The sequence below is a fragment of the Suncus etruscus genome, chromosome 6 (genome assembly GCF_024139225.1).
Source record: "Suncus etruscus isolate mSunEtr1 chromosome 6, mSunEtr1.pri.cur, whole genome shotgun sequence".
Classification (NCBI taxonomy): Eukaryota; Metazoa; Chordata; class Mammalia; order Eulipotyphla; family Soricidae; genus Suncus; species Suncus etruscus.
Window position 1 is genome coordinate 19,931,600 of NC_064853.1, and position 72,089 is coordinate 20,003,688.

A 72,089-nucleotide genomic window follows, 5' to 3' on the forward strand; every position below is an offset into this window, starting at 1 on the left:
GCGTTTGCCTTGCAAGCAGCTGATCCAGGACCAAAGGTGGTTGGTTCGATTCCCGGTGTCCCATATGGTCCCCCTTGCCTGCCAGGAGCTATTTCTGAGCAGACAGCCAGGAGTAACCCCTGAGCATTGCCGGGTGCGGCCCAAAAAACAAAACAAAACAAAACAAAACAAAAAAAAAAAAAAAAGAAGAGTGTGCTGAGAAAAGAGTAGCACCTAAGGACAGGTCCCTAACAGTAGTCTGTACCTGAGCACTGATTCTACTTTTTTACAGCTTCCAGTGTCACATTCCTTGTACAGTCTACAGCACAAAGGTGTGATGGGACAAACAGAGAATAGTGTGGGGTGTGATTGCATTCTATTGGTAGACTGAGTTGAAATCTTCTTGAACTACTGTGCAGTGTCAGACACTGAGATAATAGAGAATAAAAATATTAATCTCTTCCTTGACCTGCTGGCCATGCAATTTTCTAAGTGATATGACCTCTAGTAGTATCTTTTGTTTTGGAGTTTGGTCTTTGATCCTATCCCTGACCAGGAGTCCTTTTAAAACCCTTGTAAATTCCTAAGTAGTAGGAGCTGTAAGGAGCATCTTTTGTTCTGAGACAAATCTAGGTGGGCTTCTAGAGCACTCCCACATGTGTACTGGTCACTAGACATGCCAAGCCATTATACCAAGATTAGAATCTTAGTCTTACCACACACATTTTAAGAGAGGAGAAAAGGACTGAAGAATGGGGTTAATAATTGATGAATACATGATGAATACATGATAACGGCTTCATAAAAATTCCAAAGGGGGGCTGCAAAGATTGTATCAGGGTTAAGGCGCTTGCTTTATTTATAGTTGACCTGGCTCAATCCCCAGTACTGAAACTGTCCTCCGAGCATTATCAGGAGCCAATTTTGAGCACAAAACCAGGAGTAGTCCCTGAACTTCCAAAAATGACACAATATGCTGAAAGTCTAGTTCTGGGAGAAGCTCTGATAGATTGTATGCATTCATATAGAGGGAAGTTAATAAACCAATTTCTTTTTTTTCTTTTTTTTTTTTTTTTTTTGGTTTTGGGCCACTTCCGGCGGTGCTCAGGGGTTACTCCTGGCTATCTGCTCAGAAATAGCTCCTGGCAGGCACGGGGGACCATATGGGACACCGGGATTTGAACCAACCACCTTTGGTCCTGGATCAGCTGCTTGCAAGGCAAACGCCGTGCTATCTCTCCGGGCCCAATAAACCAATTTCTTGAGTATAGAAATTCCCAATCCTTATCCTATTAGCTCTTCACTTTAATATTCATCTCTGTATCCTTATATAAATTGGTAAGCTTAAGTATTTCACTGATATTATGAAACACTAAAGTAAATTAATCCAAGTGAAGGACTCATGGGAACCTGTATATGTAACCAAATTGGACAGAATTTGTTGGTAACTTAGTGTCTGGATTAAGAACAGTTTTGTAGGACCAAGCCCTAGTGGGAGATGATAACTTGTCTAGGCAGACTGTGAGAATTGAGTTTAAATGTCACACATCAAGAAGTAGGAAGTTAATGGTTTGTCAAGGGGGAAAAATGCCATATAATCTGAGACAAAAGGTGTCCAAAGTGAAAGTTTCTGGGTGAACCTATGGGCATAAAACATAGAAGAAATTATTGGAATGCTGGAAGTAAAAAAGATTAGCAATCTGTTTGTCTTGAAAGAACAAATTAGTGGTGGAGGAAGATAAGGGAACAGTTATAATAATGTGAATGATAGATAGTAAGTAGAACAATACAAGAGGTCACTATCTAAAATCTAGAGTAGCCATACAGTCTTTGAGAAAAATTTGTTTATCTTTCAAAATCTTTAACAAGAAGTCCTTGGGGGCAGCATAGTGATTATAGTCTTCTCACACAATTCCTGACAACATGATTTGTAGAAAGAAAACTTAAAAAAATCTTAAAAAAATTAAAAACACTTAAAAAATATTTTAAAAAAAACCTTTAAAAAATCAGTCCTAAAACAAAATCAGTTCTGCAATCTGTTGCCAGTTCTGTCTTTGACAAACTATATCAAATATGCAACAGGTATTTGACTTTTCAGAGCCTCAGTTTACTAATATATAAAGTTCTGCTTATTTCAGTTCTATTTCATTGGATTGTTGAAAGCTCAGGTGATTAAAAAAATAAATTGCTCTTTGAAGTCATATTCCTCCCTTAATACTTACTACTTAATCTTTGTTTACTTTTTTTCCACTCTAGAGAAGCCCTTGTTTTCTCTTGAACATGTATTTCTCTTTTTCTCCCCTCAATGTCTAAGTAAATCTCATTCGATAAAAACTATTTTGATTCAATAAAATTTTTAATAAAATAAAAAGTTAACAGAAAGAAAATCCTACAATTCTAAGAAAAATGGATAAGACTTATTCTTATTTTTTTATTAAATATATTTTTATTTAAGTAACATGATCATATTTGGGTTACAGTCATAACCAGAACACCTCCCTTCACCGGTGCAACATTACCCCCTCCCCCCTTCCCATCCTCTACCTGTATTCGAGACAGGCATTCTACTACAGTAATTTGTTTTTAAGTTCAGTAAGTTGTATTTTTTTTTTCCTTAAAGGATAAGAGTAAAAAAGTATAGTAGGGCCCGGAGAGATAGCACAGCGGTGTTTGCCTTGCAAGCAGCCGATCCAGGACCAAAGGTGGTTGGTTCGAATCCCGGTGTCCCATATGGTCCCCCGTGCCTGCCAGGAGCTATTTCTGAGCAGACAGCCAGGAGTAACCCCTGAGCACTGCCGGGTGTGACCCAAAAACTAAAAAAAAAAAAAAAAAAAAGTATAGTAAAGGTGTGATATTGGCAATCACCAATGTTTGCATAGGTACAGAAAAATGGAGAAAATGGAAAAAAAGTCCTTGACCTGATTACAAAAAGGCCTCACCCCAGAAGTTTATTGGCATAAGACAGACTCTGGGTTCCAGGCATACCAGTCTATTCAACTCCAGTCATTCTCAAGGTCCCGGTGAAACTTTTGCACACGTTGGCTATAGTTGGTATCAGACTTTTATATTTAAAGACTCTGGATTCTGTGCATTTCTTTCGTCGATGTCAGGCTGATGTGGAGAATCCTCTAGTTTCAGCATATCATTAAATGCAGAGCGATCTGCCCTGCATGCATACTGTTGCTGAGTCGCCTGGGTGTTGGGAGTACTCTTTGGAGTAAGTCAATGCCAAAGCAGTGGTAGGTCTTCTCTGGTAGAGGCTTGGATCCTGGGAATGTTAAAGACAATTGTGGTTGTTTCCATAGATCAGGTGTGTGTGGGCGATGCCCATTCTTCTGAGACCTGAGCCAAATCATTATGCCAATGTTCAGGGTGAAAGGCCTAATTACATTACCAAATTTGTGTTCCCATCTCTATTAGATAAAAACTTGTTTGCATATGTATTATTTTCCCATTTTAATGTGCCTATGCAAAAGAAAAGCAATGCCACAAGATATTGTTGGTGCATCTAGGGGCCAACGAATAAAGTTCAACATTTCTTATTTTTAAGAATTAAAATTGACTTTTTAAAATTGAGTTTTTAAAAATTGACGTTTTAAAATTGGCTTTTGTCCAGCACTTTATATGAGTTCTGGCTAACCCTTCTCCATTTTTTAGAAAGGTGGTGGTGAGGAGCACAAATTCCAGGTGTTTTATCTTTCCCACCTTCTCAGTTCTAAGCAGAGAAGGAGAATATTTTTAGTGGGTTTCAACAATCCTTCCCAGGCCAGTTTTCTGACTTCTAGTTTTCTAGGGTGTGTTCTAATTTTCTACTTTTCTGGGTTATGTCAGGAGAGGGGATGATTTGGGCCACTGACAGTGAGTTCTCATAGCTTACTCCTGGCTGTGTGCTTAGGCATCACTCCTGGTGGGTCTGATGCCCAGAAATATATTTATTTCTGCATTCATTTTATAAATCCGACCCCCCCCAACAAAACCATAAAAAGAAAAAAAAAATCAACCCAAAGCACTATCTCTTTAAGAAACCCAAGTCCGGATAAACATAAATCTTTGGATGTCAACTCAAGTCCAAAACACCCCAGGAACACAGGAAGAAGCCCCTCCTCCCGAAGGGACTGACTGAACTAGGCTTTAACCCAGCCCCGCGGCGTCTGACCACGCCCAGTGACGCTTAACCACGCCCCCTCCACTCGAGGGGACTGGACCAGGGCTTCAACTCCGCCCGGCGACGTCTCACCACGCCCCGCGCCGCCTGACCACGCCCCTTTCCAGGCACCCCGCGCGCCGGTTCGCTTGACCACGCCCCCTTCCCGTCACCTCTCGCGGGATCTCTCGAGAGGACCGATGGAGCGGGTCCAGACCCACCAACATGGCGGCTGAGGAGCCCGATGTGGATATCGAAGGAGACGCGGTGCCAGCGGCCTCACTGTCGGGGTGAGGCAGCTTTCGCCGGGGCGGGAAGGAGCGCGAGGCGAGGGGAGCGTGCTCTGGGCAGGCCGCTGTTGTGTTCAAGGGGCTGAAAAATCGGCCTCGGGGGCCTCGGGCCCTGGGGAAGCGCCGCGCATGCTCACTTCCGGATGTCGCGAGCCCAGCTGGGCGCGTTTTTCGCGCACTCGAGCCCGGGGGCCTCTGTTTTTCCTAAATCTGATGGGTGTTCTTGGCTTCGTCCAGCTCGTTGCACCCTTGTCAGCTGCTTGTTAGCTTTCCTCTTTTCTTTCCCCAGAGTCTCAAAACTCTGTGCCACTCTGTTCTCGCCTAACGATCGACCCATCTGATGGGACCAGAGCTCCAGGGTCTTTTGCATGCACTTTGCATGACCTTGGGAAGATTTTTCTAATCCCAACTAGGCCCAACTTTCATCTGAGCTTCATAGCCATTTCTGTATCCCCAATGCTCTGCATTTCTCTGTATTGGGAACCTCTTTTTTTTTTTTTTTTTGGTTTTGGTTTTTGGGTCATACCCTGCAGCGCTCTATGACTCCTGCTGGCTCTGCTGCATTCAGAAATCGCTCTTTCTGGTAGGCTGGGGGGGGGGGGGAACCCTATGGGATGCAGGGATTCGAACCACCATCCATTAGCAATCTTGAAAGAGCTACTTAGTGGTGGAGGAAGATAAGGGAACAGTTAAAATAATGTGAATGATAGGTGGTAAGTACAGCCATACAAAAAAGGTCATGGAGTAGCCATGCAGTCTTTGAGAGAAATGTGTTTTATCTTTCAAAACCATTAATAAAAGCTGCTTGAGGGGCAGCGTAGTGATTCGTCTTCCCACACGATTCCTGACAACATGATTTGTAGAAAGAAAACACTTAAAATCAGTCTAAAACAACGTCAGTTCTGCAATCTGTTGCCAGTTCTGTCTTTGACGAGCTATAGCAAATATGCAACAGGTATTTGAGTTTTCTGAGCCTCCATTTACTCATATATAAAGTTTGCCTATTTCAGTTCTATTTCATTGGATTGTTGAAAGTTCAGGTGATTAAAATAATAGTTTTTTGAAGCCAGTATTTTCCCCTTAATACTTAATATTCAGTCTTTTTTTTTTTTTTTTTTTTTTTGTTTTTCCACTCTAGAGAAGGCCTTGTTTTCCCTTGAACATGTATTTCTGTTTTTCTCCCTGTATCGGGAACTTCTGTAGGCACCTCAGACTCAGCTTCAACGTTAAATTCCTCTCCCAAGCTGTCCATCCCTACCGATTTCCTAGTACAGTGAATGGTGCCTAGCCACCAGAGGTATAGACCTCTATTCCTTATTACTAGAATCACTATGACTTGACCTTTCTGACTCCTTTCCCTCTGATCTGCTGTTTATTTAGGGTTTGTTGATTTAAAGGATGCTTCCAAATATCTTCACTTCTTTCAAGTCTGATTGAAAACATAAAGTGTAAACATGTAGGTATATATTTACTTACAAAGTAAAAGAATTCTTACCTACCTGTAGGTCTAGGAGGTTAGTAACTTATCTGAGAATTCATTTAAAGACACTTTAAATTGACCCTGGTTGATCTAAGTTTGTGTTGTAACAAACAATATGAAGCACATTTGTTTGTACCTGCAAGGGAGTGGGATAGGGTGTGGGTAGGAAATTAGGGATCCTGGTAGAGGGGAAGTCACATTGGTGGTGGTTGAATTGGTGATGCCTGAAAAGACGCTGTTATAAATAACTTGTTTTGCTTATTTTTTGTTTGTTTATGGCCACACCCGGTGACCCTCAGGGGTTACTCCTGGCTATGAGCTCAGAAATTGCTCCTGGCTTGGGGACCATATGGGGTGCCAGGGAATCAAAACTCGGTCTGTTCTAGGCTAACATGCACAAGGCAGAGCCTTACCACTTTGCGCCACCGCTCTGGCCCCTATAAAAAACTTGGTAAATCATGCTATTATAACAAAAAGAAATGACCCCCCCCCCCCAAAAAAAAAAGGAATGAACCATGCATTTCTGCACTCTTAGCTCTCTTTGTTAGAGAAGGGAACTAAAGATTTACTTGACATTCATATATTTTTTTTTCCTTGGGGGGGGGCCACACCCAGCGGTGCTCAGGGGTCACTCCTGGCTATCTGCTCAGAAATAGCTCCTGGCAGACATGGGGGACCATATGGGACACCGGGATTCGAACCAACCACCTTTGGTCCTGGATCGGCTGCTTGCAAGGCAAACGCCGCTGTGCTATCTCTCCGGGCCCTTGACATTCATATTCTATCAAACATTGTATTGTGTAAATTTTATCCATTAATTGGTATATCACTTTTTTTCCACTTAACAGAAGTGATAAGACTACAACATCTGTTTTACAAGATCACTATCTTGATTCATCATGGAGAACAGAGAATGGCCTTATTGTAAGTATTTTATGAAAATACTAAGTGCATTCAGCTATTACTTACTGGCTAGAGTCTTTTTAGAATCTTTCATTCTTAAATCCATTGCGGGATTTGGTGAGGGCAGCTCCAAAGCAATGCTCAAGGGAACCTGGCCAAATGGTCATTGCTTGAGCCCAGTGATGCATTGCTGGGGACCACCAGCCACACCCTGGCAGTGTTGTTGGGTATTCCTGTGCTCTGTCCAGTGGTGTTGGAGGAGGGGCCCTGTGCTACAGGGAATTGAGTCTTTGCTGGCTATAAGGAAGGTAGCCTGAGCTCTGAACCCTGCTCTACTCAGATAACCTTGCTTTTGCACTTACTGCTATTTCTCAGCAGTCATAAAAATCTTATTTGAAATATTTTTCTTTCAAACCAAAGCAGAAGAAATCAAGCTTCTTTTGCCTTTGGAAAATGACCTGTTTGAAAACACCTTTGGGGCCCAAATAGGCTAAGATACAAATTCTGCTTTGCCACTTGCCCAAATTTTCAAATGTTTTTTTTTTTTTCGCTTTAGAAAAAGGGTATCATTGTAAGGTTTATTTCTTTAATTAGTACTGAGTGTTTGTTGTGTGCCAGACACCAGGTTTGTGGGATATAGATGTAATCAAGACAGTCATGGACATATTCAGGGAACTTACTCTGTACAGGTGAATCAGGAAAGACCAAGTAGACAGAAACAAATTATGTATTGTAGTATATATCAATATTGAAATAACAGGGAAGGGAGCCTATTTTTGATAAAGTTGTCAGTAAGAAAAATGGAGGACTTGACATTAAAGTTGAAAAATAATAGACCTGGGTTTGATTTCCAACACATATCAAGCACTGAACTGGAGTAGCCCCAAGCTCTATTGGTTGCAGTATAAAAACATTAAAGAATAGTAATAATGAGAGGAGCATATCTAGAGACAGATAGTACAGTGAACAAGGCACTTACCTTGCAAATAGCTGTGGCATCACTTATATTCTCCTACACATTGTAAAGGAGTGATCCCTGAGCATAGAACCAGGCTTTAGTTCTGAATCAAGTCAAGCGTGGCCCAAAAATTGAAAGAGAAAAGAAAGGAACAGATATGTGAAGAACTGAAAATATGTTCTAAGCAGTAGGCCTAGTAGTCTGGAGGCTTATAAGGCATTAATGTCTAGAATATAGATGCAAAGTGAGTGGGCAGTGAGACAGCTGTGACAAAGTTGAAGGTTCAGTGAATTGTTTACTGTAAGAAGCAGAAGTAGGCTCTGATAGACTAGCTTAGAAAGCATCAAGTGTTAAGATAAGTTGGATTTGTGGTGCTGTGTCTGAAGTTGTGTAAAAAGAAATAGGAAGGGACAGATTTAAATTCTACTTTAGAAATAGAACTGCATGATAAAAATGCTATGGGTGTTGAGAGAGAAGGAAAGAAGGCAGAATAATCCTTGGGTTTCTAACTCAATGTGCTATTTACAAAGTTGAGAAACAAGTGAAAGTATGTGCTGGTGATTTCTGATTTGAACATGCTGTTTAGCAAACCTACTAGAATTCCAAATGGAAATTTTGGGAGCCATACCTGGCTATTCTCAGGGGGTTACTCCTGGCTGTGCACTCTTGGTGGCCTTGGGGGACCCTATGGGACGCCAGGGTAGGTCAGCTATGTACAAGGGGAAAACCCTACCTGCTGTCCTATCACTCAGGCCCCTCAAATGGAAATTTTGAATGAAGGAACCTAAGCTAAAGAGGCCCAATTTGTTATTTTTGATGGGGAATACAGGGTGCTTAGGGCTTATTCCTGACTTTGAGCTCAGGTATCACTTCTGCCAGAGCTTGGAGGACCAGATGTGGTGCTAAAGATTACCCAGGTTGACCTTATGTACTCTACCTGCTGTACTATCTCTCCTTCCCCAGACTTTAAATTTTAAGAATTGAAACTGAGTATGATCATTCAAGAGAGATTATCATCTGAGGGAATAAAGTAAGAATTATGGTGAGTAAGTGAGCTATCTTGCAGAAATCTGGGATAACTCAGTTCACCTGAGCCCTAGAATTGAACATACTTGTGGATTAAAGCTCTACTCTTTTATTTAAAATGCTCTTTGCTGTGTGGGTTATCTGTGTAGGAATGCTACTTGGGTTATGGAATGAGATATTTGTGTGCTCAGCAAATACTAGCGATAATAGTGTATGTATTTTTATTTTAAAGTAGAAGATACTTTAAAAATAAGTGAAAAGAAAAACATTATTTTTTCTCTTAATTAGCCTTGGACTCTGGATAGTACCATCAGTGAAGAGAACAGAGCTGCCATTCAGAAAATGTTATTGGAAGAAGAGTATCCTTTAATGGTCTTGAGGAAAGTAAAGATTTCAAGTATAAAACATCCAGGAATGAAAAACTTAACAAAAAGGTCACCACTAATTCCTAGATGGGTTTTATTTGGTTCAGACTATGATTATGGAGCACGTTGACTGCTGATACAAAAGAAACATTTTATTTGTCTTACTGTTATGTCTGAGATTTGATTCATTATTTTTGAGCTATGTACCATATTAGCTGAGTAAAAATTAAATGTTTCCACTCAATTCAAGCTGAAAATTATTTGATCCAAACCTTTAAGTTTTAGCTATTTGAGCTGAAACCCAGACATGTTCATTTGTCTAAAGACATAGAAGTAGAATCTGTAAAAGTTCTCACTTCTTCAATTACCAATTTACAGGTGTTATTGATGTAGGAAACATTTAAATAAGAAGCACAAAACAATTTTTTAACTTGATGTGATCTCATTTTTAGTTTTTGTTTTTGTTGTCTTTGTCTCAGTAGTCGTATTGTTACAGATGTTTCTGCAAGTCAATTTCTTGGCAGCCTGCTGATATTTTTTCAATGTTTTTAATGGATTCTGTTCTAATTTCAAAGTCTTCTTTGTGTATACTTTTGTGATTAGGTAAATTACAATTCTAATTCCAATTTTTGACCTGTGGCTATATGTTATGCCAACAGTCTATTGAAGATAATTTATTTGCTCCAATGAGTATACTAATTTCCTTTCTTTGCCATAAGTTAACTGTCCATATCTATTTCTATATTTATATCTATATCTCTATATATGTGGGGTTTTAACTTAGATCTCAATTCAGTTCCATTGGACTGTAGGACTATCTTTAGTCTTAGTACCTTTCAGTTTTTTTATTATTGTAGCTTATATTACAGTATAGTTAAATCTTGGGAAGTGTTTCTTTTCTTCTCAATGCTTTGACTATTTGATGAGTTTTATGATTCTATGTAAGTTTTAGTAGTTCGTTCAAGTTTTGAATAATATCATTGAAATTTTAATGTGCTTCTGTATAACACTTTGAATAGAGTGGTCCTTTTGACAGTGTTTATTTTTCCTATCTGTAAACAGGGGTTGTCTTTACAGTTCCTGGTGTCCTCTTCTATTTCTCTTAGCAGTGATCAAAAATTTTTAATTTCTAATTCTCTTATCTCCCTTATCAACTTGAATCTTAGGTATTTGATGTTTGGCAGAACTATTTTAAAAGGGATAGGCTTTTAAATTGCTTTTTTCTTCTAGTTCATTATTTGTATACAGGAATGCTACAAATTTTTGTGTATTAGTTTTATGACCCTTGCAGTCCCTTTCTACTATCAAGATGGATGCTGTCCTATTCATTAATAAAGACAAGTAGATCTCTTGGAGAAAAAAATAAAGAAGCACAAAACAAGTACAGGTTGAAAAAATTTTGCCCCAAAAGTTGGTTCCACCACTAGTTTTTTGTTCCTACTCTCATCTTATGTAATGTATTGAATAGAATTAAACAAAATGATCTTGATTTTGTGATTAATAAAGATTAATGAGGGAGGCCGAACCTACCGCGATTCGATCCCCCAGAGTCCCATATGGTCCCCCCAAGCTGTGAGCGATTTCTGAGTGCAATGCTAGGAGTAACCCCTGAGCGTCGCAGGATGTGGCCCTCCAGAAAACAAACAAAAAATAATAAATAAAAAAGATTAATGAGGGTTCTTTAAAAGTCATTATTTAAAAAAAAAATTCTGTCTCTGAAGCCGGAGAGATAAGCATGTAGGTAAGGTGTTTGTCTTTCATGCAGAGAAACGGTGGTTCGAATTCCGGCATCCCATATGGTCCCCTGAGCCTGCCAGGAGCGATTTCTGAGCGTGGAGCCAGGAGTGACTCTTGAGTGTGTGACCCAAAAATCAAAACAAAACAAAATTCTGTTTCTTTCCCTCAAAGATACTTAGATCCTGGATCATTACCTTTAATTAAAAAACAATTGTTTTTTTTTGTATCATTGAAGTTTTTTAAGCAACTACATTTAAAGTAGGTGAAATTAATTTTAAGACTTCTTTTCAGCCCAGTATATTTAAAATATTCCAACATTTAGTCAGTATAAACTTTTGGGGGAAGGCCAGAGAGATAGCACAGTTAAGAATTTTGCCTTGCATGTGACCGACCCTGGGGGGACCCGGTTTCAATTCCTGGCATCCTACATGGTTCCCTGAGCCTGCCAGGAGCAATTTCTGAGCGCAGAGCCAGGAGTAACATCTGAGTGCTGCCACGTGTGGCCCAAAACCAAAAAAACCCCAAAACTATGGGGGCACATGGTTTGGGGAATCCTTTGTGATGCTGGGAATAGAATCTTGGGCTGATGCTTGCAAAGCAGATGCCCTACTATCTGTGCTATTGCTCTGGTCCCAATATAAATACATTCTCTTTATTTTCATTTTCATTTTTTGTTTTGTTTATTTGGGCCTCACCTAGCAGCGCTCAGGGGCTACTCCTGACTCTGCACTCAGAAATCACTTTTGGCAGGCTCAAGGGACTATCTAGGATGCAGGGGATCGAACCCTGGTCTGTCTTAGAATGGCAGTGTGCAAGGCAAATAAATGTTCTACCACTGCTAGTGCTACATTGTTTTTCTTTAAAAAATATTTTATTGACACCATTGTGCTTTATAGTTGTGTTTCAAGCATACAGTATTTCAGGGCCAATCCCACCACCAATGTTCATAAAGTGCATCACACGCCACTCCCTTTGCCCTCTGATCTGCCAGCATAACATGCCATTTTAAATTTAGATTGTTAAAGTTTGAGTTTCATGATTTCATTATTGTTGACTCTGGGTTGGTTGTTTAGTTCTGTCCTTTCTTAACATCACCAAATGCACCTGAGACCTTTTGGCCCCTTTCTCCCATCCTTTCATATTTGTGTTTCTCCTCCCCTCAATTGCTTTCCTTCTATACTTTGGGGCCTAGAGTTTTCTTGACAACTTCCATTTAAATCATTGCATTAATTCATGCAATATTCTAAATATAAATATAATATTATAATATAATATATAAAATTTTATATAATATAAATATAATATAATATATAATTTATATATATAATTTATATAATATAAATTTTATAAAATTTTATATATAAAAGTGATACTATTCTGTATTTATCTTTCTGCCTTCATCTTACATAATAACTTCTAGTTTCACCAAAGTTGCAGCAAATTTCATGATTGCATCATTCCAAATTACAGCTATATAGTAGTCCATTGTATATATGTACCACATCTTCATGATCCATGCGTCTGATGATTCCAGTTAGCTATTGTACTGAGTGCTGCAATGAATAGTGGTGTGCATACATTCTTATGGATCAGTTTTATTCCCCCCCCCCCAGGGGATAGAAACTCAAAAGTAGATTGCTGAGTCACATGGCAGATAGATTCATAGTTTACTGAGAACTTTCTATACTGTAATTCTGTAGGTATTGGATCAGGTAGCATTCCCACAGGCAGTGGATGAGAGTTACTTTCTCACTACATCCCTGCTAACACAACTTGTTCCCAATATTTTTGATATGTGCCATTCTCATTGGTGTAAGATGATATCATTGTTGTCTTAATTTGGATTTCCTTAATGATAAGTGATGGTGAGCATTTTTTTCATGTGTCTGTTAGCAGTCTTTTGGTCTTCCTCAGCGAAGTATCTGTTCATTGCCTCTGCCCATTTTTTGATGGACTTTTTTTTAGGTTTTGAGTAGTTAACCTTTGGAGTACTTTGTATATTTTAAATATCAACCCTTTGTACTTTGTGTTGAGTGTAAATATTTTCTCCCAATAAGTTAACTTTTTTTAATTTTAGCCTGTGTTCCGTTTGCCATATAGAAACAATTTGATACAGTTCTGTTTTTTTTTCAGATTTGACTCTATAGTCCTTACCATTGGCATCCTATCATAGGTCTCTGCTTATGATCTATGAACTTTATGGATTCAGTATAATCTCAAAATCTTTGATCCACCTTGAATTGACTTTTGTGTAATGTGTGAGTTTAGATCAATCTTTAATTTCTTACATGTGTTGTCCAGTTGTTCCAACACCGTTTGTGAAGAGACTATTTTTATTCCATTTCAACATTCTTTTTTATTTTTCTTCTTTTGGTTTTTGGGTCACACCTGGCAGCACTCGGGTTACTCCTGGCTCTACACTCAGAAATCGCCCCGGTAGGCACCCAGGACCATATGGGATGCCAGGATTCGAACCACTGTCCTTCTGCATGTATCTCTCCAGCCCCCATTTCAACATTCTAAATGAAATACTTTATGCTCTTTATTTCTCATGTGAATTGTTTGCACTCCTGTGTGCATTTTATTCTAACAGTACATCTGAGTTTGTGATAATGATGGATGTTTCAAGTACTCAGTTGTTAAAGATCTCAATTGTTAAAAACCCAAACTCGGCTTATACTTGGGTCATACAGGTTATTTATTCGGTGCACACATACCAAATCAAATGCATGTAGTCTTCAGTTGTCTTTTGCCGTCTGCAGGAGGGAGTGGTGCTTTAGCTCAGTCCACAAACTGCGACTGAGCTGAAGAGGTAGGCAGCTGAACTGAACTTTACGCCACTGTGCTATTTAACCACAATATTCAGTGCTTTGTATGAGACTGATGGCAGTGATGATGATATCTGCAAACTAAGTGATGATGACAATGTCTGTGCTGATACCCCTCACATCAGATACAGCTGAAACTCTGTTTGGGCATGCAGATGATGAGGAGGAGGAATCCAGTTTTGAAGGATTTTAACCTTTGTGATTTAGCTTCATTACCTGTTAAGCTATAGTTTTCTGCACTTTATTTAAAGTTATTGTTGCTAGTTTACAGCTTTCCTTTAGCAATAAATATTGAAAAACATTTAACTTACTGATTACTCAATTATTGTAATTGTTTTAGGTCTATATTTTTATTTTTGAAATTTACCATTGACTACTGCATTTTCTACCTCAGCTTTTACTTGAGTCACTAAGTTTTCCCTGTTTTTAGGATAGAATTGGGGGGGTCGGTTTATACTCGAGTATATAGGTAATTATAATCATATCATAGTAACCACAAATAAATTTATCTAATCGAATTTTCTATATATATTTAAGGGAAAAAAATAAAAATTTGAATTTTTTAGCCACTTCTCATAAGGAAGACAAGGGAAACTAGCAGTTTTGTTGTACATATTTTGTGTAAGCCCTGTGCTCTTTGACTTCATATGTAATTTAGTCCAATATAACCGCTCTGAATATTTTCATTATAATTTTTGCTCATTTAGAACTTTTTTTTAAATAGAACTTTGAGAGCAGTTGTTTAATCTGAAATTCAACAGTGACTTTCATTACTCTCAGTGCCTGTCTATAAAAATTGCATTAAAAGTTATAGAATTAAGAAAATTCCCTTGACAGTATTACAGATATTATTTATCTAAAAAATCATTTCCAGAAAAATTCTGGCTTGACCAAAAGGAAGCTGAAAAAAAATACACAAAAAGGTAAATCACTTTATAAAATAAGTCTGAATTGTATATATATTTTAAATATCTATAAACTTTCTTATTTTGTTTTTCATGTGCAGTCTGCAGAAAACACCAAAAATCACGTAGGTATATGTGTTATATTTTATTTGGTGGGCTTTTGAAAAGGTTTTGTTTTTGGGGCCTACACCTGTGCATGTTCAGGTGTTACTCCTGGCTCTGGGCTCGGGCTGATGTGGTTTCTAGGGGACTACATGGAATACTGGGGTAGCTTGCAAGCAAGTGTCTTACTTGTTACACTATCACTATGTCCTCTTATGTGTTATATTAGTACAAAATTATAAAAGGGGTAAAATAAAAATTGGTAGTTGGTCTCTGGAGAAACATCCTTGACCTTGAGTTCAATATAAAAATATCAGAATTTTTTCTTACAGATGTTGGAATTCCACAAGACAATAGGAATATATTTTTGGCCCTGAATAGGCAATCTCATCAGATTTTAGGATTCTTGGTTTTCTTAGAAATTTGCAAATATCCTACAAGTTGCCTATTGGCTCATGTGCTCCTTGGATCCATGAACAGGTTCCTGCATACACATTTTATCTGCATCTCCCTTCTTGCTGCTTCTCCACCTATCCAGAAGCCTGTGTTCTCTCGAATATATCTCTCTCCTGTTCCTCAGAATTTTCAATTAAAAACCCATTTTTGGGGCCGGGGCGGTGGCGCTAGAGGTAAGGTGCCTGCCTTGCCTGCGCTAGCCTTGGACGGACCGTGGTTCGATCCCCCAGCGTTCCATATGGTCCCCCAAGCCAGGAGCAACTTCTGAGTGCATAGCCAGGAGTAGCCCCTGAGCGTTACCGGGTGTGGCCCAAAAACCAAAAAAAAAAAAAAAAACCCATTTTTACTTTAAAAAAAAAAGTTGCCTGTTCAGGAATTGACTCAGTTTCTATTACTTAAATAGTTAAGACAAAATTTGAATTTAAATACTTGTCTTTTAGAAATTACCTAGAGAAATTTCAAATAGGTATTTTGTAAATATACTTTGTCCTATGATCGAAAATTTCATGTTATTTTTTTATATACTTGAAAAGGTATTCAATACAATACACACAATTTTATATATCATGAAATTGTAAAGTTATTCATGATTGGGTTTCAGGTATACAATGTTCTAGTACCAGTATTAATATGTTCACCAGTGTCTACTTCCACCAATGTTGTCCATGTCCCTGTGCCTCTATATCTTTGATCCCACCCTCTCTTCCAATTCCCGGTACACACACCTTGTTTGTCTCTTACCCTTTATTCTTCCTCTATGAGAGGCACTTTTTTGGTAAGTTTTTGCACTATGGTGTATAGTGCTGTTACTATTAGGGTTTCCCGCATAACACTTGAACACTTTTCAGCACCACCTCCTCCCGTGCTTGAATATTCATTGTCCCATCCATGTTCAGTTCTCTAGTCCTCCCAAGTTTCATGTTATTGTCCCTTAAAAATTGAAAATTCTGACAGATTTACAATTGACAAGTACTAAGTAGACTTTGGCTTTTATTTTCTACTGAATAAACAATAAAAATGAAGTTAATGGAAAGGATTAATGGCTTACTCAACAAAATTAAGTGACCATCTCTTTGAATTTTAATTTAAGATAATACATTCAAAAGCAACAAACATCTTACCATAGTTGTATGTTTGTTTTCTTTTAACTTCTTTTCTGGATATTTATATGAATTTATATTGAAGAACCAAGAAGATAATTTTTTGACATGCATTCTGAGAGTTAGAAATATATTCATTTTTGCTATTTCATTCCCAGCCTACTTATAATCACATTCTCTTCCTTTAGATGTCTTTGAATGCTAACTTCTGTGGGACACAAATATTTTGTCTTTTGGAACTCCTGTAATTCTGAGCTAGAGAGGTATAGTCAGGGCATTTTTATTATTACTATTTTTTAATCCTTAGCCTTAAAATGTTAAATTTAGGTCATGGCTCTCTAGCTACATAAGTATAGAATGTTTTATTTCAGAATTTTTTTTTTGCAACTCCTTTTTTTCCCTTCAGGGTTCACTCTCCTACAAAACCAGCCAGTTACTCAGTAAAGTGGACGATAGAAGAAAAAGAACTGTTTGAACAAGGGCTGGTAAATAGAGTAATTTTTAATATATAGTAAAATAATTCTAGAATCAAATAAGGTAAATTAATTTGCAGTGATGAAATTTCTAACTTAACTATTGTGGTTATACCAATATGTTTCTTTGGATTAGTTATTTTAGATGTCATTTGGAGGTTTATTATACTCTAAGATTATAACATATGTATGATATCAAATACTTGGATTAAAAGGGAAAATTTGCTATCTGATGTGTACTCTTAGCTTTTTGGAACTACCTAAGTGATTAGCTGTGTTCTTTTTTTATTCAAATATTTGGCTTTCTGCATAGTCTAAATATTTTAGTTAATGTAATAAAGACCATCAGTTAAGTATTTGATTTCATTCTTATTAAATTATTTTATTTATTTAATCCAAATACATTAAATTTATAAATTATTAAAATAAATTTTGCATTAATGTTTCACTGAGGTCTATTTAAATGTCTACACTATTTAGTGGAAAAACTGACAATTTCTATTTTTTTTTTCCTTAGTTTTTGGGTCACACCCAACATTGCTCAGGGGTTTCTCCTGGCTCCATGCTCAGAAATCGCTCCTGGCAGGCTCAGGGGACCATATGGGATACTGGGATTCGAACCAATGACCTTCTGCATGAAAGGCAAATGCCTTATCTCCATGCTATCTCTCTGGCCCCCAATTTCTTTTTTTTTTTTTAATAATTTTTATTGTGATCAAAATGAATTTTAATTTTTTCACAGTAGTATTTAATATACATTGTGACAGTGAATTAGGGGCATTCCCACCACCCAAAACTATCAATTTCTATTCTAAGAATATTTTTTAACATGAAGAAACCTTTAACAAAATACTTAGGATTTTTATTTTATTGTTTTGGTGTTTGGGCTACACCTGGTGATGCTCAGGGGCCACTCCTGACTATGTGCTTAGAAATCACCCCTAGCTTGGGGGACTATATGGGATGCCGGGGGATTGATCTGGGGTCCATCCTAGGTTAGCACATACAAGGCAAATGCCTACCACCTGCGCCACCACTCTAGTCCTGACTTTTTATTTTTATTTCCCCCCCCCCCCCCCCCCCGGCATTTTTTTGTTGTTGTTGTTGTTTTTGAGTCACACCTGGCAGTGCTCAGGGGTTACTCCTGCCTCTATGCTCAGAAATTGCTCCTGGCAGGCTCAGGAGACCATATGGGATGCTGGGATTTGAACCACCGACCTCCATGAAAGGCAAATACCTTACCTCCATGCTATCTCTCCGGCCCCCATGGCTTTTTATTTTTTAAACTATCCTGAGCAAGTTTTATTTTTTTATTAAGGTATGATATAGTTAGTATGTAGTAATAAATTATGAAATTATATACATGTATTACATCTGGAGTTTATATAGGACTTTTGAATGTTTATTGAAATAGCATTGCTTGGGCAGAGAGAGAGCATGGAGGCAGGGTGTTTGCCTTTCATGCAGAAGGACGGTGTTCAAATCACGACATCCCATATGGTTCCCCAAGCCTGCAGGAGCGATTTCTGAGCGTAGAGCCAGGATTAAACCCCTGAGCACTGCCGTGTGTGACCCAAAAACAAAACAAAAAAAAAAATAGCATTGCTTATGCTTCTATGTAGTAAGGGGAAAATAAAAAGTTTGTGTGTGATATATATATATTTTGTGTGTGTGGTGTGTGTGTGTGAGTGGTTGTGTGGTTTTTGGGTCACACCCAGCAGTGCTCAGAGGTTATTCCTGGTTTCATGCTCAGAAATTGCTCCTGGCAGGCCTGGGGGACCATATGGGACGCCGGGATTTGAACCGGGATTTGAACCGATGACCTCCTGCATGAAAGGCAAACGCCTTACCTCCATGCTCTCCGGCCCCATGTTTGTATATTTTTATTATTTGAATCTTTATAGTCAAGACTGTTTTATCTATAGAAACTACTGAGATTCTATATAGTTTTACATAAACTTTACTTCCTGAGAATTTTCCCCCCTCGTTGATGGTTTTTATATTAGTATCTCAATTTTTTTTACTTTAATTAGCCAATCACTTACATTAGATTATTGATACTTTGGTGTTTTCCATTATCAACATAGCTGCATGTAGATTTTTTGCCTTTGGTGATTAAAGTAATCTATTTGCATGGTTCTAAAGGTACTGAAAGTGGTAGGTCATTTGGTTTTTCATTCTATTTCAGCTTTCAATCCTCATCTGAGCTAACCAGTGTAAACTGTGTATCCTTCCAGAGATATTTTGTCCCAGCTTAAGTAAATGTGCTTTATTTATAAACAAACTTTGTAAAATTTTTTATAATATATTTAAGTATCATGATTACAAATGTGCTTGTAGTTGGGTTTCATATAAGAACCCCCCTCCTTCACTAGTGCAACATTCCCATCACCAATGCCCCCATCTCCCTTCTCTCCCACACCCTGCCTGTTATAAACAAATTTTAAACTTTTCCCACATGAAAAGCTTGGAATTATTGGTTATATTCCAAGATTCAGTTCCTGCCTATTGTCATAACTCTCTTATTAGAGTCAATTTCCCCAGGTTTGAAAGAAATTATGTGGTATTGAATGATAAAGTTGTTTTTCCTTTTTTCCTTAGGTAGATAGAGTTCTTTCTTTCATTTTTCTGATATTTCCTTTTTTTGTTAGAGTTATCTGCCCAATTTTCTTAGTGGCCAACCCCAACAGTCACAAGTTTAGATCTTTTCTCTCCAAAAAGTATTCTGTTCTCTTGTCACATCCTGCATTAAGGGTAAATAATTCTTTAGTAAGGTGATCTTATCTCATATGTATACTTAGTAACCTGCATTAAGGGTAAATACTTTAGTATGGTGATCTTATCTAATATGTATACTTAGTAATGATTTTTAAGAACTACTTTCAGTTTTTACAGTGTTATCCATATGCATATTTTTTTTTTGTTTTTTGGTCCACATCCAGTGATGTTCAGGCTGACTTTGCTGTCAGGAATTATACCTGTTGGTGCTTAGGGGACCATATGGGATATTAGGGATAGAATCTGGGTTGGCTGTGTGCAAGACAAGCATTCTACCTGCTGTGCTATTTAACTAGCCCTGTCAGATTTTCTAAGGAATATATAAAATAGTGTATAAATTAAGATTTATCATACAGGTTAGATCTTTGAGAATGATTTGTTGCTATTGGCAGTAAATGTCTGTCTATAAACCTGATTCTTGAATAAGCCTCCTGAAGTTGGAACTTTTGTTGTATATTTTGGAGTTTGGGGGTTATTTTTTCCCAAAGTATTAAAAATCCTAAAATTCAGTATTGTTGAGTATCTTGTGTTAGAGATATCCTAAAGGAAACTTGTCTAGAAAAGGTAGAGTTGATAGGTAAAAATCTTATCTTTGAAATTATATGTATTTTTACAATTCAGAACATTCAAAGCTCTCTCAAGTTCAAAGTTTTTTCCACTGCATTGTTAGGCAGCTGTACTATACCTTGACAGTTGAAGAACATAGGTAGGTCTCCCATTGTGGGTTATTGATATGTGATTCAATTCTCGAATTCAGTGTAATAACTATAGCGTTATTTGTTTTGATATGGGGCATTTAATAAATATTATAATGGAATATGAGTAAAATAGTACTTTGAAATTAGTTTCTGGATATGCTTGTTTGATTCTAAAAGAAGAAAATGTAAACTGCTTCTTTAAAAGTTTTTGCTATATAGGAGACTTCTTTTTTTGCTTTAGAAAAAAGAGATGCATTTTTTTTTTGTTTTTTTAAAATGACAGTTGTTTGGAATGTTAATGAGTAAGATAGTCAAAAGTTTTTTTTTTTTTTTTTTTCTGTTTTGCTAACAGGCTAAATTTGGCCGAAGGTGGACCAAAATTGCTAAACTCATTGGAAGTCGTACTGTTTTGCAAGTGAAGAGTTATGCTAGACAGTACTTTAAAAATAAGGTAAGCAAAATTTAAGTATCTTACTGGTTATAACATTTTGAATAAATACAATTAGTAAGGAATGGTCTTATAATTCAGGTATTATGTCTTGTTATTAAAAAATTACTGGGGCCGGAGAGATATCATGGAGGTGGTTTGCCTTGCATGCAGAAGGGTGGTGGTTCGAATCCCGACATCCCATATGATCCCCTGAGCCTGCCAGGAGCGATTTCTGAGCGTAGAACCAGGAGTAACCCCTGAGCGCTGCTGGGTGTGACCCAAAAACAAAAACAAACAAACAAACAAACAAAAAATATATATATGTCTAGTAAAAATATTTTATGTCCATAAATTGCTATCTCAAGAATGTTTATCTCAAATTCTGGGTTGTTTTTTTTTTTTGTTTTTGTTTTTTTGGGTCACACCTGGCATCGTTCAGGGGTTACTCCTGGCTCCACCTCAGAAATTGCTCCTGGCAGGCTCGGGGGACCATATGGGATGCCAGGATTTGAACTAATGACCTTCTGCATGAAAGGCAAACGCTTTACCTCCATGCTATCTCTTGGGCCCCTATCTCAAATTCTTAAAACAAATGCTCAGTATCTTACTCTTGTATTAAAAAGGTATTATGGGGGCCAGAGCAATGGCTCAGCGGTAGGGCATTTGCCTTGCAGACAGCTGACCAAGGACAGACCACGGTTTGATCCCCTGGCAGCCCATATAATCTCCCAAGCCAGGAGTGATTTCTAACACATAGCCAGGAGTAACCCTTGAGTATCACCAGGTGTGGCACAAAATTTAAAAATAAAATAAAATAAAAAGGTATATGTTCTACACTTAATTTTTAAAAATAAATTATTACTTTAATGAAACACTGGGGTTTATAGGTTGCTCATAATACAGTTGTTTCTAGCATTCTATTTCCACCAACAATCCCACCACCATTGTAATATTCCTTCCACCTTTGTCCTTTTTCTCACCTATACCAAGCCTACCCCATTGGTAGACATGAAGTAATTTGCTTTATATTGTTGTTACAACTAAATTGTAATGGAATTATGGGAAAAAAACAAGTAAAAGTAAGCTTGTGAATATTGTTATATCTCACAATGGGGCCATCAAGCTGTTGTCTAAAGGTTTACTAAGCTATTTCTTGCTAGTTGAGCATCCTGTATTACTGGTTTTGTTGGTCTGAGGTGCTTTCCATGCTACTTTGACCTCTAATTTGATGCATTCCTACCGAGTATCAGTTCTGAAAACTTGGAGATGTGGTCATAGCGATAGCAGAGTGGATACGGAGTTTGCCTTGCACAGGGCCAACCCAGTTTTGATTTCTGAGCACAGAACCAGGATTAACTCCTAAGCAGTGTTGATGGATCGTGCATCAGTTATCTGTTTCCTCTTTTAACCAAGCAAAAACATTCGTAAGTTAGCATTTTTCCAAGGATAAGATTTTATCAAACTATCAATAAAGTTACTTGGTTATTCTTACTCTTCAAATTGCCATCTGAACAGTGTCTGTTGTTTGTTTTGGTTGTTTTTATAGGGACCACCCTGGCAGTGCTTGGAGGGCTCTCACAACTGAGTCAGTATTTGTAGGGTCTACCAGGGTTATACCAAACAGTAGTAACAGGAAATGAGGTTTGGGCATGCAGTGTCAGGGATTGAATTCAGTATCCTTGTCCATGCAAAGCATGTGTTCCATCCCTTTGAGCTATTTTCAACACTATAGTGTCTGTGTTACTAGACTTGCTATAAAAAGGTACATCTATGTTTTTTGTTCTTTGTTTTTGGACCATAACCATGATGCTCAGGACTTAGTTCTAGCTCTTAGAGAGTTCAAGATCTATCTGAGGTTCTGGGAATTGAATCCAGGTCTGCTGCATGCAAGACTAGTGTCCTAACCACTGTACTGTTGCTTTGACCACTAGAAGTGTAAATCTTTTTATATGAAAATGTACATTAGTAGGAAAATACAAAATTTTACCTGAGTTTTTGCAATAAAAGACTACCAAGTGTGACCCAAACAACAACAATAACTATATATGGGGCCAGAGCATTGGTGCAATAGGTAGGGAATTTGCCTTGCATGTGCTAACCTAGGACGGACCGCTTTCAATCTCCAGGCATCCCATGTATATGCATATATATATATATATATATAGGGGCTGGAGAGATAACACAGCAGTAGGTCCTTTGCCTTGCACGTGGTCAACCCAGGATGAACGATGGTTCGATTCCTGGCATCCCATATAGGATTTTTGAATGTTTATTGAAATAGCATTGCTTGGGCAGAGAGATAGCATGGAGGCAGGGTGTTTGCCTTTCATGCAGAAGGACTGTGGTTCAAATCCCGGGCATCCCATATGGTCCCCAAGCCTACCAGGAGTGATTTCTAAGTGCAGAGCCAGGAGTAACCCCTGAGTGCTGCCGGGTGTGACCCCACCCCCCAAAATATATGTATAAAGAACTGCTAAGTCATTTATAACCTACTATTGATATGTATAATATTATATGTGTAATTACATCTCAAAAATCTTAATCTGGTTTGTCTGCTACTGTTTTTTCTTATGATTTTGATAAGGTAAAATTAGATGGTACAGATGAGGAAGCACCAACTGGAAAGAGCAGTACTGATCTTCAGGTCAGAAATGAAGATGGAGGGGACAAGACAAGCACACCATCAGATTTATGGGGCCATGCTGATCCCAATTTGAATGCTGTGAAAATCGAAAAGTTGTCTGATGATGAAGATGTTGACATCACAGATGAGACAGATCAGTTTCCCTCACAAGCATCCCAGCCGAATTCTAGCATTGATCTCCTAGTAAACATTCCTAATAATAAAACAAACAATACCAATGAAGAAAAAGAATTTACTACTTTTAATGGCCAGGAGGATCTTATTTCTAAATCTTCCGAGGAATATCTTCAGAATATAAAACAAGATAAAATGAAAACATTTTCAAGCTCAAGAATGACATTTTGTACTGAAACACAGAATACCACTGGTGAAAAATCAATTGAGTTAATTGATCATAAATATAATAAAGTGGTGAAAACCTGTACTGAGCATGATGGAAACGGAATAGTAGATGATACAGGCCATATGAATTCTCCAGAGCCTAGTGAAATTCAGAAAGACCTGAGTGATAGTGAAACTTATTTTCCTTCATCATCCTACCCAGTAGAGGAGGAAAGCCATGAGGACGAAGAGCTGAAGCCACCAGAACAAGAAGTAGAAGTAGATAGAAATAGCATTCAAGAAGAAGAAAAACAAGCAATTCCTGAGTTTTTTGAAGGCCGCCAAGCTAAAACACCAGAACGATATTTGAAAATTAGGAATTATATTTTGGATCAATGGTAAGATGTTTTAACTGTTAATTGGGCCTTTTATTGCTAGTGATCCAGAGATCTTTAGCATTAATACATTTCAAGAAGAAGATTCAAAATTTCTCATAGTAAAATATTGGGGACTGGGGGTGGTTTTGTTTCATTATTATATATAGCTTTTTTAATTCATTTATCAGGGTTATGGCTCCCAGGATTTAGAGAGGTTTCAGGGATGATTATATATTTGTGTCTTTCACCTTATATATATATATATATATTTTTTTTTTTTTTTACCTAGATTAAAAACTAACAAAAAATAGTAGGTATTTTTAAGACTGTTTAGAGAGGACTTGACTTGGTAGCTATAGAATGCTTGTCTTATATGTGACCAAGACAGGTCTGAACTCCAACATCCCATATGGTCTCCTGAGCATAAGTCCTGTAAGTCCTAAGCACTGAAGAGTGAGTGTGGTCAAAAAAAAAGAAAGAAAGAAAGAAAGAAAGAAAGAAAGAAAGAAAGAAGGAAGGAAGGAAGGAAGGAAGGAAGGAAGGAAGGAAGGAAGGAAGGAAGGAAGGAAGGAAGGAAGGAAGGAAGAAAAAACACTATCAGAGCTAAGCTCTGAAATCATTGGAATCACTTGAATTTGTACTATTAAACAAACAATATTTGTAAAAATCACCCCGTACTTGCAGTTACTCTGTTAGCTAAAAACATCTTCAGAAACGAGTAAACTTAGATATTATATAGTATTCTGTGTACTGTATTTGCATATCGAGGAGGGTCATATTTTTAAGATTTTCTTTAAACATTTTAAGTTTTCCCTATATTTATTTAAAATGTACTTTCTTCTCTTAACTAGGGCACTATGTAAACCAAAATACTTAAATAAGACCTCAGTACGTCCTGGCCTGAAGAACTGTGGGGATGTTAATTGTATTGGACGGATTCATACATACCTCGAGTTAATAGGAGCCATCAATTTTGGATGCGGTAAAAATGAAATTCAAGATATCTTTTACTTAACATTTTGTCTTTACAAGCACCCTTTAATTTGTTCATGGTTAGAATTCATATAGACTAAATACAGATGAATTCAGAAAGATGCTATAAGATGATAGGCTAGATGTATTGAGGTTTTGCTGTAAAAAAATTGTTGATTATGACTGATGGTACAATTTTAAAAGAAAGCAATTAGTTTAAGTAGTTGAAGTGATTTAAGAATGCATTTCTTGGGGCCAGAGAGATAGCATGGAGTTGGTGTTTGCCTTGCATGCAGAAGGACAGTGGTTTGAATCCTGGCATCCCATATGGTCCCCCGAGCCTGTCGGGCAATTTCTGAGCGTAGAGCCATGAGCAACCTCTGAGCCCTGCCGAGTGCAACCCAAACACCAAAAAAAAAAAAAAAAAAAAAAAGAATGCAGTTCTTGTGGCCAAAAAGATAGTATAGAGTAATCCTTTCCTTGTGCACTGGTGACCCAGAAATGATTCCTTAGCACAGAGATTGGAGTGATACCTAAGTACTATTTACTCCACATCTTACTCTCACCCCACCAAAAAAAAATGATTACAACAATTTATTATTCATTTGTTTTTGGGTTACATCTGGTGGCGCTCGGGGATTACTCCTGGCTCTGTGCTCAGAAATAGCTCCTGGCAGGCTTGGAGGACCATATGGGACGCCAGGAATAGAACCACAGTCTGTCCTGGATTGGCTGCATGCAAGACAAACGCCCTACCACTGCTATTTCTCTGGCCCCTATTACAACAATTTAATTTGAACTTAGTAACAAAAAGGCCAGCAAAATTTTTCTTGAAAAAAAGTCTTTAGTTCATGTTAGTTTTTCCTCAGATTTCAAGTCTGTGAATGGGTTTTTTTTTTTTTTTTTTTTTGGTTTTTGGTTTTTGGGTCACACCCGGCAGCGCTCAGGGGTTACTCCTGGCTCTATCCTCAGAAATTGCTCCTGGCAGGCTTGGGGGACCCTATGGGATGCCGGGATTTGAACCAATGACCTTCTGCCTGAAAGGCAAACACCTTACCTCCATGCTATCTCTCCAGCCCCGGATATACTTCTTAATTCTGACCTTTAATTAAATTAACAAGATGCAGATTTCTGAAGAAAGATAGTAGCTACAGGTACAAAGTGATAGTTTTAATCTTATACCCATGTTTTGAGAAGTATAGATTGTATATTCTTTGTCTTTGAAAAGACTGCTAACCAGTAAACTATCAGTGATGATAATTTGTAGATAACAGTAGAATTTAAATTTACAGTCAATCTTTTTTTTTTGGGGGGGGGGCACACCCGGCGTTGCTCAGGGGTTACTCCTGGCTGTCTGCTCAGAAATAGCTCCTGGCAGGCACGGGGGACCATATGGGACAGCGGGATTCGAACCAACCACCTTTGGTCCTGGATCGGCTGCTTGCAAGGCAAACGCCGCTATCTCTCCGGGCCCTACATTCAATCTTGATATCATTCTTTCATGTTTGTTTCTTTCAAGCTAACACGGTAACTTTGGGGACTAACTTTGCAGAAGTCAGGCTTTCTTTAGTGACTAAACTGAAAATGAAGTCATGTTTTGTATTAATCTTTCAAAGTTAGCAAAGGAGGCTTAATACTCATAGATACCATATTTTGTCAGTATTACCTTATAATTAATACCTGATTTATATGAGAATTACAAATTAGCATATCAATATAATTGGAGATATAATGGATTGAATAAGATTAATAGAAGTGCAAGTGTAGAAAATCTTTGCCTATTTAACAACCAATAAATTTGTTAAATCTAACAAATGACCAACAAATTTTTTACACCTTTAACAAATGATTTTCATAAAATAACTCTTGTTATTCCTGAATCCCAATAGAACAGGCCATATATAGTAGGCCACAGCCAGTCGATAAAACTCGCATCAGAGATAGAAAAGATGCAGTAGAGGCATACCAACTTGCCCAGCGCCTGCAGTCTGTGGTAAGCAAGCAGTTTTTCCTCTCCCTAAAGTGACCCCTCATTCGTTCCATCCTTGGTCAGCTAGGAATTGTGTCTCCTCTTCAATTGTATGACAAATGACTATTTAGTGGGAGAACATACTTTTCTCTTGTATTTCAGCTAGCCATTCACTATTCTCGTTAACCATTAAGTTTCATGTTATAAGTTTTATAAAATTAAAAGTATGTCCAAAATAATACCTAATGGTGTTAAAAGTACTCAGCTATGAATAAGTCACGGTGTCTCAATAAAGAAGGTAAATCCCTCAAAATCCTCTGCAAAATTTATGGAAACAATAAACACTTCATGCAAAACCCTAAAAGGAGGCAAACTGACAGCAGTGCTCAGGGCTTACTCCTGGCTCTGTGCTCAGGGATCACTCCTGTCTTTGCTTGGGCGACCATATGGGATGCTGGGAATTGAACTGGGATTGGCCACATTTAAGGCAAACATCTAAACCACTGCACTGGCTCTCTGTCCCTAGTTTTCTTTTTCTCCATTTGTGAGTTAACATCTGAGAGAGAGAAATATTTTGAAGACCTAAAAGTACTATCAAGAAAGTTATTTCCCATTAGTCACTTCATGGTAGGAAAATTAACACTTGCAAGAATATCTAAGAGATATGTTACTGAAAACTTGAAACAAATGAACTATATCTGGGCCCTGAATTCAGGCAGTTGTGACCTCAAACCACAATTCTCCATCTTCCCCAGAAATAAAAAGAATAAAAGGGGGCTGGAGAGATAGCACGGCTGTAGAGTGTTTGCCTTGAATGCAACTGACCCAGGACGGATGGTGGTTCGAATCCCGGCATCCCATATGGTCCCCCGAGCACCCCTAAGTGCTGTCAGGTGTGACCTAAAAACCAAAAAAAAAGAAAGAAGAGAAAGAGGAAAGAAAGGAAGGAGGGAGAGAGGGAGGAAGGAAGGAAGAGAGAAGGAAGGGAGGGAGGAAGGGTAGGAGGGAAAGGAATTCAAATAAATAGACTGGGTCAAAAGGAGAGTGCAGAGGGTAAGGCAATTAATTGCCTTGCATGTGGCCAACACAGATTTGATCTCATTTGGTCTTCTAAGCACCACCAGGAATAATCCCTGAGCCTTACCAATGTGGCCCAAAAACCCAAAAGAGAAAATTAAAATACAGAAAGTTATCACTGATTGATTGCTGAGCAAGTTGTTCGCTATCAAACATAAGTTAATAAAAGTCAGAAATTGCTATTGAGAGATTACAGTGTTTGAATGAAGAAACTAACATATTTAGAAAATTATCGCTTGGTTTATGTCGTAATGTGTCATAATTTCTCCAAATTAACCTTTTTACCCTTTGTTTTCTAATATTATAGCGCACAAGGAGACGGAGGGTCAGAGACCCATGGGGGAATTGGTGTGATGCAAAGGACTTAGAAGGACAAACTTTTGAGGTAATGCTGACCTTTTCAAATGATAGTTCTTTTTCTATGTGTTTTTATATCTTAATGCCACATATGTCATACTTATGTGAGTGTATATATCTCAGTTCTATGTTAATTTGTTGAGATATATCACCAGTGAAAAAGGAGAAAGGATTACAGGGTCAGTTGATGAGTTGGAGTCATTTTCTGACTATCCCTACATTTTAAACTAGCTCAAGAATATCTTCAGGGTGGCAGGAAATGATACACTCAATTCATTTCTATAAATGTTTCATTGAACATTTATAGAATGATATTCTGGTTTAATGGTTACAGTAATATTCTAAGCATTAGACATAATTGAATAGCAAGTATTGAAACATTTCTAATTAGACTTGAGTCCTAAAAAGTAACATAGGCAGTGCATGTTTGTGTTTTCTATATATGATTTTCTGTATATGATTTGTTCATGAACCACCAGTGCAGGTGATTGGAAAGAATATATGAATGTTTACTCACTGGCTGTTACTTTGAGCAAACATTTAATCTCACTGAATCTCAAGATTCTATTGTCAAAGTTTATATAGTACATTCCTCAAAGAACTACTGAACAAAGCCCAATAAAATTGATGAAATCTCCTTTCTCTTTGTTTCCTGCCCCCAGTCTCAAAGTTGGGTTCTCTCCTGGGTACAACAGTTAGTGGTGTAAAGTTTCTGCGTAGTGGAACTTGTATTTCTATTAGAAAAGATAAAGGTAGTGGTTCTAAAAGGTTAGTTTCCAGGAAATTAAAGGTCATCCCAAATGGGTTTCACTAAACAGAATGTGATCGATGAACAGGAGAATCTCAAGATGTAGAAAAGTTGAAGGCATTGTAGGCTGAGGATCTGCATGAACCAAGTTCAGACATGGGGAAGTATCAAATGTTTTCTGGAAAAGGTTTATAGTTTATGTGTGTTAGAGTTTAAGGTCGGTCATAGGAATTTACAAAAGGGTTTATTTTAAACTTTTATAAGACTTAAAATTAGTCAGATACAAGTATTTTACAAGACTCATTTAATCTTCACAGTATCAATATGGCATTATTTTTTATTATTGTTCCCATTTACAGGTGAAAAAACAAATACAGATAATTTTAGTAACTTCTCCAGGGTTGTCCAGCTAGTCAGCAGCAAAGCCAGGCATTTGCTCTCAGAATCTGTACTTTTTTATGTCTCGGGTTGTGAAAAAGCTCAATACACTTTGCATGCATGACATCTGATTTCAGTTCCTGGCATTGTGAGGAGGAAGGAGGGATGGATGGAGGGAGGGAAAAATAAGAGGAAGACCCAGATGATTTGCAGATTTTTCATTTTTAGTGATATCAGTAATTGCAGTAAACAAGTTATCAGAAGGAATAAACTAAATTCTTTGTGGTTGTTTTTTTATTTTGTTAATGGGAACACCTGGTAGTCTTCAGGGCTTATTCCTGGCTCTGCCCTCGGGGATCACTTCCAATAGGGTGTAGGGATTCATATAATGGTGTTGGTGATCTAACTTGGGTCAGCTGCATACTTCCCCCTCTGTACTATCTCTCTGGCCCTATATACTCTTATATATTACCCATCATTTCTCTTTAACAAGAAAGAGGAGCTGGAGAAATAGCGTGGAGGTATGGCATTTGCATTTGCCTTGCATGCAGAAGGATGGTGGTTCGAGTCCCGGCATCCCATATGGTCCCCCCAAGCCTGCCAGGAGTTATTTCTGAGCATAGAGCCAGGAGTAATCCCTGAGCGCTGCTGGGTGTGACCCCAAAACCAAAGAATAATAATAATAATAATAATAATAACAACAACAATGAGCCATCTATAACTGTCTTTTTCTCAGATGCCTATAAATAAGGTTTTAAAGGATAATTATCCCAGTGATTGATGGACTTTGATCATTTGATACTTTATGTTTTAGCATCTCTCTGCCGAGGAGTTGGCAAAAAGAAAAGAAGAGGAAAAATGCAAATCTGTTAAGTCTTCCAAAGTGCCAAAACCAGCGAAAAGGTAATAGCATTGTGTTATTTAAAAGTGAATTATTTTTAATTTATTGCTAGTGACTAGAAATTAAGGAAGGTGATTTAGCAATAATTGTTCATGCTCAGTAAAATATGTTACTAAAATTTTGAAATTATTTATTTCACTTACCCGTTTGGGAGACCTTGATCAAAATAATTTTTTTACTTTTTATTACTTTATTTAATTACAAAAGTTGTACATGATTGAGTTTCAGTCATAGAATGTACACCTTCACCAGTGCACATTTCCTACCACCGATGTTCCATTTTTTTTCTCCCTTCCCCTGTGCTTGCCTACTTCTCTCCCTCACCCCCACCCCATTTCCCTTTTTTTTTGTTTTTAGACACTGGTTAGTTTTACTGTATACAAGATCCATCTTATACTCAAATGTTGACTTATGACAAGTGGGCATTTCATTCCGTAACCTATGAAATACTGTTTCTTTTTGGATGGTAGTGTTAGCATGATCTTTTGGGAAAAGAATTTGTTTTATAATCTAAATTTTGGGTTGCTCCTGGCTTGGGGGACCATATGGGACGTCGGGAACACAGATCACACACGTGCCCACACACACAGACACTCGCTCTGTCTGTCTGTCTGTCTGTCTGTCTGTCTCTCTCTGCCTGTCTCTCTGTGTCTCTCTCTGTGTGTGTCTCTCTGTGTCTCTCTCTCTCCCCTCTCTCTCTCTCTCTCTCTCTCTCTCTCTCTCTCTCTCTCTCTCTCTCTCTCTCTCTCTCTCACCCTGGCATAGGTGCTCAGCAACCATTGGACCACTCTGAGCACTAAAGCGATGAATTACAAGTATCCTGCTGCATTCAAATCTTTCTAGGTGGAAGAGGAACTAAAAATGGAGCAGAGAGGAAAAAGACATGGAGGAAAGATAAAAAGAAAAATGAGCTGGTTATTCTAAAGTCTCCAAGCCACCCTCTGCATACATCAGCCACATAATCAAGTTTCAAGGACACTGGGGTGTACACACACACACACATACACACACACACACACACACACACACACACACAAGTTTCAAGGACACTGGGATACACACACACACACACACAATGCCTATTAACTGCAGTTAACTGCAGAAAGAGCCATTGTTTAGCTATCTGTCCCTGGGTAAATTGTTTAAAACTATTAAAGCATCAAGTCCTTTATAAAGTGTTGGCTATAATTTAAGCACTTTTGTGTGTTAACTCCTTTAGTCTTCTTGAAGAATTTGTTGCAATGGTTAATATTATCCTTCCCAATTTACAGAAAATAATCAGAGGAAAGAAAAATTAACCCTTACTTGTGTCAAAGTTGTGATTGATCTCAGGCATTAACACTCAAGAAATCATTTTCTTTTGGGGTTGGAGTGGGGAAGGATTTTCCATCCAGCTGTACTCAGGACTTCTGGGTCTGCACTCAGGGATCAGTTCTGGTGCTGCTCAGGGGACCATATATGATGCCAGGAATCTAATCCAGATTGACTGCATGCAGGCAAAAACCCTAATCACCATACTAATTCTTGCCCCCAAGAAGTCATACTTTTAATCTTTACATTGTATGTTCTCTAAAATCAAAATTTAATAAACTTGCCTTTTTAGTAAGTTTAATAAGTGATTAAAATGGCTAAGTATTATTAAACTTGAGACAGTTCTCAACTATACAATTTCACTGTCCCTAGCATTCCTCAGGGATCACTCCTGTCAGCTCAAGGGACCATATGGGATACCAGGGATGGAACCCAGATCAGTCTCATGCTAGGGAAACATCCTACCCACTGTGCTATCGGCTCCCCCATATTTTTTCACCTAAGCATGGAAGTGTAATTACAACCACTATCTTGCTTACATTCATATTAAAAATACTTAAATCTTGGATTTAGCTGTAAATCATGCCTATCAAAAATTAAACTTACACCAAAGAGATAGTATAGGAGCTCAGGTGCTTGCCTTGTATGCAACCAGTGCTCGGTCGAATCAGAGGCACTGTGTATGTTTCTCTGAGTACTGCTGACTGTGGGCCCCATCCAAAAAAATCATACTGATTTATCATAACTTAAATTTTCTGAGCCCAGTTTTTTTTAAGTAGTTAATGCCATTTTTTCTTAAGGCTTATATATCTATAATTTCCCCAATATTCAAATCTAATTCCTCTTGAAAAGAAGCCCAATAATTGCTTATTTCTATTCTCCAACAATTTTTCCATTTTCTGCAGCTTTTCAAAAAGTGTGGGCAAAAAGTTGTTTTATTTTTTGTCATGGAAGAAATGCAGACTTTATTTTGTTTTCTTGTCTGTCTTGGCTTTTGATTTACATTTACTTGCGTTAATTAAGCACTTCTAACTTGAATATCTTAGCTCACTCAACATTTTTTGAATGCCTGATATGCCTCAGGCACTGTTCTAGACTATTGGAAAATAGTCAGCAAAATAGACTTTCCTGAAGGTGACAGTCTTAGATAGAATAGGAACTAAATAATTCTGTTCCTTTTTCCTAGTGTTCACATGATCACTATCCTTGTTTGTTTTTACTACGAATATAATCTTTTAGAACCTAAAGGCTATCTGTTATGTTCTTTATCAATCAATGCTTTTAATCTTTATATTGTATGTTTTCTAAAATCAGAATTAAAGCTTAAGGCTCTTTCTCTCACCTTAATGCATCCTGCTTTTGTATCTTAGATGTACCTCTTCCTGTTCTTTTCCTTTATTTTACATTTAAAAATGCATTGTTGTAAAATTTTGTATATGTTTGTCTATTTGGCAGAACCATTTATCTATCAAGGCTTCAACTAATATTGTTGTGAGTCTTTTTACTGAACACACTGTTTGTTTCACTGACAGAAACATTTGAGAAAAACTTTCATCTTGAAATTTCTTCCCCTCTCTTGTCAGGAAATTGATCATATTTTCATGAAAGACACAGGACTGACTATTTAGGTTGTTCTTTCTCTGTGTGTTAATAAGTGACAATAGCCTATCATTCCCTTTTTAAAACTATCAAGTTCAAAAGAACAGTGCTGATTTCAAAAGTCGATATGAAAAAATTCCTAAGACATATTTCTAATTTAATATCTTCCGTATTTGTATACATTTTAGGCTTGATTGATACACAGTTTCAAACCCAAAAATGTGAAAATGTTCTTTTTCTAATCATGTCTTGATCATTTTAAAATGACTATTTTTTACTTTTTTTTTTTAGCTCATTTGACCCCTTCCTGCTGATACCCTGTAATTTTTTCAGTGAAGAAAAACAGGTACTATTTATTATTATCACTGAATAGCCAAAATAATGTTTTCCGTTTTGACATGAAATATTTCTTCTTTTTGATGTTTGTGAAACATAATATAGATAAAAGTTTGGAAAAAGATTGGTTCATGGATTTAGAGAAATTATTTGAATAAAAAATGACAGGGAAGTTGTTCATGTTAGAGTTTTAAATGATGGTTTCAAAGATAGTAAAATCTGGCTGGTAATGAAAATTGATATTATCTTAGTATGTTTGCTAATGGAGAAATGGTGTATGTTCCAGGTAAAGAAAAAATCACTTGTGCAGGGCCATGCTAATCTTCTCTGTATCGTGCCAGTGCCAAACGAGCACTGAGAAAACAAAATCTCTATTTTTATGCTCCTCCATTTTTTTTTTATATTTCAGGAGCCATTTCAGGTGAAAGTAGCTTCAGAAGCACTTTTAATAATGGATTTGGTAAGGATAATCTGTTGTGTTAACTTAGTTATTCTGATTTTTATTCTTGTGTATTTTTATTGCAGGCATAAGAAAGTATGGAAGACGTGTATTTTGGATCTTAACTATCCTCTTTTCCAAGGAATCTAAAATTAAGTCTTTTGTTTTGGAGAAAAGCCAAACAATTTGCATGTTTCCATATTTTAGAGAAAGTAAATTAATGTGAGTTTTTGCAGACTTTATCTTAATTAACCCTGTTTTCATTTGCAAATATCCTTTGTCTGCTACCTTCTAGATCTTTGCAACAAAACACAACTGTAATTTGGAGTTTTTTTATTTGCTGAAGCCTTCTAAAGTTGTGTGTTTGAGCAAGGTATTTTTTTAGGATATATCCAGAGTATTTTATAATCCCTTTCCTGAATAGAGTGAGCAATGGTAGCTCAATTTTTTTTTAAGTAAAAACATGGCATCTTGTATAATAATAATATCCAAGAAAAATAGAGATGAGGACCAAAAGGACCAGTCCATGATAGGACATTTCCCACAAATAGTAAGGGAGTAGAGTTAATACAGAGGAGGGACCACTGTGATTGAGTTGGAAATGATCACTCTGGATATACGGCGTTTGCCTTGCAAGCAGCCGATCCAGGACCAAAGGTGATTGGTTCGAATCCTAGTGTCCCACATGGTCCCCCGTGCCTGCCAGGAGCTATTTCTGAGCAGACAGCTAAGAGTCACCCCTGAGCACCGCCGGGTGTGGCCCAAAAACCAAAAAAAAAAAAAAAAAAGCCATAGGGCCAGGCAGGGGTGTAGGAGAGCTGTGGGGGAGGGCAGGAGGGAAATTGGGGACATCGGGGACATTGGTGATGGGAAATGTGCATTGGTGAAGGGTGCTGTACATTGTATGACTTAATGCAGTCATGCACAACTTTGTAGAATAAATACTTGTAATAACAACAAAGAAATATGGCATCTTGGAATCTGAATATTTGATTTCAAGTTCTTAGCTACCAGTGAAAATGGATTTAAAGTTCTTAAGTCTCTCTGCACTTAAACTCTATAGTTTCTAGTTCTTCCACTGTGCTACTTTATTTTAGGAAAGTGGAATTATACTTATAAATTACTGTCCAGTGATAACTTGTTTTACTTTGTGTTTTTTAATCTCATTTATATATGTTGGACTAAATATTTTTTATTGTTTTAAAGCATGCTCACGTTTCTATGGCAGAAGTAATTGGTCTATTAGGAGGAAGATACTCAGAAGTTAATAAAATAGTTGAAGTAAGTTTTCATTTTTCACAATTTTTACATTTTAGCCATATTAGACCTCCTTTATAGATTTCAGTACACATTATTAAAAGTTAGACTTTTAATTAAAAAGTTACCTATAGGGGCTAGAAAGGTGCCTTATATGTGTCTGATTCAGGTTCAATCGCTGACACCCCATATGGTCCGCCAGGCACTTCTAGGTAGATTCCTGAGTACAGAGCTAGGAGTAAGCCCTGAGCACTGCTGGGCATGGTCCCTACAAAAAAAAAAAATTTTGATAAATTTTAGAAAGTTACCCATGGGGGTAGAAAAATAGTATGTGGGTAAGACACTTGCCTTTCATGTAGCAAACCTGGTTCAATTCCCCACACTGCACGTGGGGTTCCCCTTTGTCCTGCCAAGAGTGATTCCTGAGAGCACAGAGCATAAGCCCTTGAACACTGCAGCATGCCCAAAATTCTAGTTAATAAAGTGCCTATAATGTGAATCAGGATATATAAATAAGAGGCACTTCTATTCTCCTAGAAGTGACATGGCATTGTACTATAAAGGAGAACAGTATCAGGCTGTGCTTCCTTATTGTTACTAAGCGGTTAGAAAACATTTGCTGGGGCCGGAGAGATAGCATGGAGGTAAGGCATTTACCTTTCATGCAGAAGGTCATCAGTTCGAATCCCGGCGTCCCATATGGTCCCCCGTGCATGCCAGGAGCAATTTCTGAGCACAGAGCCAGGAAAAACCCCTGAGAACTGCCGGGTGTGACCCAAAAACCACAAAAAAAAAAAGAAAACATTTGCTAACCTCTGTTAAAATTTGATATGGGGGGGGGGGGTCAAAAAACTTGATATGTACATTCTGTTGGAATTATCATAAATACAGTAATTGAAAGAATATGTATAGGTGTTATTTGAGTTGATCCATAAAATGAACAATTCCTAGGACATTTTTGAGAAGAAAAATGGATTCTGAATTCCTTGTATATTTGTTTTTAAATGAATAACAAATTAAATACAAATATCAATTATGATACAGTCAGATAAAAAGATAACATTGTGGGCCTAGAAAGATAGTATAATGGGTGAAGCACTTAACTTGCCCACAGCAGATCTGTGTTCTATCCCAGTTTACTAGAGGGTCCCCTCAGCCCTCTCAGGAGTTATACTTGGGCACAGAGCCAGACGTAAGCCAGATGCAGTCCTCAAAGGAAAACAAAAAGACTGTTGTAACTATATTTAAAAAAATGAAAGCATTAAAGTAAAAAATGAGCAGGCTGACAATGTAATCCTAAGTGGACTAATGTTTTTTAGGTCTGTGCAGCAGAACCGTGTAACAGTCTGAGCACAGGACTACAATGTGAGATGGATCCTGTCTCCCAAACTCAAGCCTCAGAGACCTTGGCTGTAAGAGGGTATAGTGTCATTGGATGGTATCATTCTCATCCTGCCTTTGATCCTAATCCTTCCTTACGAGATATTGACACTCAAGCTAAATACCAGGTGACTTTTTAGGCCTTAATACCTATCAGTTCTGTAAATGTGTGTTGTATAAATAGTTCATGTAGTCAGCCTCTTTCTGTTTTCTAAATATAAATTAATATATTTTTAGCATATCTAGAAAGTTCTGCATTTCTGTTATTTACATCTGGAATTTTGAAATAAGAATACGTCATGGGGCCGAAGAGATAGCATGGATGTAAGGCGTTTGCCCTTGCATGCAGAAAGTTGGTGATTCGAATCCCAGCATCCTATATGGTCCCCTGAGCCTGCCAGGGGCGATTTCTGAGCGTAGAGCCAGGAGTAATCCCTGACCAGTCCTGGGTATGACCCAAAAACCAAAAATAATAATAATAATAATAATACTTATTTAAACATATAGAAATTTAGTTATTTTGATTAATATAGACAGGATATCAAAGTAAGAATGATTACTCTCAGAGCCATTAGACATTGATGGTAGCAGTAGGACAGGGACTGTGTATGCATGAAATACCATAGAAACATAGGTCAGATTTTCTTTGAGAAATAAAGACAAAATCATGTTTTATTCTGTAATGTTACATTTTATATAGTTTTGCTATTTGTGCTGTTTATAAATTATTATCATATTAGTAAAGATAACTGAAGATAGTTAATATAATTAGTAAATACTTCCATGGCTAATACATGTTTTATAGACTTGATAATATTTTCAAGAATCATTTTAGATTGGATTTAATACATTTTAGCCTATAAAATTTAGAATGTGGAATGAACAAACATGATGTTTAATTGCTGTTTAAATATGAAGTTTTAGGGATTTTATTTGTTTTTATTTGGGGGCAGTTCTTTCTAGTGCAGTGCTTGGGAATTGATCTTAATGGTTCTTGGGAGACCAGGGTAGTACCAAGAATCAGAGCTGGGCCTCATGCATCAAAGCATGTATTTCAGATCATGGTGCTATTTCTCTGGTCCATGAATAGGAAGTTTTCAGTACATTATTTTCTTCTGTTACCTCCATTAGATTTTATGTGAGTTAGATGAAGGCTTTTAAATTTATATGTTGAGACTAATTTTATTTTTCTTTTGATTGTAGAGTTATTTTTCCAGAGGTGGTGCAAAGTTCATTGGAATGATTATTAGTCCTTATAATCGAAACAATCCTTTACCTTATTCCCAAATTACCTGCCTGGTTATAAGCGATGAAATTAGCCCTGATGGCTCTTATCGTAAGTTTTCAACAAAAACTGCTTCACCCCTATTTGTACTTGCATTTCTTTGAACCCTATAAATTCAAGTTAGCACTGCACAAAATATTTGATAAAATAGCTAGTGCTCCCAGCTAGGAAATGACTGTTTGCTCACCACATACTGTAGCTGTCTTTCATGATACTATTCTGGTTATAGCTCCTTACTATGTGAGCCTGATCACCAGGCAAAAAGATTACAGTGTGGAAGGAAATAGGATGTGAGAGGAGAGAAAGAGGAGAGACTGGAGACATTGCAATATTCAAAATCTCTGCTCTTGTAAAAATATTTGCTAGATGCAGGTAGACTTTCTCTGTGATGGCATTCAGATGCATTTTTATAAAAGGAAAAAATGTCTGTCATAACCTTGAGACTTCAGAACCCCCCAATATCTATCAAATTAGACTTAAGTCCCTAACTCCTGCTTTATCTCTTAGCCTCTATTCTATTTTAAGAACAAAGTTGGTCTACCCTGTCTTATGATGTTTTGGGTTCTAAAGGTCCAGTCAGCACTGGGTTGATCATTAGTTTTATTGGTCAGTAGTTGTATTAACTTTGCTTCTAATATAGTGCACGTTTTGTTGTTTTGTTACTTACCCATACACAGCAGTGCTCAGGTGTCACTCCTTGCACTGTGCTCAGAAATCACTCCTGGCAGGCTCAGGGTACCTTATGGGATGCCAGGGATTGAACCCACATTGACCGTGTGCAAGACAAACACCATATCCACTGTGCTATATCACTCAAGCCCTGCATAGGGATCTTAAAGAATCTCTGAGGAGTTTCCAAGAGGCTCATCCTTTTGTAATTGTTTGCCTTCTTTCTGTGTATGGTGTCTAACAGTGGACTGTTGAGTAACATCTTTCCTAAGCATGATGGCTCTGATTCTTGCTATTAGTTCAGAATTAATCATACTCTGTCTGGTCCTAGATCAGCACCAGTATGGAATGAGTGTGAACTGTGTAGTCAAGGCATGCCTGTTAAAGTTTAACAACCAAGCTCTGCAGCCAGTGAGATTATACAGGGGTTAAAGTGCTTACCTTGCATGCAACTGACCAATTTGATGCTTAGCTCTGCTTATGAAGCCCTGAGCACAGAGCTAGTTACTGAGTAGTGCCAGGTATAACTACCACCACCACCACCACAATGACATTGGATTAAATTAAGAATAAGCAAATTCCAAGTTCTTCTACTGTACTAGCTGAAATAGGGTTTTTAGTCTTACCTGTTAAATAAGAAAATGCTGCCTACTTTGTAGCATTGTTGTAAGCCTAATAACCTGTGGTTTGAAAAAAACGGACTCAATTATGGTATCCCTGCTTATTCCCAGTGGAAGCTGGTGGTTCTGGTGTATCATTATTAATATTTTACCCCCACCTCCCTTTCACTTGGAAAGTCTTTGGGTTCTGGTGATAAATTATGTGATTATGCTGCTTCTTGTAGTTTCTTACATAGAATTGTCATGCAAATGGCACTTTTACTTTTCTTTATGATTATTAATTGCTTGCTATTAGTATGCATGGTATAGACCAAGTTCAGTCCAAACAATAAATATTAATGAACGCCCACTATGTTTAAAGAGTGGTCTATCATGCTGTGGTTATAAAAAACATGGAAAGGAATTGTAATTAATTACAAGGAGGTTAGAGGTTTAAGAAGTTGTTGATGGAAATTTGTTTCACTCTGATTTTTCTAGGTTTACCTTACAAGTTTGAAGTACAACAGATGTTAGAAGAGCCTCGGTGGGGATTGGTATTTGAAAAGACAAGATGGATAATAGAAAAATACAGGCTCTCCCACAGGTATGTAACATGCTTTGAGGGGGTTGCACATCTGCGGCATTTCTCATTAAATTATTTCAGAGAAAACCCAAGTTAAATATAAAATCGTGATGTATGGCATCAGTGATCATTTACTACAAAATTGATGACGAGTTTATAGTATTTGTCTCATTGTTTTGTTTTCATATTTCTTTCTGTAGCAGTGTCCCCATGGATAAAATCTTTCACCGTGATTCTGACCTGACTTGTTTGCAGAAAGTAAGCCCCCTTCATTTTAATTGGTTCTATTGTTCACAGATTCTAAAGCTATTCATCTTGATGTGTTTTCCCATGATGCCTAATGCTTTGTGGATACATTTTCTGTGTGCTTTCTTTATTGCTTTTTCCTTTCTAAAATTAATTTCTGAGAGATAATTAGTAATGTGTTTTGTTATCCACAGTTGCATATAGAAATAATACTATTTTAGAATCAACTTGTCAGTGTGGGCTGATAAATTTCTTCAAAGATTATTCTTCTACACAGTGGAGAACATTTTTCTCATTTTATTAAATTCAGAATCATCATGTTTCGATTTTAGCTTAAACAATGTATTATTTTTAAGAATGGTAATATAAATCTGGCAATTACATGTAAATGGTCGTTTTATTTAACTTTCTAGTAGAAAGCAACAATGCCGAGTGCTTTTATTTCACTCAGTTGTGTTTACTGTACTGCATATGTTTGCTTTAGCTTGACTATACATTAGCAACATAGTTTTCTTTTCCTATAGCAATTTGAGAATAGAGAATTTAAACATGCAGTTGTGGTGTTTTTTTTTTTTTTTTTAACATTTCGGGGCTTTTTCTAATCACTTCCTTTATGTGCTGTTGAAATATATTATCCCTGAAATAGACTCTAGAATCTTCATTTTGAAAAGGTAGAGCCTGCGTGTATTGGTAGATAGATTTTTATCTCACAGGATTATTTTGTTTTGTAGATACAACTTTAAAAAAGTAAAAACGTTAAATATGTTTAAGTTCAATCTCCTTATATAAAATCACAAAGAACCTAATCTAAGCATTCCTCAGTGCTGAGTTCCTCAGTTCCAGCTATAGTATTATTAAACACAGGTTTATCACCTCGTCACCTTTAAAGAGAATATTTTATTCTGAACATTAGAAAGTGATAACATGATTTTTATGCTGTTTTTCATTATGAAACTTTTTTTTTGAAACCAGCTTTTGGAGTGTCTGAGGAAAACTCTGAGCACAGTGACCAACTGCTTCATTGCTGAAGAATTCTTGACTCAAATAGAAAGTTTGTTCATTTCCAATTATAAAAGCAAGCAAGAGAATGGAGAGGTTGAAGAGGATGGTCCTTTGGGCCCAAAGGAATCATTAATGTAATTAGTATGAAGAAACATTTTAATTTAGATGCCATAAATTCTGCTTTCAAAGTTCAAACCTTAAAATGACTGTAATGTAGTTAACAGTGACATAGCATTACTGTTCTGTGATTTACAGAACCCCAGTTTTGTCCCTCAAATCATGTAAAAAAGAAAGCGATTTGTACTTGTTTTTCTAGTAATTCCCCAAATGTTGTATGTATAGCCCGGGTGGCCCCAAGTGTAGCCCTCCTGCAGCAGATAAGCCATGCAGTGAACTTGGAAAGGGCAGCTGCTCTGCAAGTAGATCCAAACAGATGTGGACCATGTAGCTGTAATTCTTATTGCCCCTCAATTTGTCTCATTTTTGTTGTCTTGTTTCTTCCTAGGAGAGTACACATTGTTTCTACCTGCTTTGTTGAGATCTGTTTATGGTACAAATGCTATGTGGGCTGGTAGTCACTGAGACAGTTAACAGGGTTGAGGACTACAACTTATGTGGAAAGCCAGGCAAAGCAAGAGGAGAAAGTCTTAAAACTAGAGGAGAAACCCCACAACAGAATGAAATGACTGATCTATCAATTGTGAATATTTGTTTCCATTTTATTTTTTAATAACACTTAACTATAAGGAAGGCCATTTTCTTCCCTTATATGTAATGTAGTTGAACCTGGTCCGATCCCTGACATCACAGATGGTTTCCTGGCAATGAATGATCCCTGACCGAAGAACCAGGATTAAGTCCTGACCCCCAATGGTTGTGCCTACCCAAAAAAGATAGGCCATTTTCTTAGCTATCTGTAGTATTTTGTATTGATGTTAGTACATAAACTAACTAGCTTCATTTAGTCAACTTAGGTTATGCTAAAACCTCATATAAATGAAAAGTATTTAATCATTACCTCTATACTATATCCCCCCACTACCTATAATCAGATGGAAAGCAAGTTTTATTGAAGCTTGAATAAATTAAGTACTTAATTTCAAAAAGAAATGTCTCAGGGCATCTAAATTCCGTGCTTGCTGAATCTAGAAGATGACAGCAGATGCTGTATGTAAAGATCCAGCGAGTTAGTAACAGGCTTTTCGATCCCAGGGCAAAGATAGGTCACATGGTACTTGCCTTACTTGGCGGTGGACCCTGGTTTGATCCCCAATATCACCAGGAGTGACCCCTGAACACAGAGCTCGAAGTAGGACAAGAGCACCACCAGGTATCCACCCCCCCCCGCCCCAAACAAAAGAAGCAAGCAGAGAAAAAAAGATGATCCTTATATTTTTATACAAACCTTTTAAATATTAAAAAAGAAAAAATGTTTTTGGGCAGCCACATCCTCTGTAACTCAGTCTTTGCCAAGCTTGGTGCTCAGGACTCACTCCCAACAATCCTCAGGGAACTATGGAATGTGAGAGATAGAACTTTGCGCTCCCACATGCAAAATATTCAGAAACACCTTACTTTCTGGACCTGGACCTGGACCTCACCAAAATAGGTCATTATCTTCCAAGTCTGCCCTAGGGAATTTTAGCCACTTAAGTATTTTGTTTGCTTCATGGATCGAGACATTAAAAGTTTTTGCATCTTCTTCAGTAATATTCAGCGTTAATTTATATTTCAGTATTGTTTCAATTTAACATGCTGCCTGATTTTACTGGATTTCTATTTTAGCTGATTTCTATTAAACAGAGAATTGATTGGTATCTAGACTCCCAAAATAGTCTTAGTAATGATAGTGTTTTGGGTTTGGAGATTTTTGTGTTTGTGTGTAGGTGAAGTGTTGTTTGTGCCACACCCAACAGTGTCAGGTTGTTCCTGCTCTTTGCAGGGATCTCTCCTGGCAGTGCTTGGGGGACCATAGGTGATGCCAGGGATCAACCTGAGTCAGACACATGCAAGACAAGTGCCTTAACCTCTGTACTATCTTTCTGGCCCTACTAATCAATTTGTTACATCTAAATTGAATATTAATTCTCTGTGTGTGTGTATGTGTTCTTTCTGGTTTTATTCAAAGTCCATGAAAGAGTTAGATCTATTGGAATGCGTAACAAATCAGTTTTAGGTGATCTGAATTGTTTCCTAACTTTATGATTGGGGTGGGGGGGCATATTTTATCATCAGCAGGTCTACATTCTTTGATTTGAGTTTTGGTTTTGGGTCCCACCTGGCAGTCTTTAGGGCTTGTTCCTGGCTCTGTGCTCAGAGATCGCTGTTTTATTTTTTATTATTGTTATTATTAATTGCTTTATTTAAGCACCCTGGTTACAAAATTGTTCATATTTGGGTTTCAATCATACAATGTACACCATCCTTCACCAGCTACCGATTTGTCTCCTGTTTCCCTCCCACCCCACCTGTATTCAGGGCAGACAATTTGCTTCTCTCTCACACTCTCCCTCTCTCTCCCCTTTTCCCCTCCTCTTTCATTTTTGACACTGTGGTTTGCACTATTGTTAATGGAGAGTTACCTTGCATGTCACACTCTCCCCTTTCAGTATTGTCCAGAGTGATCAGTTTCAGCTATCATTGTCCTAGTAGACCCTTCTCTACTTAGCTACACTCACCTGCTATTTGTGGCGAGCTCTCTACCCTGGGTTGGACCTCCTTCCTGACCCTTGTCTCAGATCACTCTTAGTGTTACCTCTTGGGAACTATTTGAGTGCCAAGGCTCAAACCCAGGATGGCCACATGCAAGTCCAGTGCCGTACCTGCCGTACTATTGTTTTGACCACCCCCCTTTTTTTGAAGGGGGTGGAGGGATCTAAATTCCTATATAAGTCTAAATAATCTCCCCAGTCTAAAATCTTTTGGTTCTTTCTAATTGGATCGTTCACACCAAAAAAAGTTAATATTTTGAAACAATTTCTCAGCTTAACACATTTTTATAAAAAGATTTTCTTGGACCCTTTGCGAATTTAAGATAAGGGAACATCATTTATAAGAGCACTTTGGGGATGAGAGTGGAAGGTGGAGCAGGGTTGGTAAAAGCTGAGGCCAAGGTCCCGGAGAGATAGCACAGCAGCGTTTGCCTTGCAAGCGCCGATCCAGGACCAAAGGTGATTGGTTCGAATCCCGGTGTCCCATATGGTCCCCCGTGCCTGCCAGGAGCTATTTCTGAGCAGACAGCCAGGAGTAAGCCCTGAGCACTGCCGGGTGTGGCCCAAAAACAAAACAAAACAAAAAGCTGAGGTCAAAACTTAGGACACCTGAATTCTTTTGCTGCATGGCAGTAATGAAGTCCTGTAACTTGTTTTGGTCACAGATTCTTCACCTGTAGCTTGTCATTTAAGGCTCAGGGTTTCACAGCACAATGTTTCCTTTCATGTGCAGACTCGTAATTCTCTAGAAGACATTCATTGAGTCATTACTTTGTGCTCTTTTGATGTATTTTCCTCATTGTACCACTTGAAAGTAATGTGTTTGTTCTTTTGATTGACCGTTTTCCTGTGATATCAAATTGCAGGAATAAAAAGTAGTAGGGACTATTATTCAAAGTTCTGCTCTCCTACCTAGGTTTTTGGGATTCTAGTGGTTAAGAGCATTTATTTTTTTTTTGGTTTTTGGGTCACACCTGGTGATGCTCAGGGGGGTTACTCCTGGCTATATGCTCAGAAATCTCTCCTGGCTTGGGGGACCATATGAGACACCAGGGTATCCAACCGTGGTCAGTCCTGGGCTAGTGTGGCCATTGTACTTCCTACTCTTTTGCATCAAGCTTCCTATTATTGCCCAATCCTCCTGGCCCTCATCTCTATTGTGTGTCTTTTTATATACATATCCTCCAAATGACTGCAATCATTCTATGTCCTCTCCTCCCTCTTTTTTTTTTTTTTTTTTTTTGAATATGAGCTCGGCTTTATTTTGTTTCCAAAACTGAAGGCCACATCAAACATGGGGTTAGAGTGAATCAGTGACTGCACAGCTGAACCTCCCAGGAGACTTCAGTGCCATATGAGGTAATTCTGGGGAGAGGCGGCTAAAACCCCCGTGTCCGCAGGGGACCTGCCATTCATAGGCAGGAGGTATTAAGTGCTGCATGGTTTGCATCACTCGGGTCAGCTGGTAGACCAGGGTGGAGGCAGAGACTTGAAGGGAGTCAGAGTCAACACAATGCATTCGCATGAGCAGGGCACTGCCCGAAGGGGGCCTGCCATGGGCAGGAGGTATTAAGTGCTGCATAGTTTACTTCACTAGGGTCAGCTGGTAGACCAGTGTGGTGGTGGAGATTTGCAGGAAGTTAGCATCAATACAGTGCATTCACATGAGTAGGTCACTGCCAGAGATTGAAAAGTCCAAGTGTACAGGATCACAGTGGGTCTGAGCGTTCAATCCCAAGTAGTGGTTTGCCAGCCAAGAATCCAGGTAGGGCAAGAACGGAAGGCCCACTAATAATCCCAGAAATGGTGGGGCCTCTTTTGAGCTGACAAGACCTTCTGTGCCTGTGGCACGTTGACCTCGATGACGGGGAGGCTTCCACGCGGGCGCTGGGTGACTCTGCTTTCTTGGCCTATGGTGCCTTCGGCCTCTCCTGAGCTGATGAGATTTGCTGGGCCTGTGGCATGTTGACCTTGATGACGGGGAGGTTTCCATGCTGTCACTGGGTGACTTCTGCTTTCTTGAAAAGTCCAAGTGCACAGGATCATGGTGGGTCTGAGCGATCAATCCCAAGTAGTGGTTTGTCAGCCAAGAATCCAGGTAAGGCAAGAATGGAAGGCCCACTAAACTCCAGGAAATGGCAGGGCCTTTCCTGAGCTGTTGAGACTTGCTGTGCCTGTGGCACGTTGACCTCGACGGGGAGGCTTCCACGCGGGCGCTGGGTGACTCTGCTTTCTTGGCCTACGGCACCCTCGGCTGCTTCTAAGCTCTGGGGCTCATCCTAGGCAGACATGGCCCCACCACCAGTGGATGCCTCCTTTCTGTGGCTATGTGGCCAACTATCGCAGGGCCAGCACTACCACGGTTGTTTCACTCAGTATAATTCTCTATATTTATCCATGTTTAAGCAACTTTCACGACTTTTTTTCCTAACAGCTTCATAGTATTGTGTAACAGTTTCTTTATGTACTCATTTGTTAATGGGTTGATGCCAGCCAGATTTTAGCTATTGTGAATAGTGCTGCAATTAAACTTAGAGTGCAGATGTTTTTTCTGCTTTATGTTTATTATTATTATTATTATTATTATTTTTATCAAGTAACATTTATTCTAAAAACACAATCCCAAAAGTCCACCCCCAGCACACTATTCCTTACCCAAAACATACATTTAGCCTAGCTTCAGGACAATGTCTTCCTGAGGGCAACTCTGAAGACTTATTTATGGGAAAAAATGTCTGTGATTTCTGTTCAGATAGGTGAAGTGTGATGGCTTGGGAGCACTAGCACCATGCTCGATTCACAAACAAAATGCAGGAAATGTGAGTGAAATCTGGAAAACCCAGTAAATTCTTGGACAGTTCCTCTGCCATACATACAAGAGGACTATCATCACAGCTGGATTTAAGGACCCTAGTCTCAAATCACAGTCCCAAGAAGCCCAAAACTATCAGGCATCTTCCCTGCCACGTGCAGTTGTACAAATCTAAGTGCATTTGAAATAAGAAAGTGGAGGGAAAAGAAACTGAAAACTCTATAACCTTTTTTTTACTTTGGTTCAGTTTCTCAGGGCTGGAAATATAGCTCAGGTGGTAAAGTAAATGGGGCTGGAGAAGTAGTACAGCAGCTAGGGCTTGAACATAGCCAACGTGAGCTCAATACCCACTATCCTATATGGTCCTCAAGCACTGCCAGAAGTAATCCGAGCAAGCTGTGGCACAAAAACAAAACAGCCATCAACAAACAAACAACCTCTATTTAAATGCTTCCATTAACTATGTGTCTAATGTAGCTTACAAGAGGGTCTCTCAAACTGTGATCCCACAATCAGCAGTATCAGTATCTCCTACTTATGTTTTTGAGCCCCTCAGATAGGTGCTCAATTTCTAGTTTTCTGAGGAATGTCCATATTGTTTTACAGAAAGACTAAACCAGTCTACATTCCCACTAATAGTGAATGAGAGTCCCTTTCTCTCTGTACCACACAAGCACTGGTCATTTTTGTTCTTTGTGATATGTGCCAGTCTCTGGTGTGAGGTGGTATCTCATTTTGATTTACATACTTTTGGCTATTTCTTTGAGGAAGTTTCTTTTCAGTTCTTCCATGATTTGATGGGCTTAGATTTTTTTTCTCATTAAGTTCTACCAGCACTTCATATATTCTAGATAATTAACTCCTTATCAGATGGGTGAATAGTTTGTCCCAATCTATGGGTAGTCAGTCTTTGTATCCTGGTCAGCATTTCCTCTGAGATGCAAAAGCTTCTCAGTTTAATGTAGTCCCATTTGTTTATATTTGCTTCCCCTTCCAGTGGTGTTTCATCCCTGAAGATTCCTTTAGCTTCAATGTCTGGAGGTTTCTGCCTATGTTTTCCTCTAGACATCTTATGGATTTAGGATGATACCAAGATCTTTTCATCTGTTTTGATTTGACATTTGTGCACGATGTTAAAAAAAAGTTCCAAGTTTGGGCCAGAGAGATAGCACAGCAGTAGGGCATTTGCCTTGTACCCAGAATGTATGGTGGCTCGAACCCCGGCATCTCATATGTTCCCCCGTGCCTGCCAGGAGCGATTTCTGAGTGCAGAGCCAGGAGTAACCCTGAGTGCCACCAGGTGTGACCCAAAAAACAAAAAAGTTCCAAGTTCTTTTGGTAGGTAGACGGCTAGTTATCTCAACATCACTTATTGAAGAGGCTTTCCTTGCTTTACTTAATATTTTTTGCTCCTTTATCAAAGATAATTGACTGCATATGTGAGGATTTGTCTTAGTCTATTCCATTGATCTAGGATCTGTCTTTACTTCAGTGCCATGCTATTTTTATTAATATCACTTGATAGTATAGTTTGAAGTTGAAGAAAGTGCTGCTTTACCACATTCCTTTTGTAATCTCAGCTGCTTCTTTCTATGTCTTTTCCTCTGCCTGGGAGGTCTCAGAGTTATGTGAATGAGAGATTATTTTGCAGCCTTGTAAGCTTTGACCTGCTTGGGAGGCCATGCCCCTGGGTGTTGCTTCTATCTGCACTTGCCTGCAGCAGTCCATTCTTTCCCCATATTCTGGGTGCAATAGTTACGGGCCCAGAAGTTGTCATGGCCCTGAGAAATTGTCCTGGTCCCCTTTTACCTTAAGAAAATTTAAAATGAATGTATTACAGTTATATTTCTATTAAAGCCTCTTTTATTTTTCTTTGATCCAAAAGTACTATTAGTCTGAAAGTAAAATTTCTGTGGGCCAGAGGCACCATTTCTAAAATATAAGCAGGCTCTCTCAAAACCTTGGATGATATCAGTAGTAAAACATGAGCCACTCACCTTGGGTGGTGGTGTTCAGTCAGCTAAGCAGTGCTGTTCCCTTTGCATGCATCAGTGTTACCAACTTAGACTTCATTTGTTGATTTTAGCAAAACCCAGGATTTTGCTTGTGTTCATTCATCCTTAAAAGGGAAGGCAGTACTAGGGTGATAGTACAGTAGACAGGGTGCTTGTTTTTTTTTTTTTTTTTTTTTTTTTTGTGGTTTTTGGGTCACACCCGGCAGTGCTCAGGGGTTATTCCTGGCTCCAGGCTCAGAAATTGCTCCTGGCAGGCACGGGGGACCATATGGGGCGCCGGGATTCGAACCGATGACCTCCTGCATGAAAGGCAAATGCCTTACCTCCATGCTATCTCTCCGGCCCAGGGTGCTTGTTTTGCACATGGCCGACCCATGTGTTTGATCCAGTCACCACATATGGTCCCCTGACTACCACCAGAAGTGATCTCTAAACATGTAGCAGGAGTAAGTTCTGAGCACTACCAAGTATGGTACAGAAACAGAAAAGGGATGTGGGACAAGAGGAGAGGTGGTGACAACTTTTGATTTTCAGGTGGATAGTTTTTTTGATTTTTTGCAATTTTCAAACTCATGCCATGTATGTATCCTGCCACCTTTCTTTTCTTTCTTCCTCTGAACTCTGCCCCCTTGATCATTCTGTTATTTGTTGAGAGCTGGGCCTGGAGGAGAAAGAATTCACCCATTCCTGTTTCCCTGGAGTGTTGAGTACTGCCCCCAACGATCTCTCCCTGACTTTACCTCCTCGCAGAAAAGCATGTGGTTGAGACATACAGATTGCTGAGCAAAGCAAGAGCCTCTGTAGCTTTTTGGCCTCAGTCTATCTATCATCTTCCTTTTTCCCTTGCTGGCTCCTGTTGAGATGAGCTAGAGCTCTCCAGTGACTCATTCAGGCCACCCAAGGATTTCTGGATGCTGAGTCCATGTGACGCCTGGTTCTTGTAGCTTCCCATTCTGGGCCCATCATCAGCCACTGGGATTCTTGGGGGAAAGTAAGTTAGGAGATCCTACTTTGAGTTTCTATTTTACCTATACTCCCCTGTAATGGTTCAAGACCAACTCGAGCCACTCATACAACTTAGGAAAATTTACTTCTTAGCACAGAAGAAAAGGTGTCTGTTTTATTTCCATTTGTTTCATCAGGCTCAGACCAAAAAAAAAAAAAAAATTAGAGAAATTGGATCTAGATTTACCAGTTTAATGGTTTTCTTGCCATGTTTTAACTAGTACATATTTAGTGATACATTACTATGGTGTGGAAAATAATGTAATGTACTTAAATTTATTTTCTGACCCTTTTTTAATTTCAATTTCTACTTTGGCACCATGATTTACAATGCTGTTATTGTTTCAGGTATATAATACCTACTCCGTAGCCACCAATGGCTCAAAGTCCCTGCTCTCCCCCTCCCTTGACCCCTTAACACATTGAATTTTAAAAAATCTAATTTTTATACTTTAGGTAACATGCTCACTATGTGTTGATGTGACTTTGATGAACACAGTTCCTTCACTCCACCACCAAAGTTTTGAAGACTCAACCAGTGTCGTTATTTCCATTCTGTCTCATTCCCCTGTTTTTCTCCTCTACCCTCAATACCACCATCTCTAACGCTTACTTGACAAACTCAGTTCTGTAATCCAGGACCAAGGGGTAGCCATCATCTGATAACTTCTGTCCCCTTATTTTGTTTCTGTGTACAGCATGGATGAATGTGGTCATCTGGTATTTGTCCTTCCTCCGACACCTACTTTGCCTTTTAATATGATACCCTCCAGATCCATTCAAGTTGCAGCCAACTTTAAAGAGTTCATGTTTCCTTATGGCTGCACAGTATTCCATTCTGTATATACCTCAGTTTCTGGAACCCTCTCCACTCTTAGTAAGAAGGTTTCGTTCTGAGGAAATGGTATGGAGATTTTTCTAAAAAGTATGAATATGACTTGATCATTCTACTTCTTGGTTTCTACCCCTGTAACACAAAAGCATTGTTTTGAAAAGATACATGCATATTTTTGTCTATTGTAGTACAGAATACAATAGCCGGAAACATACCTTATGTCTTGACAATTCTTAAATGGTTTTATGTGTGCTCCTTCCTTATACGCTCTTTTCTCTGATTTCTTACTTAAACTGTAATGTGTGTGCTCTGGTATTCTCTGAATCTTATTATTATTATTATTATTATTATTATTATTATTATTATTATTACTATTTTTATTTTTAGCCTCCTTAAATCTTTTCTGGAAAAAAGGTAGAATATGTTATGCCCCTAAGTCAGGAGAAAATAAAAATATCCCAGAGAGGAGCCAGAGCGGTGGCACATGTGGTAGGGCATTTGCCTTGTACCCACTAACCTAGCATGAACTGCGGTTCGATCCCCCGGCATCTCATATGGTCTCCCAAGCCAGGAGCGATTTCTGAGCATATAGCCAAGAGTAACCCCTGAGCGTCACCAAGTGTGGCCCAAAACCCCCCCCCCCAAAAAAAATAATCCCAGAGAAGCTTTGATTTTACCAGGCCCCCAATGCTGAACTAAATTTGAAACAGTAAAATTAACTCATAGTATTTGGGATGTTTTATTTTCCTTTTGTGTTTATGAGTAAATTCATAAGAACTATGATTTCAGGGAACTATCCCTGACTTGCTATGTTTTCCTAGAAGTCTCTTTGGAAATATGAAGTCAGTTAAATGATTTCATAGTTTGTATTTCTGTTTTATAGGTTACCACATTTGTTTTAACTTGTGGATTGTAAAATATTACCTAGATTCTAGCATGATTATGTATCTTTACATTTGTGGATTGACATATAAATTCTGTATATTGTAAGCTTACTATGATTGTAAATTTGATGCTGTACATTTTCCCAAATATCATCAGTGTTTATAAATTTCTTTTATTTGAATTTTAGAATGTTCTGTAATAAAATACCATTTGGTATTTTTAAATATACCATGTCACATGTTATAAATATTGTAAATATTAATGTTTGTACAATTATGAAAGTTTTTTCTCAAAATAACTTCTATACATAATTAACGCATTATAAAACACTTTATTTTATGCTTTGGGATTTGATCTGATAAAAAGTATGAGACATGATCTTATTCTGAAAGTTCTGTTATGAATAAAATTTTGAAAATGAAGTGATATATCATTTGGTATCTTTCTATATTATTAACAACATATGCATTGAATTGCAGAATAAACTATTTAACAATATAAGTTGAGCAGCTATCTTATTAAACATGAGTATTTTTTTGGGTCACACCCGGCGGTCACACCTGGCTGTCGGCTGTCTGCTCAGAAATAGCTCCTGGCAGGCACGGGGGACCATATGGGACACCGGGATTCGAGCCAACCACCTTTGGTCCTGGATCGGCTGCTTGCAAGGCAAACGCCGCTGTGCTATCTCTCCGGGCCCTAAACATGAGTATTTTTTTTTTCTTTTTCTTTTTTTTTGGTTTTTGGGCCACACCTGGTAACGCTCAGGGGTTACTCCTGGCTATGTGCTCAGAAGTTGCTCCTGGCTTGGGGGACCATATGGGGGACCATATGGGACACCGGGGGATCGAACCGCGGTCCATCCAAGGATAGCGCAGGCAAGGCAGGCACCTTACCTTTAGCGCCACCGCCCGGCCCCAACATGAGTATTTTTAACATAACAGCTCTTATATGAAACAAAGACAAGTCAAAATAATTTGCTTCTTTTCACAATAAGCCTATCATCTAAGAAGTGAAAAGCATAGAAAGCCATTATGAATAGCCCAGACACAAACTGATTGATCATAAAATGCCCATATAACTTAATGAGTAATGGGTAATAACAAGTGAGAAATGATTTTATTAGCATGTGTGCATTGAGATTGATGTCTTGGAAGTAATTGTCTTTAAGTAGATTGGTAGAGTTGGTTAAACTTTATTTGGGGGAAGATGTTCCTAAGAGAAAGTTAGGTGTGGATGAGAGGAAGTCAATATATCAGGGGAGTGTTAAGAATCTGGCCAGGCGACTATGGTATAGGACAGTGATGGCTAACCTTTTTGAGCCCGAGTGCCCAAACTGCCACACAATGCCCGGTCCTCCCAATGGCCAGTCCGACCCTGTTGCCAGGTGAGCTGCAAAGCAGACATCGGCACAATCGCCGCACCACATATCTTAATTGCAGACCTTCCCGCCTGCCACGGCTGGTACGCGTACCATAGGTTCGCCATCAAGGGTATAGGATATTAATTGGAAATGTAATAGTCTCTCAACTAAATATAACATGAGTCAGTCTCATCAGATCCAAACCAGCTTGTTAACTGATCTCAAACTGCAGTCTTTTTTTTTTTTTTTTTTTTTTTTTGGTTTTTGGGTCACACCCGATGACGCTCAGGTGTTACTCCTGGCTATGCACTCAGAAGTCGCTCCTGGCTTGGGGGACCATATGGGATGCCGGGGGATCGAACTGCGGTCCGTCCTAGGCTAGCACAGGCAAGGCCTTACCTTTAGCGCCACCGCCCGGCCCCCTAAACTGCAGTCTTTTTTCTAGCAAGAAAGTCTCTAAAAAATGGCCAACCATCTATCTTTAATTTATGTACTTTGATGTAGATACCTTTTTTTTTTTTTTTTTTTTTTTTTGGTTTTTGGGCCACACCCTGTGACGCTCAGGGGTTACTCCTGGCTATGCGCTCAGAAGTTGCTCCTGGCTTCTTGGGGGACCATATGGGACGCCGGGGGATCGAACCGCGGTCCGTCCTAGGTTAGCGCAGGCAAGGCAGGCACCTTACCTCCAGCGCCACCGCCCGGCCCCGTAGATACCTTTCTATGTCAGCACAGAAGCATCTCTTCATGCTTGGCAAATAGCATTCTGTATTACAGATTTGCCATGCTTGATTTGATCTGCTTTCTGCTGGTGACCTTGAAGTTTCTGTTTTTCTATGAAAAATAATTGTGCTGCTTTTACATGCTATTTCTCAGAACAGACTAGTAAAAGCTTATTTGCTAGATATATGTATATGTACCCTCTAAATTTCAGTCTCTGTAGAAAAAAATTAATTTCTACAAGTTGGCTTTCTTCATCATAATAGAACAGTATAGGGGCCGGAGAAATGGCATAGAGGTAAGGCAGTTGCCTTTCACGCAGAAGGTTGGTGTTTCGAATCCCGGCATCCCATATGGTCCCCTGAGCCTGCCAGGAGTGATTTCTGAACATAGAGCCAGGAGTAACCCCTGAGCGCTGCCAGGTGTGACCCAAAAACAAACAAAAATAATAGAACTGCATTCATCATATTGTTTACAGGACTAATTAGAACTCAGGCTCCTAAAAAGTAATTTTAATGACAAAGTACAATAAGATCTTAAGTGTTCTAATTCTGCAAGCCATTTATTTCTTTAGATTAGAACTTCATCTTAATACAGCTGCTGTGGGTTCTTGGGACTGTTTCAGTAGCACCTTTTAAAAATGTATTGTTGAATCACCATGAGGTACAGTATAAAAATTGATGGTTGAGTTTCAGTCATACAATGTTCCAATACCCATCCATTCTCCAATGTATATTTCCTGTTGCCAGTGTCTCCAATTTCCCTCCCACTCCCCTACCCCTGCCACCAGCCTGCCTCCAGACTTCTCTATCTCTTTTTTCTTTTAGACACTGTAGTTTACAATACTGTTACTGAAAGGATATCAAGCATATCATTTTTTCTCCTTTCAGCACCCCATTCTTGTCCATAGTGATCATTTCCATCTATCATTGCCATGGTGCTCCCTTCTCAATCCTAACTACAAACTTCCTACCATGGACCAGTCCTGTCACTACTTGCTATTTTATTTGGGTATTATTCTCATGCTATAGTTTTTGTTGCGGTTTTTATAAATATCCCACAAATAAGTGTAATCATTCTATGTCTGACTTATTTTGCTCAGCCTGATATTCCATGTTTATCCATGTATAAACAAAGTTCATGACTTCATTTTTCCTAACAGCAGCACGAAATTTCATTGTATAAATGTACCAGTTTTTCTTATCCACTCATTTGTTCTTGGACACTTGTTTTTTTGTTGTTTTTGTTTTCATATTCTGACTATTGTGAATAATGCTACAATGAACATAGGAGTGCAGATGCTTTTTCGGCTTTGTGTTTTTGAGTCCCTAGGCTCCTATTTCTAGGAGCTGTATTTCTGGGTTGTATGGGGGCTCAGTTTCTAGTTTTTTAAAACGGTTTGTACTGTTTTCCCAAAAGACTGTACCATTATATATTTCCACCATCAGTGAATGTGGGTCCCTTTATTTTTCATCTGCACCTGCGCTGGTTCTTCTTGTCTTAGTTGTGAGATGATATCTCATTGTTTTGATTTGCATCACCCTGATGATTAAACTATGTGGACCATTTTTTCATTGCCTTTTTTTGGCTATCCTTGGAGGAAATCTTTAATTTCTTCTCCCCATTTTTTGGTGGATTTGGATTTTTTTTTTCTCCTTTTAAAGTTCTACCAGTACCTTATATATCTTGGCTATTTTACCCCTTATCAGATTGGTATTGGGTAAATAATATTTCCCATTCCATGGGTAGGCTCTGTATCTTGATCTTTGTTTCCTTTAAGGTGCAGAAGCTTTATATATTAATGTAGGTCCATTTGTTTATCTTTATTTCCATTTCCTTGATTAGTGGTGTTTCATCCTTGAAGAATCCTTTTGCTTCAATGTCATGGAGAGTTCTGCATACATTTTCTTCTACATATCTTATGGGTTCGTGTCTCATGTCAAGGTCTTTAACCCATCTGGATTTGTCTTCAGCACATGAAGTAAAAAAGAGACCTGTGTTCATTACTTTTCTTTGCACGTAGCTCACCAATTTTTTCCAACACCAGTTATTGTAGAAGGGTTTTCTTGCCCCCCCTTTTATTTTTTGTTCCCTTATCAAAGATTAACTTGATCAAAGATTATCTGAGGGTTTGTGTCAGAATATTCAACTCTATTGATCTAAAGGTTGGTCTTTATTTCAACGCCATGCTGTTTTTAGTACTACTGCTTTAGAGTACAGTTTGAAGTTGAAGAAAGTGATACCTCCTTTTCTCCGGGAATTGCATTAGCCATTTATGGAGTTTTATGTTCCAATTTGAATTTTTAGAAGTGTTTGTACTACTACTTTGAAAAAATGTTTTGGGTTCGAGGCCGGAGCAGTAGTACAGTGGTAGGAAGTTTGCCTTGCATGTGTCCAACCCAGGACAAACCAATGTTTGACCCAACATCCCATATGGTCCCCTAAGCCTGCCAGGAGAGATTGCTGAGTACAGAGCCAGGAGTAACCCCTGAGCATCGCCGAGTGTGACCAGAAAAATAAAAAAGGAAAAGTGTTATGGGTATCTTTATAGAGACTGCATGGAATCTGTAGAGTATTGCCATTTTAATGATACTAATCCTCCCAATCTATGAACAGGGAATGCTTTTCCATATCCTCATGTTCTCTTTTATCTTTTTTAAGAAGAAATAGCACCTTTCTTGAAAGGTGGAGATCATGAGCTCACTCCTGGTGCCGCCCACATGCACTAAGCTGGGTCCCTTCCACTGACCCTGTCTCAGCAGTGTCCTTCCTGCACACTGCAGCCAGACTACTTAGATTAGGGGTGGTGAACAATTTTGACACAAAGAGCCAAAATTTTAAACTGAGAGTCAGAGAGCCACACCACACAGCGACCTGCCAAAACAGACAAACACAAAAGCATCTAATTTTAACAATAATATATTAAACACATATTGCATTTTGCCAATTTGAGTGAGGGTAAAAATCCTGTACACCACTCCTGACAGAGCATCGCAACCACAGGGTGCAAATCTGGTAAGCACCACAGCTAAAATTAAAGAAGCCCTGGCATCCATGTGTGTGAGCAGTAAAGCTACCCCAAAGAGCACTTCAACCAGAGTATACATGAGCACCACTACTAAATGAGCATGCTCTTAAATTCTTGGTCATTTAGACAAGATATACTTATTCCCTCTACCCCCCCCCCAATAACAATAACAGCAACAAAAGAGAACGGAATGGAAAGGAGGGCAAAGGTTATTTTGTCTTTTAGAATGACAAGATCTAATGTCCAGAATATGACATCTGTGGAAAATTTGATTAATAAATCACCTTAGAAATTATATAAATGGGCCGGAGAGATAGACTGGAGGTGAGACATTTGCCTTGCATGTAGAAGGACGGTGATTTCGAATCCTGGCATCCCATATGGTCCCCTGAGCCTGCCAGGATCGATTTTCGAGCATAGAGCCAGGAGTAACCCCTGAGCACTGCCGGGTGTGACCCAAAAACCAAAAAAAAAGAATTTATATATATAAATAATGTATATTAATTAAATATTAAGATGAACTTTATAAACTCTAGCTAAAGTTAAACAAAAAAACCCTTCAAATCATTTATTAGTCACAAAACAGGTTTTCAATTTGATTAAAGATGTCAATATTACAGACCACTAGATGGCGCCCTGTCACTGTGTGAGCAGCAAGCCTGGTGATGTCTCAAGAGTCCCATAACTGAATTAGTGTATAGAGTAAACCAGTTGATTATTTGGTTCTTTCTCCTGTGTGAACTGGGAATAAGTTCTTTGTGAGTTCTTGCCTTGGCCATTTTCATTTCTTAAGGTATTCATAATAAATAGTGTCCACCTAGAAGAAGTACTAACTACTCTCCATACAGTCATGTATTTAATCACAACGGCAACCTTGCAAGAAGAGGGTTCTGTTTTTTAATTCTTATTTTAAATGAATCAAAATGTTTAAGCAACTTACCCAAAGCCTGGCAACCAGAAGTAACAGAATTCAAAGGGAAATCCACATGAGACTCACTATCCATATATCATATATGGAAGGAAACATTTAATTTAATCTCATTTAGGGCTGGAAAAATTAACACCTATTGAAGACATTGAGGACCCAATGAAGGTCCGACTGAGAAATCAAAGTGTCTCCATTGACCCCACTCCTACAGACCTCATGGGAGTCTCAGCCTCTTGAGAGCAATCCAAAAAAATTAGGAAGTCCACACTTGGCAGTCTTGTATCCTGGCATACCCCAACTTGGTGGATGGCTGTTGTCAATGAACTGCAACGTACTGCATGTAGTTCTCATTCTCCTTTATGGAGAACCCAGGAGAAAATGAATCAACAGGAACACTTTGCAGTTCCATCACTCTAGTCCTACAGTTTTCATGAAACCCCTTCCCAGGTCCCACATTATTCCTTCTATGTGGCCTACTTTGATTCTTATCTTATTTCTTATTTTTTATTATTATTTTTATTTATTTATTTATTTAATCTTGTTTCTTCATATTGGGTAAAATCCTTTGAACAGAATCCTTTAGTAATCATAGTCAGCCCATCCCTTTATTTTTAAAATTGAATTTGTTAGTCACCGTTGTTCACAATACTGTTGATGTTTATTTTTCAGGAATATGTTGCACCTCCACACCCATCATCAGATTCTCAGCATTCCCCTACCACCATCTCCAGATCCTTTCCCCTTCCTAATGATAGGGACTTGGTGTGGGGGTGTGGTTAAGCCATGCTCAAGGACTACTTCCTGCTCCACACTCTGGAGATCAGGGACCCTATTTAAATTCCATATGCCTGTGTCTAATACAATACCAGGCAAAGCTAAGAAAGCATTTCATAGCAGTTTGATGAATGAATAAATGATGAAATAAAAGGGGGGGGGGGAGAAAATGGCAGCTTCTTGGAGGGCAGCCAGTTTCTCTTACACTCAGGTGGCAAATATTGTTGCTTTCTATTCTAAGAAGGAGGAAAGGTCTCAGAGTTTTGGGGAAATAATATATAGATATGTATATATACATTATGATGTACATTATACATGTGTGTGTATCTGGATCATGAATCAACTGATTAGCAAGGGTGGCTTGCTCCAAGAGGTGCATTCTCCTGCAATTTCCTCCAAAACACAAAGGCAGGTAAGATGATAACACTATAAACATAATTACATTTTCTAATCAAAAGCACGGCATAACGTGGGTAATTATGAAGCTTCTGTAGCGGAACTGCTATTCACGCAGAGTATTTTTATCCAGACCAGCAGGGGAGGGACGTGCCCCTCACCCATCTTGTCTCAGGGTTCTTCCCCCAATTTGCAAGGGAGAAAACAACAGGAAGTGGGAAAGCCCGCTTTGAGGTGGCAAAGCTCTAAGAAGGCAAAGGCGCAGTGGAAGCAGCTTTGGAAGACCTCTGGGTTCTCCGTGAGTGCTGAGTCTGGGAAGCAGAAGGAGCCGGGGGCAGCTGCCAACCCCTCTCTGGCTTCTCCCTGTGCCCAAAGATAGCAGAGGCCCAGACCCAGAGTAGAGTCTGAACATCTGTCCCTGTACACCCTGTATCGAAGGAAGAGCAACAGCAGTAGCAAAACAAAGGCAAAGCAGACCTGCTGTAGCTCAGCACAGCTTTTACACACAGGAGACACTGTTCTAGAATGCTCTGTCCCATGAGCCCCAGGGGTAACTGATTCCTCATGTCATAAAGATTACTTCTCAGCACTTCCGAATTTGACACCAAAATAAAACAAAACTTGAAAAAAATACAGCATAACAAAATAGCCTTCACTGAGCTGGGAGACCTATCTCTGCTTCTTGGGGCTCGGAGCAGCTGTTTCTTTAGACTTTAGAGTTGGAGCCATGTAGCCGGAATCTTGGGTTTGGGGTCAGAAGAATTCTTTCTAGGCTGGACAGCGGGATTTGGATGAGCAAAGGAAGAAGGCCTGCTTAATACCTGGGAAGTTCCAGACTGGCATGCAGTGTGTGTGGCTAGAAGCTACTAAGGCTTTTAACCTGGATAATTTCTTCCCAGTGTCAATAGCCACAACTTCTGGTTGCCCAATATAGACCTGGTTTGGGGAAGGGCCTTGCCAAGAGCTTGCTGAGCAGGTTTTACTGTACATTTTGAGAATAGAACAGCTATGTATTAGCCTTCAAAATGGAATTGCATTCCCTATCATCTATTTATCCTGGTACCCTGTTAGTATTTAATTCAGTGTTTTCAGAATGTTCACAGCTTTTTCAAAAGAGTATGAGAAGGGTTTTCAGGTGGGCAAAACCAACATCTCAGAAAGCCACCTTCAGGGCTCTTGAGATCATGACTGCCAGAACCTGCCAGGCAGACATCCGCCTTCCCCATACACTGGGTGTGAGACCTTAGGCAATCCTGGCCTTGATTTCTTTCTGTGGAAAATGAGGTTAAATACCTTGAACTTGAATATTGTCACAGGAACTCAATGAATTAATATTTCAGAAACACTGAGTCCTGTGTTGGCTATTATCCTGATTGATTTTATCACTGTCATTACCATGGCTTGGAGAGGCTGCTTAAACACCATGCTAGTAAAGTTTCAGTGTGGGAAGCAGAAACCACTGTAGGCATTTTATGCAGGAGGAGATTTAACACAGGAAATGAAACGCTCATAGAACATCTGGAGACAGGCGAAGAGGAAGTCGTTATAGTATGCTGTTTGCTCAAGGTCTTCAGAAATGATCGTCTTGTGGACTGACCACCACTGGTAGACAAGGGTTCCTTAATGATCTACCAAGGGAGCGAGGATGTCAGAGGCCACCACAAGAGTCTACTGGAATTAAGTGTCTATTTCTACTGCAGTAACCCAACACACCTACTGCCACTGAACATGGGACATCATGGCAGCGAACACCTGGGATCAGGGACAAGTCAGAGAGACCTCCCCACTCATCAATAGATGGACTCCAGTTTCATAGAAAACTCATCTCTCTACTGCTCCTTGCAGTACAATCACCTATAAGGGCCAAGAAGATGGTTCCTCCTACGCCTTTCAGGTCTCCTTTAACAACCTCCAATCTGAGCCAAAAAAAAAAAAAAATAGATGACGTGGCTGGAGCACATGGCCCCCAAGCATAGAGCTAGAAGGAGCCATTGAACCCTGTCAAGTATTCAACCCCTTCTCCAAGACCCCCATTACCAAAAAGAAAATAGTTGTTGAAATGGCACTACCCAGTTAGCAACCAAACCTCAAAGTGAGTAGGAAAGTTAGCTTTCCAATGTTCCAGCTAGAAGAAACGGAAAGGGCATTTGAGAGACCTTCCTTGTGGTCAGACAGCTCCATGCCAGACCCTGATTTTCTTTCTGGCTCAGTGTGATAATCTGGGTGTTATTTTAATTTCCTGTCTTCTTTTTCCACCACTACTCCACCCCCATTTTACTCTGCTCTCCCCCCATTTCTTGACCATTTGTCCCAGTGCTGACACCAATGGACTTTATAAATTCACTTCAGAGTTGGCCCTGTTATCTTAACCACTCAACAGCCCATTATCATTAGGAAGATTCTAGATCCCTTAGCTAATCATGGCTTCCTCTGGCTCTCTCTCCTCCTGATTCCCTGACTTACATTCTAACCTCCCGCCCTGCTTAGCTATCCTCACTTTACTGTGTCTGTGTCTCAAAGCCCATTACTAAACAAATCATTCTCTCCCTCCAGAATTTTGTTCCTGCCCTTTCCATCTTATTGCCTTGGCATCAGCTTCTCCACCCAGTTTCACCTGGTTTTCCTGCTTGACTTAACTCCAAGGGGCCCACTTCCCATAATAAATGATTTTTTTCCTCTCTTTTCCATTAGCAGTGTGGTCCTCAAGGGATGGTTCCCTCTCTTCAGGACCTATTCCATGGGGAGAACTTGGAACCAGATTCTTTGATTAGTTAACTGATATTTTTTTGTATTTTTGTTTATTTGCTTTATATATGTGGGAGAGTTTTTTGGGATGGTGGTGGTGGTGGTGTTCTTTGCTCAATTCCTGACAGGGCTCAGGGGACTATATGGAGTGCCAAGGATTGAACTCAAGCTAGCAGCATGCAAGGTAAATGCCTTACCTACTGTATTGCATCTCTGGTCCCCTGAAGCCAATTCTTTTTTTTTTTTTTGGTTTTTGGGTCACACCCGGCGGTGCTCAGAGGATACTCCTGCTCAGAAATAGCTCCTGGCAGGCACGGGGGACCATATGGGACACCGGGATTCCAACCAACCACCTTTGGTCCTGGATCGGCTGCTTGCAAGGCAAACGCCGCTGTGCCATCTCTCCGGGCCCCTGAAGCCAATTCTTAAACTATCTTAACCTCATCCATTAAATAATGACCTACTGCACAAGTCTTTTTCTTAGATGGCCAAATGAAGGTAATACGTTAAAAGCCTTTGGAACATTGCCTAATTCAAAGTTAACTATCAAACCTGTTCGATGATAATTATAATTCCAAACAGACCTCTCAAAAAAGTAATTATAAAAATCACAAACCTAAATTATTTTTTTCTAGACCATTGGGTTAAAATATTGGGAAAAAATACAATTAGGCAGTAATTATCTCTCCAACCTGCTGCAGGAATATTTTCCCTAATTACAATGTAGATCTCATTAGCTGGTTCTACAACATTCAGTCCAGGATACAAAAAAAAAAAATAAATAACCCATTGTACAAATTACTGCCATGTACTCACTGGGCACAGAGCCCTTCATCTGTGCCATTAGATATTTCAGGATAGATCATCGTCCTTTGTAGCACTTTGCAATGGCAGGAGTAATTTGGAAAACATTGGAGGTTGGAAAACTGGTTTTAAGGATAATCAATAACAAAGTAAAAATATACAAAAGAGGGAGCCTCAGAGATGCATACTGTGTAGAGTTTTTTCTTCATACATGCCCAGACTGAGTTTGATCTCTGGCATCCCATATGGTCTCCTGAGCACTGCCAGAAGTAATTCCTAAGTGCAGAGCCACTTAGTAACTCCTGAGCATTGCTAGGTGTGACCCCAAAACTAAAATATACATACAAAGGAGGTTTGCTTTTAAGTCATTGACATTTTATCTGCTGACCATAGCCCCCTGGAACAAGACCGTCCAATCATTCAACAATGACTAAGCAATTAGCATGTAAAATGACAGGAGACCCACAAGCTAGACCCACTCTGTTAGAGAAAAAGAGGAAGAAACAAACAAACCACAACTATTTCACATGAAAATAGGAGTTCAAGAATTAACTCAAGCATGTTCCAGGGCCTAGCCTGAGTGAAAAATCAGAAAAGTCAGATAAAATTTTGTGGAGAAATGAATTCCAAGGTAATTAGATGGAAAAGGCAGGAACAGAATTCCAGACAGAAAGAATGACATGTGATTAGGAATGGAACCTTGAAACACATACCCATTAGTAAACAGAGAAGAGCTTAGCAAGGAGGGAGGTAAAATGTATGGAATGAAGCAGAATGGGACTAGAAAAAGGAGGGAAGTTGGATGGGCTGAACTAGAATTGTTTGTCTTCTACCAATGAATATGACTTATGCACGTCTCTATGCTGCCTTCACAGTACTCAAATGACTCATTGGTTCAATTAATTACATTTTATTGTCAAATAGTACTAGGCACTGTTTTAGGTACTGGAAATATAATCTAGAGAAGGGAAAGTGTTTTTAGTAAGCATATTCTCTGTGGAAAGAGGAAGACAGCACATAAACTCATTTATGTAAGAAGTTGGTAAATGTTATAAATAAAGGAAATATGTTTAGGAAGAATTTTGTTTGTTTGTTTGTTTTGGGGCCACACCCGGTGATGCTCAGGGGTTACTCCTGGCTATGCACTCAGAAATTGCTCCTGACTCAGGGGACCATATGGGATACCAGGGGATCAAACGGAGGTTCGTCCTGGGTCAGCCACGTGCAAGGCAAATGCCCTACCACTGCACCATCGCTCCGGCTTGTAGGAAGAGGTTTTCGTTTTGTTGTTTTTTGTTTGTTTGTTTGTCTGTTTTGTCTTTTAGATTTCTTTCTTTTTTCAAAAAAAATATATAAAATTTTAATTTAAGCACCATGATTACAAGCATGTTTGTAGTTGGATTTCAGTCATAAACAGAATACCCCCCCTTCACCAGTGCAACATTCCCACCACCAATACCCCTCACCTCCCCCACCCTTTCCTGTATTCAAGACAGGCATTCTACTTCTCTCATTCTTTAACAGTGTTATGCTAGTTGTTAGTGTATTTATTTCCCTAACAGCATTCACCACTCTTTGTTGTGAGCTTCAAATTATGAGCCAGTCCTTCTGGCCCTTCCAACCTTAATTCTGTTGTCTCTGGACCTTATTACAATAATGTCTTTAATTTTTTTAAAACTCATAGATGAGTGAGACTATTCTGTATCTATCTCTCTCCCTCTGACTTATTTCACTCATCATAATAGATTCCATGTATATTCACGTATAGTAAAATTTCATGACTTCATTTCTAGGAAGAGTTTTTTTAAACAATTCATGTAATTCTATTTGGAAGCAGAACATCAGTTCAAATGTGAAAAAACACACAAAAACTGAGAGTGCATCTTGGGAAGGGAAGGGGAGGGAAGGGAAGAGAAGGAGAGAAGAAGAGAGGAAAGGAGGAGGAAGGGGGAAGAAATTGGGAGATGAAGGACTAACCAAAGCCTCTAAGTTCAAATTGATAGAAAATATGGAATAAAACCAAATTCCCTGTCCAAGCATTGAAATCAGTAAAGCAGGAATTCTGCCTTTTAAGATGATTTTTTTTTTTTTTTGGTTCTTGGGTCACACCCGGCAGTGCTCAGAGGTTATTCCTGGCTCCACGCTCAGAAATTGCTCCTGGCAGGCACAGGGTACCATATGGGACGCCGGGATTTGAACTGATGACCTTCTGCATGAAAGGCAAACGCCTTACCTCTATGCTATCTCTCCGGCCCCTTAAGATGATTTTTAATTGTTGAAAATATATAAATAGGCAACGATAAGTTTCAATAAATACTATGTTAGAAATTTATTTAGAATTATATTAGAAAATGTTAATAAATGTATTTAAAGGAACACCTCTCCTAAAGATATAGCTCAATACCCTCCTTGGGAAGTTTAGAAGGCTTTTGAGATTTTGATCTCTTGAAATTGAGCCTAAAAGTAAGACTGCATATTATTTATTTATGTATAATATAGCAAAAATGAATTTACGATTCTATTTTGCAAAATGTTTAGGCCTGTTTTTATAAACTAAAATTCCTCAAGGTTCTGCAACCATGTTTAAATCTCCTTTGTCTTCCAAATTACAATATTCTCCACAGTGACTTAAACAGTGGGGAATCTTACAGTAGGATTATAGTAGGATCATAATATGTAGTTATTGAATAAATGTGAGATGCAGAATAAATCACTCAACAAAGTGGGATCTTTTAAAAAATCCCCCGGAGACCACCTAGCATTGACAGACAAGAGCATAATAAAATTTAGTCTTTGTTTTTACATCAATTAAAAAACTTTATTCCTAATAGACCAAACATAAAAATCTTTAAAATTCTTGAAGGACATACAAAAAAATTGCTTTGTGACATGGGAATGGAAAAGACTACATAGATAGAACACAATGCATAAACCATCCTATATAAATGGATGCCTTTTATCTACTGAGTAAAGAATTTCTGTACAACACATATATTTTCTTTAATATTGCTGAGACTGTCTCTTTCATGGGACTTTGATGTTTGTGTTACTTATTCTCATGGACTTTGAATCTGAACGTGGTCTTTCCATTTATTAACAATGTGTACTTGGGCAAATAATTAAACTTCCCTGAGTTCAAGTGTCCTTTTCTGTGAAATAAGATTCTGTCTTTATCTTTGAAGAACTTACAGTTTATTGGGAAATTTAGACAAATAAACAGACACCCATGGAGATATATGGCTACCTCTGCCCTCTGCGCTTTGTTTGGCCTGCTGTAGACAGAGAAGCAATGGCGGCTCTCATTGTGAAGGAACCTCCAGTGAACCTCCTTGCTTGACATTGAAACAATTGGCACCTAGTTCCTTAGTTCAGATTTATCACCCCTCTCCTGTCCTCACCATACACTCTCATTCCAAGTCACCATACCCACTTCTATGGCCACAAATGCCATAATTAGCCTGACTACTTTAAACACTGGACCTCCAACCAAGTCCTATCACATCTATTTAAATGTCTGATTGGCACCTCAACCAATTATGTCAACAACTAAACTCTTCATTTTTCCATATCTCTAAGAAAACCCTTCTCAATGGCTCAGGTTACATCAGTTATGACTGACAAAACCCCAGGGTCATTCTTAATAATGCCCTTTTCTTACTGCTCAAACAGGGCCTCTCTCATCAGAATAAATTGTTTTCTTCCTTCTACCTTCCCTTTGAACACAAAGTTTAATAAGTGACAGTCTCACCTGGACTGATCTAAACACCAATAAACTTCTTTGAATCCCTCTAATTCTTCTGCCCATTCTCATTCTTTGGGCATAACTTTTTTTAAGTGCAAATTTGAAACAAATCCTTAAAATTCTAACTACAGAACTGAAAGTACTGAGAGGTGGAAGGGAGTATTGGAAGGATCCAATGGGTTGAAATGAGGATATGGGCACTTTGGTGGTAAGTATAATGTAGAAACATTGTACCCCTAAAACATAAAAAATGTTTTGCTCAAAGAACCTCCAGGAACAATTCCTGAGCATGGAGTCAGAAGTCATCCTTAAGCATCTCTAAGTAAGTATGGCTGAAATCCAAAATAATACTGAGATAAAAATAAAATTACATAAATAGGAAGTAAAGAATAACAGTTGATGAACAACTTGATAGATTTGATAAAAAAAAAAAACATTAATAGGGGCCGGAGAGATAGCATGGAGGTAAGGTGTTTGCCTTGCATGCTGAAGAATGGTGGTTTGAATCTCAGCAATCCCATGTGGTTCCCTGAGCCTGCCAGGAGCAATTTCTGAGCATAGAGCCAGGAGTAACCCCTGAGCGCTGCTGGGTCTGACCCCAAAACAAAAAAAAAGAAAGAAAAAGCATTAATATATTTTCCTTTTACATATTTTATACTTTATATATAAATACATTATATTGCATATATAGTACACATTATATAAATAATGTATAATTATATATTTATATATGAATTGCATGTTGTTATAGATGCCTCTTAAATCTTTTTAAAGAGGTTGGGTCATACCTGGTGGCGCTCAGGGATTACTCCTGGCTCTGTGCTCAGAAATTGCCCTTGGCAGGCTCCGGGAACCATGTGGGACACCGGGAATTGAACCAGGGTCTGTCTGGGGTTTGCCGTGTGCAAGGCAAACGCCCTACCACTGTGCTGTCACTCCCACTCCTTCTAAAATATTATTCCTTAAAATGCATGTAATATTAAAAAAATGTATGTAATATTTAACAACCCTTGACAATCAAAAATAATTGTAGAATAAAGCACAGATTTGACATTTTTCTCTTTTATTAGTCGTCTGATTGTCTTTAACCATTTTATTGTAGTACCCATATTTACAATACTATTAATTATATTTTTCATGCACGCATTGTTTCAACATCCATCTTCAGAGTATATGCTTCTCTCTACCAGTGTCCCAAAGATCCCTTGCAATTCTCCTCCTCATGTAAGTTCAGTGCTTAGACAAAAATCTCAAGTTCCGATGAGTTGGTTATTTGGTGTTCCCTTACTATGCTTCTTTATATCACACATGTGAGAAAATTTATTTGGAAGGTGGTAACACCTACACACTACACACATAGCTCAATAAAGATAACTCCTGAAATTCTAGACCATTTAAATCAATACGTTGATCAACATTATTTTCAAAAAAATTATATTTTTGCACAGGTATTTAATTTTAAAATATTAATAGTATGAATAATTCTATGTTAGTGAATTAACATTTATAATAAAGATATAAATCTAAAAAGTACAATTTAGTAAGATTGAAGAGAATTAAGAAAATTTTAAGAGGAAATAAATGAATAGGCCTATGAAAGTATTAAAGTGTGTTTTATCCTAAATAGGGAACATTGACTTTATATTAGAAAATGTTATAGATAATGTTTGAGTACCTACATATATAAGTAAAATAATGCGATAAAAGAATTTGTGGATGTAAAAAATCATCTGAATAGACATAGAACATTCAATATAAATGAAACATTAATTCATTGTTGAAGAGAATAAAATCTCTTAGCAAGTTAGTTTTTAAAGGGCAACCATAAATGCCATGAATGAATGCCCTAACTCAATGGTAAAGTACTGAGGAGTTTGCCTTATCTCTTAAAGGAGCTTCTTTAACCTTTAATGCTTATTAAAATATTAATTTTAAGGCCATTATTCCCTATACTATTGACTGCCCATGAAGCTTTGAATTGTTCCTTCAAATATGTAAAATCTAGCTGGACAAGTCTTCCTGGTGAGGCGTTCATTTCATTGAGTTGTTTTAATACATCCCTCCATTCTCTCTTGGTTCATAGACTTGCATGTGAGTGACCTGCTGTGAATCATATGACTTTCCATTTTAATCTTGCTGCTTTAAATATTCTTTGGCTTTTATAATTCTGATTATAATGTAGATACTTTTTTACTTTGCTGCTAATAACCTGTGCTATCATTGTTTTGTTTTTAATTTATTAAGCATCTTCAAAGTAGTGGGAGTAAACTCTGGGAGTTTACAGAGTTGATTGATACTGGGTAAGCCCTCCATATTATTATCTTCACCCAGTGAATTTGGTGACCTTCTACACATTTTCTCCATTGTGTTGTCTGTGCTCCTCAATAGCTGAGGGTGATCTTCAGCATTAGCTCCCTGACAATCTCTTAGGGACTAAGTTTTTCCTGTGACAGGAGATATAGAGTGAGTAGTGTCAGGTGTGATGAGCAGAGCTGTCTCTACTCATACACAGGCACATAGTTCAGGAAATGTGGCGGTCTGTCTGCTGAGATGATGAAAGTCAGGCATGGAGGCTTCTAGGATCCAGCTGGAAGGGATAGGAATCTACTTCCAACTCCACAAATCCCTAGAAGAATCAGCTGAGAGGTTAACCTCTTCTGGAATGTTGGATGAACAAGCAAAGGGTCTGACTATGTAGAGGTGGGCCTGCTGAAATGATGGAGATTGATTGACTTTTTTCTATCTACAATCTTCCATTTTTTCCTTTTTTCTTTAAAATAAAGCCTCTTGACAGGCCAATCCTGCATCCTTCCAAAACCTTGTTTGCTGCCTTCATCAACCAGAATCACCTTTTCCAATGGTCCTGCCTCATCACCCCTCTACAGTTCTCTATGGGGACACCAATCTGACCAAACTTTAGGTAGGCTAGTTTTTGAGCTAATATCATCAGGGCTTTTTGGCCAGTACAGGCACCTTCCCCATCCAGCCCCCCAATCTTCCTTCCGCTAGGAAGCCTGGAAGCTAAGAACAGGCCCCCAAAGCTACAGTGTCAGTAATAGTGCTTTGAATTTCTGGACAACTTCATTTGTTTGATGGTCATCCCTAGAGGAACACACCAATTCAACAGAATGGACAGCTAGTAACAAGAGCTTACTAAACCTTCTACCATTGTATCACTTGCTTAATTGGATATACAATTATTTTCACAAATGGGCTTGCTATTGTACCTTTTGTATCTTTCTTTTTCGAAAAAAAATTCTTCTTTTCCTTTTTCTGTTTTCTTTTCTCTTTCTATTCTTTTTAATAACTTTGCTCTCAGTTATCTGGAAACATGTGTACTATGGTCAACTATGTGATAAATGTTCTTAAAACACACACACACACACACACACACACACACACACCATGATCTTCAAGACCCATAGTAACCTGGAAGCCTCTCTTGTCATTGTCCTGTCCCCTCATCTTTGCTCAGCAGCTTTTAATGACACTGGTCTGGTTTCACATTCCATAATACAATTTCCTGAGTTCTTGCTCATTCAAGCCATGAGCATACACTCTTTCCTCTGCTGTAGATAAACCCTGACTTCCCCTTGCTCTACCTATTCATCCAATTCTTTTAAGTCTCTTCAAAACATTATTTTTCTTTTTTTTTGGGGGGGGGGCACACCTGGCGTTGCTCAGGTGTTACTCCTGGCTGTCTGATCAGAAATAGCTCCTGGCAGGCACAGGGGACCATATGGGACACTAGGATTCGAACCAACCACCTTTGGTCCTGGATCGGCGCTTGCAAGGCAAACGCCACTGTGCTATCTCTCCAGGCCCAAAACATTATTTTCTTACACGTAATTTCGCTATTTCATCTGAAAATCAGACATTTTTTACTTTTGACTAGTCCTCTTCTATTCTTTCTTAAGGCTTATCAATGAAAAAAATGATCTACTTGCATGTATGATATTGAGGTATTTTTATTTCACCTAAGGTACTACAAGTGCCATTAGGATAGAAACTCTCACCCCTCCCCATTTGTCTTTGGTTATAGCACTTATTTCCAGCATCATTTCTCAAAGTATAATGAGGGCTTACTAGTGACATGGCTGTATGAATTTTATAGAGTATTGTAAAGGTTGGTGGTGCCCCCTCAAATTCTTATATTGAAACCCTAATACCCAGTAAAATGGTATTTGGAGGTGGGGCTATTGGGAGGTTCTTGGGTTTGGAGGAAATCCTGAAAAGGAAAAATTCTATTGACGTGAGTACCCCATTAAGATGAGGAAAGGTACAATGGTCTCTATTTTTTAAGGGGGGGGGGATCACACCCAGCAGCGCTCAGTAGTTACTCCTAGCTCTATGCTCAGAAATCACTCCTGGCAGGCTCGGGGGACCATATGGGATGCCGGGATTCGAACCACCATCCTTCTGCATGCAAGGCAAACTCCCTGCCTTCACGCTATCTCTCCAGACCCTCTCTATTTCTATCTGCAGGCAAGGAACAGCCAGCAAACATGCTCACCAGAGCCTGAACTGCTAGCAGCTTTGGTCTTAGACTTCCCAGCCTCCAGGAGTATGAAAGTAAATGTCTGGGCTTCATGCCACCGATCAATGGTAATTTGTTATAGAAGCCCAAAATAACTACAAAGGTATTTCATAATCATTTTATTTGGGAGCTTCAAAAGTTTATTGAGCAGAACTTTAGAGCAGAGCCCAGAAGTCTGTATTTTTAACAAATAGGATCTATAAGTAATTTTATTGAGGCAGTTTGGAATCTGCCTGGCACAGAGAAAGAGTGCAGAATTAGAAATCAGAAGACAGTGTTGGATTCTGGTTTTGTTTTTATTTTGTTTATTTTGAGCCTCTCCCATTAGAAACTCAAGGTTGCTCTGGCTCAATACTCAGAGATCCCCTGGATGGTCTGGGGTGGGGAACCATGACAGGGTTTAAACATGGACCTTCTTCATGCAAAGTATGTGCTCTAGTCCAGAAAGTTTTCTCCCTATCCCACCTTTGGGTTCTGTGTTTAATTACTGGAGCTAGCATTTGGGTGGACAGGTAATTCAGTTTTACTGGTTTTCAGTTTCTTTTTCTATAATTGTTGAGAGTAAAAACATCAGCTTCAAAGCACAGTTATGAAGTTCCAGTATATGTGTATTTTAAAATTATATAAAAAGAGTAGTGTTGAAACTGTATGCATGGGAAACTACCAATAGCCATATTGTAAATCTCAGATTTACAATTGAATTTACACTCATTTAACAATTGAATTCAGGGCCACTGAGTGATAGCACAGCAGCAGGGCATTTGCCTTGCATGCAGCCGACTCAGGAGGGACCTGGATTTGATCCCCTGCATCCCATGTGGTCCCTGAGACTGCCAAGAGCAATTTCTGTGTTCAGAGCCAGAAGTAACTCCTGACCACCGCCCGGTGTGGCCAAAACAATGGATATCAATTTATATTTGAATCACAGAACCCAATTAAATATTTTTTCTTTCTTCCTTCCTTCCTTCCTTCCTTCCTTCCTTCCTTTCTTTCTTTCTTTCTTTCTTTCTTTCTTTCTTTCTTTCTTTCTTTCTTTCTTTCTTTCTTTCTTTCTTTCTTTCTTTCTTTCGTTCTTTCTTTCTTTCTTTCTTTCTCTTTCTTTCTTTCTTTCTCTCTCTCTTTCTTTCTTTCTTTCTTTCTTTCTCTCTCTCTCTTTCTCTCTTTCTTTCTTTCTCTCTTTCTTTCTTTCTTTCTCTCTCTCTTTCTTTCTTTCTTTCTTTCTCTCTCTCTCTTTCTCTCTTTCTTTCTTTCTCTCTTTATTTCTTTCTTTCTTCCTTCCTTCCTTCCTTCCTTCCTTCCTTCCTTCCTTCCTTCCTTCCTTCCTTCCTTCCTTCCTTCCTTCCTTCCTTCCTTTTTCTTTCTTCCTTTTTTTTTTTTTGCACTCTTTGGGCTACACCCTGTGACACTCAGGGGTTACTCCTGGCTATGCACTCAAAACTAGCTCCTGGCTCAGGGAACCATATGGGACACCAAAGGTCAGGGGAACAAGGTCCGTCCTTGCCTCGTGCAAGGCAAACACCCTACCGCTGTGCTATTGCTCTGGCCCCTGATTAAACTTTTCAAAAAATTAATTTAAAAATTAAGAAATTGAACAAATGGGCTGGAGAGATAGCATGGAGATAGGGCATTTGCCTTGCATGCAGGAGGACAGTGGTTCGAATCCCTGCATCCCACATATCCCCCGAGCTTG

General features: G+C 38.6%; 1 protein-coding gene and 1 non-coding gene across 2 annotated transcripts; one reads left to right on the forward strand and one right to left on the reverse strand.

Annotated features, from left to right (window-relative positions):
* Positions 1 to 5,265: 5,265 nt before the first annotated feature.
* On the forward strand, positions 5,266 to 41,433 carry MYSM1 (Myb like, SWIRM and MPN domains 1). Its single transcript, XM_049775463.1, has 20 exons — positions 5,266 to 5,368; positions 5,617 to 5,681; positions 9,069 to 9,164; positions 14,548 to 14,633; positions 14,717 to 14,740; positions 16,680 to 16,758; positions 20,575 to 20,673; positions 23,237 to 24,015; positions 24,846 to 24,976; positions 26,856 to 26,959; positions 28,320 to 28,397; positions 30,310 to 30,398; positions 33,598 to 33,652; positions 34,052 to 34,102; positions 35,288 to 35,362; positions 36,658 to 36,846; positions 37,922 to 38,054; positions 39,770 to 39,875; positions 40,055 to 40,112; positions 41,073 to 41,433. The coding sequence occupies exons 1-20, from the start codon at positions 5,266 to 5,268 to the stop codon at positions 41,238 to 41,240; spliced, it is 2,568 nt and encodes an 855-aa protein (XP_049631420.1). The 3' UTR covers positions 41,241 to 41,433.
* LOC126012427 (U6 spliceosomal RNA) lies at positions 33,909 to 34,010 on the reverse strand. The gene has a single exon (XR_007496902.1). It is a non-coding gene; the product is annotated as a U6 spliceosomal RNA (small nuclear RNA).
* Positions 41,434 to 72,089: the final 30,656 nt, after the last annotated feature.

Coding starts and splice junctions, on each gene's coding strand:
- MYSM1 (XM_049775463.1), top strand. CDS start 5,266: ATGATTTGTAGAAAGAAAACACTTAAAATCAGTCTAAAACAACGTCAG. Junction 33,653..34,051: donor TTTTCAGTGAAGAAAAACAG/GTACTATTTATT, acceptor TTTATATTTCAG/GAGCCATTTCAGGTGAAAGT. Junction 36,847..37,921: donor ACACTCAAGCTAAATACCAG/GTGACTTTTTAG, acceptor TTTTGATTGTAG/AGTTATTTTTCCAGAGGTGG.